The sequence below is a fragment of the Pristiophorus japonicus genome, chromosome 15 (assembly GCF_044704955.1).
Source record: "Pristiophorus japonicus isolate sPriJap1 chromosome 15, sPriJap1.hap1, whole genome shotgun sequence".
NCBI classification, from domain to species: Eukaryota; Metazoa; Chordata; class Chondrichthyes; family Pristiophoridae; genus Pristiophorus; species Pristiophorus japonicus.
Genome location: NC_091991.1, coordinates 66,220,789 through 66,292,877, shown reverse-complemented (window position 1 = coordinate 66,292,877; position 72,089 = coordinate 66,220,789). Strand labels below are relative to the sequence as shown.

The 72,089-nt window shown below is 43.8% G+C and overlaps 1 protein-coding gene across 1 annotated transcript; it reads left to right on the top strand.

The window, feature by feature from the left end:
- The first annotated feature begins 13,425 nt into the window (after window positions 1-13,425).
- LOC139280827 (rho GTPase-activating protein 8-like) lies at window positions 13,426-71,583 on the top strand. Its single transcript, XM_070900558.1, has 12 exons — window positions 13,426-13,491; window positions 15,441-15,584; window positions 25,643-25,730; window positions 27,463-27,594; window positions 30,730-30,816; window positions 39,398-39,496; window positions 48,977-49,087; window positions 58,362-58,435; window positions 60,844-60,921; window positions 63,623-63,751; window positions 67,966-68,069; window positions 70,298-71,583. Exons 1-12 carry the CDS (start codon window positions 13,464-13,466, stop codon window positions 70,493-70,495), a joined length of 1,272 nt encoding a protein of 423 aa, XP_070756659.1. The 5' UTR covers window positions 13,426-13,463; the 3' UTR covers window positions 70,496-71,583.
- Window positions 71,584-72,089: the final 506 nt, after the last annotated feature.

Here is a 72,089-nt window from a genome sequence, read left to right as displayed (position 1 = left end):
TATATCTTTGCTGAGAGTTATGAAATATCTCCTTAAATGTTTGCTACTGGTTATCTACTGTCTTACCCTTTAATTTATTTTCCTAGTCCACTTTAGCTAACTCTGCCTTCATTCCTTTGTAATTGCCTTTATTTAAGTTCAGGACATTAGTTTGAGATCTTGCTTTCTCACCCTTAAACTGAATTTGAAATTCTACCATACTATGATCACTTTTCCCAAGACGATCCTTTACTATGAGATCATTCATTAATCCCGGCTCATTAAACATTACCAAATCTAAAATAGTCTGCTCCCTGGTTGGTTGCACAATGTATTGTTCTAAGAAACCATCCCGCATGCACTCTATGAACTCTTCCTCAAGGCTACCTTTGCTAATTTGGTTTGTCCAATCAATATGAAGATTTAAATTGTTATGTTCAGAATAACTCCACAAGACATTGGGCTCAAGTTTCGGCTTAAGTTGCTCCTATTTTTTTTTTGAGCAACTAGTTTAGAATGGAGTATCTGAGAAATTGCAATTCTTGGCATTTAGTTTGCTCTAATTCTAGTGAGTTTTGGAACAGTTTTTTTTCAAAAGGGGGCATTACCAGCCACTTACACCAGCTTTGTAAGTTTAGGCAGCGAAAACTTACTCCAAATTAACCTAGAATGGAGTAAGTGTAGATTTTTGTACGCTCAGAAAAATGCTATAAATTAGGCGTAGGGAACAAGAGATTGGGGGGTGGGGGGGGGGAGGAGTAAGGGAAGTTTACAAGCATTAAACACTTCACTTTTACAAATAAAGAGCCATCATCAATAATAAATGATAGATAAATCAAAAAATCAATTAATCAACCAACAAATCAATCCCCCAAAATTTTTTTTTTTAAATAATAAAAAATCAATCAATAAATAAAAAAATTACGCTTCTTCTCACCTACTGCAGCACAGGGAGCCCTCCAACAGCATGCTGGGACGGCCACCCCCCCCACCCCCCCAGGAGATGCTGGTCAGGCTGGCCCCGCCGCCGACCAGAACTTAGGGCGGGCCCCGACGCCAAGGACTTCAGGCGGGGCCCGCCCCCAGTGAGATGCCAGGCAGGCGGGCCCCGACGCCGAGGACTTCAGGCGGGGCCCGCCCCCAGTGAGATGCCAGGCAGGCGGGCCCCGCCGCCGCCGAGGAGTTTGGACAGGGCCTGCCCCCAGGAGATGCCGGGCGGGCTGCCGCGGAAGAGGTAAGTACTGTCAGGCCACTTGGCCAGGGATCGGGTCGTCGCCCGGAGACAGGACATGCTGAGAGGGCCAGGGGCTACTGCGCATGTGCGCAGCTGCCGGCACTGTTTTTGGCGCTGGGCTATAGCTCCGCCCTGAGCAGCTCCTGCTGCGCAGCGCCGAGCTGGAAATAGCCCTATAGATATCGAAGAATCACGAGGTAAGTATTTGGTGCTTTTTCAGTTCTACAAATTAGACGGGCCTCTCCAATGTGCGCCGTTCTAGCGGGCGTCCGAAACTTAAGCCCTGTAAGCTCAAATTGTTGTGACCTTGGTCTCTTTAATCTAACTCCAGAGTGAGGAAGCATCATGGTAGACTGCCTTTTATACCTGCTTGCCCAGAATATGCAGGTTACTCTTGAGTCTCCCACAGGTGCGCCCCCCTGGTGGCAAGTCTTACACAAGTTATTTAAAAGTTGAGGCGATCCGGGGCTCTATGATCTCGGGTTGGTCACCTGAGTTGAAGTCCTGGCATGGGTGAGTTGGTCGGATCATTGCTGCACTGTGGCACGGTTGGTCTGATCGGACTGTCGGGCATGGTGGTTTCATCCTCGTGGTTGACCGCGAGGTCGATTGCTGGTTGGGTGTGTGTAGATGGATCAATGATGGTAATGTCCTCTTCAAACTGTTCTTGGTTGTCAGTGAATCGCAGTTTGGTCTGATCCAAGTGCTTTCTGCAGGTTTGTACATTCACAAGTTTGACAACAAACACTGTATTCCCCTCCTTGGCTAAAACAGTGCCAGCAACCCAATTGGGACCATGACCATAATTAAGAACAAACACAGGGTCATTAACCTCTGTCACGAGATACAGCCGCGCGATCATGGTACATGTTATGCTGGTGACGCCGGGTTTCTACATGATCATTGAGATCTGGGTGGACCAAGGAGAGCTTGGTTTTGAGTGCTCTCTTCATTAGTAATTCTGCAGGGGGAATCTCAGTAAGTGAGTGGGATCGCATACGGTAGCTGAGCAGAATCAGAGATAACCGGGTCTGCAGAGAACTGTCCGTCATGTGTTTCAAGCTCTGCTTGATAGTTTGGACTGCCCGTTCCGCTTGACCATTGGATGCGGGCTTAAACGGGGCAGACCTGACGAGCTTGATGCCATTGCGGGTCATGAACTCATTGAATTCCGAGCTGGTGAAACATTGTCCATTATCACCAACAAGGACGTCAGGCACACCATGAATGGCTTTCAATGGTGGTGGTGGACATACATGATATTATTATACATTCAATCCATTTAGAGTAAGCGTCCACTACTACTAGTAAAATCTTTCCTAGAAAGGGGCCAGTGAAATCTACGTGGACCCTGGACCACGGTTTGGAGGGCCATGACCACAGACTCAGTGGGGCTTCCCTTGGTGCATTGCTCAACTGTGTTACATTGGTGTACGTATGACTCCAATTCCGAATCCATGCTGGGCCACCAAACTTGTGACCTGGTGGTAGCCTTCATCATGATTATGCCCGGGTGGGTACTGTGAAGGTCGCGTATAAACGTTTCCCTGCCTTTTTTTTTGCAAAACTACATGTTTCCTCCATAGGAGGCAATCCGAATGGATGGACATTTTATCCTTGTGTCGGTGGAGCGGCTTAATTTCGTCTTGCATTTCCCCGGGAACTGCCGACCAGCTCCCATTGAGGATGCAGCTTTTTACTAGTGATAGCACAGGGTCCTGGCTCGTCTAGGTCCTGATCTGATGAGCCGTGACAGGTGACCCCTCACTCTCAAAAGCATCCATTACAAGAAGCAAATCTGTGGGTTGCGCCATTTCCACCCCGGTGGTGGGCAATGCAAGCCGACTGAGGGCATCAGCACAGTTCTCTGTGCCTGGTCTGTGGCAGATTACATAGTCATACACAGATAATGTTAGTGCCCATCTTTGGATTTGGGACGAAGCATTGGTGTTAATACCTTTGCTTTCTGAGAACAGCGAAATGAGCGGTTTGTGGTCAGTTTCGAGCTCGAACCGGAGTCCAAATAGGTACTGGTGTATTTTCTTAACCCCGTATACGCATGCTAATGCTTCTTTCTCAACCATACTGTAGGCTCTTTCAGCCTTAGATAAACTTCTGGACACATAAGCAACCGGTTGCAGTTTGCCTGATACATTGGCTTGCTGTAACACACAGCCAACCCTGTACAAAGAAGCTAGTACTAAACGTTTACATGGGTCATACAATACAAGTAACCTGTTGGAAAATAGCAGGTTCCTGGCCTTATTAAAGGCTGTCTCTTGAGATTTACCCAAACCCAGTTGTCGCCCTTGCGTAGCAATAAATGCAAAGGTTCCAGCAAAGTACTTAACCCCAGTAGAAAGTTACCAAAATAGTTGAGGAGTCCCAAGAACGAATGCAGCTCCGTCACATTCTGTGGACTGGGTGCATTCTTGATGGCCTCCGTCTTGGAGTCCGTGGGTCTGATGCCGTCCGCCGCAATCTTTCTCCCCAGAAATTCGACCTCTGGCACCAGGAAAAAACACTTGGAGCGTTTCAGCCTGAGTCCCACTCTGTCCAGTCACTTTAGAACCTCTTCCAGGTTGTGCAAGTGTTCGGTGATGTTGCAACCAGTGATCAGGATGACGTCTTGAAACACCACGGTGCGTGGAATCGATTTCAGCAGACTCTCCATCTTCCTCTGGAAGATGGCTGCAGCCGAGCAAATCCCAAAGGGGCTTCTGTGGTATATGAACAGTCCTTTTGTGTGTGTTGATGCACGTCAATTTTTTTTTAGAAGATTCAACCAGCTCCTGTGTCATGTAAGCAGAGGTTAGATCCAGCTTGGTGAACGACCCCCCCCCCCCCCCCCGGCTAGTGTTGCAAACAGGTCATCCGCTTTGGGTAGTGGGTAGTGGTCCTGTAACGAGATTCGGTTGATCATTACCTTGTAGTCCCCGTAGATTTTGACCGTCCCATCGCTTTTCAACACCGGAACAATTGGACTGGCCCACTCCTTGAATTCGACTGCCGATATGATCCCATCTCGTTGAAGTTTGTCCAGCTAGATCTCGACTTTCTCTTGCATCATGTATGGAACCACTCGGGCCTTGTGATGAATGGGTTGTGCATCAGGGACTAGATGGATCTGCACTTTGGCACCCATGAAGTTGTGAATGTCTGGCTCGAATAATGATGGGAATTTGTTTAACACTTGGGCACACAAGGCATCATCCACCGAAGACAGTGCTTTGATATCGTCCCAGTTCCATCGGATCTTTCCTAGCCAGCTTCTGCTGAATAGCTTTGGGCCATTGCCTGGTACAATCCATAGTGGTAAATCATGCACAGCTCCTTCGTATGATACTTTCACTGCCGCACTGCCAATGATTGGTATGAGCTCTTTGGTGCAAGTGTGCAGCTTGGTGTGGATTGGGCTTAGTTTTGGCCTTTGTGCCTTGTTGCCCCACAGTTTCTCAAAAGCCTTCTGGCTCATAATTGATTGACTCACCACTGTGTCCAATTCCAATGGAAACTGGAATGCCGTTTAATTTGACTTTTAACATTATTGGAGGATTCTTGGTGGTGAAGGTGTGTGCCCCATACACTTCCTCTTCAGCCTCGGGTTGAGTTGCTTCTCTTACTTGTTCAGCGTGATCCATGCTGGATCAGTCATCTTTTGACTCTGCCACGTGGTGAGTCGCAGCACATCTGCACATTCGCTGGAGGTGCCCCATTGTTCCGCAGCCTTTGCACACATAGTGCTTGAATCGACATTGATGGGCTCGATGATTACCCCCGCAGCGCCAACATGGTGCTAATGGATTTGCATTCACGACCCACAGCGGACTCTGAGTCATCCTAGGTCTAGCCTCTGCAGGCATGTAGGCCCTGCCATGTACAGTTCTGTCTGCTGAAGGTGTTATTTTATGCACAGCGCTTGCCGATGAACTTCAATGCTGCAAAGAAATCTGTTTAATGTTATCGTTTGTGGATATGAAAGCCTGGGCTATCATTATGGCCTTGTTCAGATCTGGGGATTCAGCAGACAGCAGTTTGCGAAGAATGACCTTGTGTCCGATTCCAAGCACGAAAAAGGTCACGCAACATTTCCCCCAAAAATCCAGCAAACACGCACGGTCCTGCAAGGCATCTTAGGTCAGCAACATAGCTCGCCATGTCCTGGCCCTTGGAGCGATGGTGCGTATAAAAGCGATACCTAGCCATTAAGATGTTCTCCTTCGGCTTGAGGGGTTCCCGAACCAGCGTGCACAACTCTGCATATGTCTCGTCTATTAGTTTCATCGGTGCTAGCAGATTTTTGCTGAGGCCCTATATCGTGGACCCGCAAACTGTGAGGAGAATCGCCCTGGGCTTGACCACGGTCTCTTCCGTATCCAGCTCGTTGGCCACGAAGTACTGGTCAAGATGCTCAACGAAGGCTTCCCAATCATCACCCTCAACAAATGTCTCAAGAATACCAACGGCAGCCATAACAGCGTGAAAGTTCGCGATCTGTTACTCGTCGCCAATTGTTATGTTCAGAATAACTACAAGACTGTATGCTGTAAGCTCAAACTGTTGTGACCTTGGTCTCTTTAATGTAACTGCAGTGAGGAAGCAGCATGGCAGACTGCCTTTTATACCTGCTTCCCCAGGGTGTGCAGGTGACCCTTGGGTCTCTCACAGGTGTGCCCCCTGGTGGCAAGTCTTACACATTGGTAAAGTTTACATGCATAACAAAAATCACCCATGATTATTGCCTTACCTTTCTTACAAGCCTCCATTATTTCTTGATTTATACTTTGTCCTGCAGTGTAGCTACTGTTAGGGGGCCTATAGACTGCTCCCATCAGTGACTTCTTTCCCTTCTTATTTCTTATCTCCACCCAAACTGATTCTACATCTTGATTTTCTGAGCCAATATAATTTCTTACTACTGCACTGATCTCCTCCTTTATTAACACAGCTACCCTGCTTCCTTTTCCTTTCTGCCTATACCTCCAAAATTACAAATACCCCTGATTATTCAGTTCCCAGCTTTGGTCATCTTGCAACCACATCTGTCAGATCATACCCATTTATTTCCATTTGTGCTGTCAACTTGTCTATCTTGTTATGCATGCTGCATGCATTCAGATAAAAAGCTTTTAATTTTGTCTTTTTACCATTTATCCCTACTCTGATCCCACATTCTTATGCACTCTCAATCACTGTTGGAAGCTGTTCTGTTTAATGAGATGTCAAAGCTCTTGGATGTTATATTTCAGAAGCTGTACCAATAAGGATGGCTGTGTGATGTAACTCAGAACCCTGGCTACTGAATCTGTCCGATTTATGCTGTAGGGTGTATTTGACATCGCTGAAGATTCACACGAGAACTTATTTCAAATTTACATTTGCAGTTTTGCCAATACGGACTAGTTGTGTAAGTTGTACATTACTGGTCAGTTGGCCTGTAGCCAGATCCAAAATGACAGACTCCAATGAAATCTACTGATAGCAATGGTTTATATTTGCTGCTGACAGCATCCAGCCATTGTCGGCATCGGGTAAAACACTCTCTCCCAAGGGGTTATTTTTATTGTGCCTAAGCCAGCAATAATGTTGCTTTGCTCCGGCAGCAAGTATGCTGATTGAGGCAAACCTGTAAAGTATAAAAAGATTCTACTGCATTTTAGCAACATTAACAGTACTTCAGCTTTTTAGTTAGGAAAGCAATTTGGTACCAGTTCCTGGGTGTACTCTTTCCTAAAAAAAAAGAAACAATATAGTATCCTCTCGGCCTTCCTTAAAAATATTAATATATATAAATTTAACATTTTCAAACAGCTCTCGCACCCCTTTCAAACATAATATTTCCACCCATTATGAATCATTGCCTATTCTGTTAAACTAAGGGTGTAACCACACAGATTTATTTAAACGTGTAATTTACTGATCCAGACCCCTATTCTCCTGTATACTAATTATGTTAATTATTCCCCATATTCTTTGGGTTAGTCTCCTTTTTTAAAAAAAACCCCACTGATTTCAAACTCTGGGAAACCCAAGTCTTTTACTAGGCAACATAACTGCCCTCCTATATGCTAGTTTTCTCCCTCCAGACCCCCTTTCGCTTTTTAGTACAGCTTTGTGATTTGTTTTCTTTTAAGCTGTAATTGAGGGTAGCATTATCAAAGATTGTAGATGTTGCTAGACCTGCAAGCATGACAGAACTAACATCAGAGCTGCAGTAGTTATTAACCCGAGGTGCTTCAGTGATTTTGTGATTATTGTGTTTTAGATCTCCCAAATAACTAGGCTCAGTCACTCCTTCCTCCAACCCAATTCATTCAAATACACCATTAGCATTCAATATTTTCAATAAAAATATATATATTTTAAGATCAACTGGTATAGACAGGGATGTGGGGGACATATGGTAGAAAATTGTTATAAGAAGTGCTGCTCCCCGAAAGAGTACATTGATAAGAGAACTACCCAATTTAGATTAAATGGTGGTGGGGCACTGCAGATAATTTTGGGGTTTTTGTTATTGATTTTCATCCAGTAAATCCTGCAATGGATGTTGGGTGAGGACAGGATTAGGCTCAGCTTTGATGTACCTGCAGTCAAAGAGCTTGAAGATGAAAAAGGATCATTTTTGCTGGTATAGAATGGTTAGTACCCTTGGAACTATACGCCAGCATGAGTCAGTGATTTTTGGAAACTTCCTGAGATCCTGCTGAGCCTCTCGGCTCTCTACACCATCCTATTACGTAAGTTAATAGAATGCTGTGGTTTTACACTGCAGTGTATTCTGTGTGCATACATGTGGGAAATCCAGTAATGTCCCTGGTGTACATAAAGGAATACTCAAAGCTATATTGTATATATTTTTTAAACTGGCCAGGGAGTGTAGAATTGTAAGGTGCTTCTGATGGTCATTTTTTTGGCAATAAAAATTGAGCGTTTTCCTGGATTTTTAATGCAAAAAGACAGAGTTAGGGATTTCTTTTTGATGGGATTTAAAAACTCTCAATCTGAAGTATTTCTAATAATGGAAGTTTAAGTTTAAATACAATGCAAAAAATTTAATTATTATTTGCACAATTAGTACTAAACACTATAAAAAGATTGATGCAAATATATTTACAATATGGTTATATTATGCCAAACATTTGCTGGAGTACTATTTAATGATGCCAGATTAGATTTTGTCATTGAAATATTAATGCTGTAGTTTTTTCTCTCTCCATGCATCTCTAGTGACAGGCAATTTATTTCTATTGTGTTCCATGAAATCCATTTAGGGAGCAATCAAATTGCAAGCGAACTGCATTTTATCTCTCTGGCAACACAGTTTTTAAAAGAAATCCTTCAATTTAAATATCAAAAGTGGTTCAGTGTTGTGAAAGAAGGCACACTGTGCACTACATTTCATTTTCATTCTGTTCAGGCAAGAAAACTTAATGAAAAGCTTGTGATCTGGTACATATATCATAAGTGAGATGCAGCATTATCACCAAGGAACAGAAAATGTAATTCTGAAAAGAAATCAATTTCCAGTGTTTGTTGGAGTAAAATGTTCTTATAGCCTCCAAACTTCCTGGCTATTTTTACTATTGCTGTATTTTGCATGTGTCAAAGACCAACCAGCATCTTTTGCTCTGTTAAGTCATTGGAAGTCTACAATCAATAAATATTCAGTGATATTTTAAAGAGTATTTGGAGCAGGCTTATTCTTTCTTCTCCCTTTCTGTCCTATATATCAAGAGTTGATTTCTGAATTCACTATTGATCTAGTTAACTGCAGACATGAAAGGCTGAATTCTCCTCCCATTGGTGGGTTAGTGATGAGAATACAGCCCACCCAAGTTAATCTGCCACTGACCCACTGCTATCAGGGCAGGTTTTAAGTAGTACAGGGTAATACCGTTCTTGTTAGGGTAATCTTGAAAAGACTGCAGCCAGTTAAAGGGGAGCATCACTTTCTGAGTAACAGTAAGAATAAAAATGTTTGAATCAGCAGATGGAAGCATCACAGATTTTTAATTGAATCTCTGAACTGAGGCTTGGAAGAGACAGACTGTTGGGTGCTGAGGGCAGGGAACCCCATTAGATACTGGTGCAGCTTGGCTGGAAGGAGGTGACAGACGATCAGTGCAACCTGCACATCCCCACAAACTGCCACACAATGCAAGAAGTGGTTCAGCGACGAAGCAAGGATGGTCAAGATATCATCATTATCATTATCATCATCATCATCATCATAGGCAATCCCTCGGAATGGAGGAAGACTTGCTTCCAGTCTTAGCATGAGTTCTTGGGTGGCTGTATGTCCAATACGAGAACCACAGTCTCTGACACAGGTGGGACAGATAGTCATTGAGGGAAAGGGTGGGCAGGGAGCCTGGTTTGCCGCATGCTCCTTCCGCTGCCTGCGCTTGATTTCTGCATGCTCTCGGCGATGATACTCGAGGAGCTCAGCGCCCTCCCGAATGCACTTCCTCCACTTAGGGCGGTCTTTGGCCAAGGACTCCCAGGTGTCAGTGGGGATGTCGCACTTTATCACGGAAGCTTTGAGGATGTCCTTCTAATGTTTCCTCTGCCTGCCTTTGACTCGTTTACCATGGACGAGTTCCGAGTAGAGCGCTTGCTTTGGGACTCTCGTGACTGGCATGCGAACTACGTGACCTGCCCAGCAGAGCTGATCAAGTGTGGTCAGTGCTTCAATGTTGGGGATATTGGCCTGGATGACGACGCTAATGTTTGTGCATCTGTCCTCCTAGGGGATTTACAGGATCTTGTGGAGGCATCGCTGGTGGTATTTCTCCAGCGATTTGAGGTGTCTACTGTACATGGTCCACGTCTCTGAGCCATACAGGAGGGCGGGTATTACTACGGCCCTGTAGACCATGAGCTTGGTGACAGTTTTGAGGGACTGATCTTTAAATACTCTCTTTCTCAGGCGGCCAAAGGCTGCACTGGTGCACTGGAGGCGGTGTTGGATCTCATCGTCAATGCCTGCTCTTGTTGATGGGAAGCTCCCGAGATAGGGGAAGTGGTCCACGTTGTCCAGGGCCACGCCGTGGATCTTGATGTTTGGGGGGCAGTGCTGTGCGGCGAGGACAGGCTGGTGATAGACTAATAGACTGCAAGCACAGGGCATTTCTGAGCCTTAAACAGCAACCCAACTCCGGAGCAGCATTACAGAAGGCTAAAGGCTAAGGTCCAACAAAAAACCCGGGAGCTAAAGAACAGGTGGTGGATGGAGAAAGCACAGAAGTTATAGCAGCTGGCCGACAGCCATGATGTGCGAGGATTCTTCACCGCAGTCAAGGCCACATACGGACCAAACTCCCAAGGCCCCACCCCACTCCTGGCCAAGAACAGGGAAACATTCATCAAGGACACCGAGGCAGTCAGGGCCCACTGGAAGGAACACTTCGAAGATCTCCTCAACCGAGACTCTTCCTTTGACTCGAGCGTTCTCGACTCCATTCCGCAGCATGCTACCCGTCACCACCTCAGTGAGACACCAACACTGCATGAGGTAGAAAAGGCCATAAGACAGCTAAAAAAACAACAAGGCTATGGGAGCGGATGGAATCCCTGCTGAGGCACTGAAGTATGGCGTAGAGGCACTACTGGCACGAATACATGACCTAATCTCTCCGTCTGGAGGGAGGAGAGCATGCCGGTAGATCTTAGAGATGCAGTGATCGTGAACATCTTTAAAAAAAGGGGACAAGTCCGACTGCGGCAACTACAGAGGAATCTCCCTGCTATCAACCACTGGGAAAGTCATCGCTAGAGTCCTCCTCAACCGTCTTCTCCCCGTGGCCGAGGAGCTCCCCCGGAGTCAGTGTGGATTTCGTCGTCTCCGGGGCACAACAGACATGATTTTTGCAGTGCAACCGCTGCAGGAAAAATGCAGGGAACAGCGCCAGCCCTTATACATGGCCGCCTTCGACCTTACAAAGGCCTTTGACACTGTCAACCGCGAGGGTCTATGGCGCGTCGTCCTCCGTTTCGGATGCCCCCAAAAGTACGTCATCATACTCCGCCTGTTCCACCACGACATGCAAGCCATGATCCTTACCAACGGATCCATCACAGACTCCATTCATGTCCGGACCAGGGGCGTCATCGCCCCAACCCTCTTCTCAATCTTCCTCGCTGCCATGCTCCACCTAAGTCAACAAGCTCCCTGCTGGAGTGGAACTAAACTACAGACCAGTGGGAACCCGTTTAACCTTCGCCATCTCCAGGCCAGGTCCAAGACCACTCCCACCTCTGTCGTCGAGCTACAGTACGCGGATGACGCCTGCGTCTGTGCGCACACATAGGCTGAACTCCAGGACATAGTCGACATATTTATCGAGGTGTATGAAATCATGGGCCTTAAGCTAAACATTAGCAAGACAAAGGTCAAGATATGTTGAGGCACTGTCTCTCTCTCTCTCTCTCTCTCTCTCTCTCTCTCTCTCTCTCTCTCTCTCTCTCTCTCTCTCTCTCTCTCTCTCTCTCTCTCTCTCTCTCTCTCTCTTCAATCCGCTCCTGACATTTTGTACTCTATTTCTTGACATCTGGGTGTTGGGGAACTAATTCACTTCTGCAAAAGGCAACCTCTGCAAATATTCCAGCTCAAGTTCTTTACTTGCTGCCACAGAGCTACTTCTAGTCTTCAAGCATATTTGATTAAAAGGACAGTGTACCTCCACATCACATCATCATGGGGGGAAGTTCCTGTGCCACTCACATGCCTTGAACATTGTCTTCAGTTCCTCCAAGGAAAAGCTGGGATAAAACCAACATCACAAATATAACTGGAGGGAGGAAGAGGAGCAGTGCTGAAGGTCTTGAGTTCAAATGGGGAAAAGATGTTGAAGATTGTGGGCAGGCAAAGAGGACAGCTTGTGGGAGAGGTGATAGCAGAAGGTTAATAAAAGCTAGAAACTGCTCATTGTAAGTGGTCTCTGCTTTCTTAAAAGTATAGTAATGCTCTTGCATTGAGATTTTTCTTTATTCATTCATCCATCGGATGTGGGCATCGCTGGCAAGACCAGCATTTATTGCCCATCCCTAATTACCCTTGAGAAGGTGGTGGTAGTTGATGTACCTCCCCAATAGCCTCCAGAGCGAAGCTCGGCCTTCTAGGGCACTGATGGCCAGAAAAGTCTAAACAAGACCACCTTGTCCTGTCGACCCTGATGAGTACGTATGTGCATATAAGGAAGGTGCCTCACACTAAGAGCCTCCAATCTAGCTTCCTATATATCTTCCTCCTTCACCCCTTCATAGCTTAATAGAGGGATTCCCATTGGGAAATTCATGTCTCTAGTGCAAAGCAGTACTTCAAATAAGGCAGACTAAAACTAGCAGCAAAAGTTCTGACTGAACTTACAAAGTAACACCAACCTTCTGTAGCAGCGCACTAAATGGCCCCATCACCAGAGGCAGCACTAGCTAAAATCAATGTGCAGTGAGCTGCTGAAACATTTTGTGGAAGATTGGAGATCTGTCCTGTTTTAAACTTTATATGCGCATTTCTTTGACAATTTGCATGTGGCCTGATCGCTTTAGCTATGAACAAACAAAAAGTGAGGAAAGACCATTAAGCTCAGCAACACACACCCTATCTATTAGACAGTGCGGAAAAGTTGTCTGTCGGCTCAAAAAGCAGACAGTAGGCAACTATGCAGCGATGTTGACAAACTGTTTCAAGGACACTGCGCCAATATTAATCTAGCATTAATTCCTGAGACTTGGTGCAGATCAATTCTCTGTCAGCAGAAGGAACATACAGCCTCTGTATTGATTCTCTATTATAATATTTATAAGTTGGGGGATGGAACCTGTTCTTTTTTTTTCTTCAAAAAAGTCCTATGGTAATAGAAGGATGCTACTTTTCAGAGCCTAGTTCTTTTAGTTTTGAGCTGTGAGATAAAGCACCTTGATCTGATTAGGAGAACTTTGAATTACCAGCATTTTGAACTTCTAATGGTTCAATCTGAATAGGAACACTGTAATGAAATAAGTAATAATGAAACTAAATGAATTTGTTATGAGTCAGGCTTATAATGAATTGTGACTCTCAGCATATATGTCCATTTGTTGGAGAGGAGGGAAAATCATTGCTGGTTCGAATAGACTAACATCTGTTTCAATATTTAAAAAAAAATATTCATGTATATTTCTTTTCAGTTTCTAATTTGAGCAAAAGCGTGTTTCTTCATTGGAGAAAGACATTTGTACAACGTACAGTGCAATCCAAGGAGTGGACATGAACCTGGAGCAGTTGGCTGAGAAAGGTAAATGTAGATCCAGGAGTAATGTCGAACATGGAGTTCGGTTCTGGGGAATTTGACGGGAATGTTAGAAATTCCTGCATGCAAACATGGGAGGTGTGAAGCAATTGAGAGTGGTGGGGACTGTTGTCATTGCCAGAGCTTTTCACAATAAGGATGTTAAAAGGTAATATTAGAGACATCCTGAACACCCAAGACTCACAGTAAGCTGTTTTTTATCTGACGCTAATGCAGTCTTTTTCTTTTGAAGCGTTAATTTCTCTCCATTCCTCAGTTGGACTACTGTTCACTGACCGCAGCAAGAGATAATATGCTCCTTGGCTTATGTCAATGCAGTCACTAAGAGGTGCAGGATAGTGGGCAAAGATGAACTTCCTTTCTTTTTTTTTATCGTTCCTCCCGCCCCACCCAGAAGTGCCTAGCAGAAGCTCAGTGCACTGGGATAGTAGCTGTGAACGCGTGTCGGATGTTAGATAGTTTACGTAAATACGTAATACATTCACTAATCCTGTAAATGGAGTTTCAATTCAGACAAATACATTCCTGTTAACTCCTGTCCTAACTTCCAATAAAGGGCAACAGGCCTGTCATTAGAGCAAATGTCTGTTAATTTTCAGCAACAGAAATAACGTGCTAGTAAGCTTTTTAAAAGATAAGGAAAATTACATCAACCTGATGATCGCTGGACTGGGATTCCTTCATGGATAATCTGTTAAATGTTGCAGTGGAAACCTTTCAGAAACAGTAGAAAGAGTGTGGGGGAGGAAAGAAAACTACCTCCATATTTTTCCTTCCCCCATGAAAACCCAGAGAATGTAAATAACAACAATAACTTTATATAGTGCCTCTAATGTCGTAAAGCATCCCAAGGCGCTTCACAGCAGTGTTATGACAAAACAAATAAATTTGACACCGAGCCACATAAGAAATTACGGGAGACTTGGTCAAAGAGGTAGGTTTTAAGGAGTGTCTTAAAGGAGGAAAGCGAGGTGAAGAGGTTTAGGGAGGGAGTTCCAGAGCTTGGGGCCCAGGCAGCTGAAAGTGCGGCCACCAATGGTTGAGCAGTTATAATCAGTGATGCTCAAGAGGGCAGAATTTGAGGGGCGTAGACATCTCTGGGGAGTGGGGTGAGGAGGAGGGGGGGGTAGGGGGGGAGGTGGTGATTGTGAGGCTGTAGGATGTTAGAGATAGGGACGGGCAAGGCCATGGAGGGATTTGTAAATAAGGATGATAATTTGTAGGTCAGCGAGCACAGGGGTTATGTGTGAACGGGACTTGGTGCAAGTTAGGACACGGGCTGCCGAGTTTTGCCTGACCTCCAGTTTATAGAGGGTAGAATGTGGGAGGCCAGCCAGGAGTGCGTTGGAGTAGTCAAGTCTAAAGGTAACCAAGGCATGGAAGTGGGTTTCAGCAGCAGATGAGCTGAGGCAGGGGCGGAGACAGGCAATGTTATGGAGGTGGAAATAGGCGGTCTTAGTTATGCTGCGGACATGTGGTCAAAAGCTCATATCAGGGTCAAATATGACATCTCGGTTGCGAACAGTCTGGTTCAGTCTCCACAGATGCCAGGGAGAGGGATGCAGTTTGTGGCGGGGACCAAAGGCAATGACTTCAGTCTTCCCAATATTTCATTGGAGAAAATTTCTGCTGCTCTAGTACTGAATGTCTGACAAGCAGTCTGACAATTTAGAGACCATGGAGGGATCGAGAGAAGTGGTGGCGAATTAGAGCTGGGTGTCGTCAGCGTACATATAGAAACTGACGCCATGTTTTCGGATGATGTCGCTAAGGGGCAGCATATAGAGGAGAAATAGGAGGGGGCCAAGGATAGATCCTTGGGGGGACACCAGAGGTAATGATGCGGGAGTGGGAAGAGAGGCCATTGCAGGTGATTTTTTTTGGCTACGATTAAATGTGATGACATGCCATAATCCAGCTTCTTTTTTTGGCAGAACTTTGTAAAGATGAGGAAGAACAGAGGATTTTGAGTGATGGAAGTTCTGTTTCTCTGCATACTCCATTAGCTGGAGGGGTTCCCCTGGATATCAATCACCCTTTCTATGATGTGGCAAGGCATGGAATAGTCCAAGTAGCAGGTGGGAAAATAAAACTTCAATTGCCCTTACTCCTTTATCCATAGTGTGACCTAGGAACGATTAGTACAGGATTTGTTTTAAGCTTCCTATTTATTGAGTATGCAAGTGTATCTAGTATACAAAATAACAGATAACATAATATAAAACAATACAGCAGAATACAAAGATAATTACACTTTGAGATGAAGAAACAGTGAGAGATATGCCCATCTATTGTGATTGACTTCATATCCATTATATATCCAAAACCATGCACGTTATATATTCAAAACAACATTCCAACTGTAATGCACCTGTGGGTGAAGTTGTGAGCATCTTGGTACATAACAAAAATATGTAACCAATCATGTAAGAGGGGAAGAAATTGTAATGAAAAGGTTTCTTTCTATTAAAAATCCCCAACAAAATCCATTTTAAACATTAGGAAACGCAGAGCATCTTTTACAAAATCAGCACGGTGCTCAATCTTGAAAACCAATGAAAAGAGTCATTAAAGAGCCAGCTGTAAAACAACTTGTGGCCAGCTGCAGCTAAATGAGACCTGCAAGAAGACATCACTGCAAACTCTTCGTCTGCTGAGGGAACCATCAGTTGGATTGAAACGATTTGGAAAAAAATAAATTCCCCCTCCCTAGTACGACCCAGAGATTGGATAAATAAGAACATAACAAGTAAGAGCAGGAGCTTGTTCTGCTATTTAATAAGTTCATGGCTGATCTAATCATGAACTCGGCTCTACTTCCATGTCCGCTTCCCAAAACCCTTTATTCCCTTATCGCTCAAAAATCTGTCTATCTCCAATATATTCAATGACCCAGCCTCCACAACTCTCTGGGGCAGATTTACAACCCTCAGAGAAGAAATTCCTCCTCAACGCTGTTTTAAATGGGCAGCCCCTTATTCTGAGACTATGCCCCCTAGTTTTAGTTTCCCCTGAGTGGAAATATCCTCTCTGCATCCACCTTGTCGAGCCCCCTCATTATCTTGCATGTTTCAATAAAATCACCTCTCATCCTTCAGAACTCCAATGAGTTTGGGCCCAACCCACTCAACCTATCTTCATAAGTCAACCCCCTCATCTCCAGAATCAACCTAGTGAACCTTCTCTGAAATGCCCCCAATGCAAGTATATCCTTTCTTAAATACGGAGACCAAAATTGCATGCAGTACTCCAGGTGTGGCCTCACCAATACCCTGAACAGTTGTAATAGGACTTCTCTGCTTCTATATTCTATCACCCTTGCAATAAAGGCCAACATTCCATTTGCCTTCCTGATTACTTGCTGTACCTGCATACTAACTTTTTGTGTTTCATGCACAAGGACACCCTGGTCCCTCTATACTGCAGCACTTTGCAATTGTTCTCCATTTAAATTATCATTTGCTTTTCTATTATTTCTGCCAAAGTGGATAACCTCACATTTTCCCACATTGTACTCCATCTGCCAAATTTTTGCCCACTCACTTAGCCTGTCAATATCCCTTTGCAGATTTTTTGTGTCCTCACAATTTGCTTTCCCACCCATTTTTGTATCATCAGCAAACTTGGCTACATTGTACTCGGTCTCTTCTTCCAAGTCATTAATATAGATTGTAAATAGTTAAGGACCCCAGCATCGATCCCTGCGGCACCCCACTAGTCACTGTTTGCCATCCGGAATATAACCCGTTTATCCGGACTCTCTGTTTTCTATTAGTTAGCCAATCCTCTATCCATGCTAATATATTGCCCCCAACCCCGTGAACTTTTATCTTGTGCAGTAACCTTTTATGTGGCATCTTATCGAATTCCTTCTGGAAATCCAAATACACCACAACCACTGGTTCCACCTTATCCACCCTGCTCATTGCATCCTCAAAGAACTCCAGCAAATTTGTCAAACACGATTTCCCTTTCATAAAACCATGCTGACTCTGCTTGATTGAATTATGCTTTTCCAAATGTCCTGCTATTGCTTCCTTAATAATGGGCTCCAGCATTTTCCCAATGACGGATGTTAGGCTAACTGGTCTATAGTTTCCTGCTTTCTGTCTGCCTCCTTTTTAAATAGGGGCACTACATTTGCGTTTTTCAGTCTGCTGGAACCTCCGCAGAATCCAGGGAATTTTGGTAGATTACAATCAATGCATCCACTATCTCTGCAGCCACTTATTTTAGGACCCTATGATGCAAGCCATCAGGTCCAGGGGACTTGTCCGTCTTTAGTCCCATTATTATACCAAGTACTACTACTTTAGTGATTGTATTAAGTTCCTCCCTCCCTATAGCCCCTTGATTATCCACTATTGGGATGTTTTTTGTGCCTTCTATCATGAAAACTGATAGAAAATATTTGTTCAAAGTCTCTGCTGTTCCCCATTATTAATTCCCCAGTCTCGTCCTCTAAGGGACCAACATTTACTTTAGCTACTCTTTTTTTTTTTTCCTTTTTTTATGTACCTGTAGAACTCTTACTATCTGTTTTTATATTTCGTGCTAGTTTACTTTCATCATCTATCTTTAGTCGTTCTTTGCTGGCTTTAAAAAGTTTCCCAATCCTCTGGCCTCCCACTAGTCTTGGCCACATTGTATGCCCTTGTTTTCAATTTGATAACATCCCTTATTTCCTTAGATAGCCACGGATGGTTATCCTTTCTCTTAGTCTTTCATTCTCATTGCGATATATTTTTGTTGCGAGTTATGAAATATCTCCTTAAATGTCTGCCACTGCTCCTCAACCGTCCAACACTTTAGGCTCAATTTTCCTGGGTCATCTGCACTGTCTTTTCTGGCGTAATTACTTAGCGCAGATTCCAGGGGGAAATTTTGAATTGACGTATCTGCTTTAGTTAAGATTTTTCTACTTTAGGTTTCCCTCATATCTGCGCCAGCTTTCAGCATTTTTCGCAGTTTGCCCAAAATTTTTTATCCTAGTTCGGCGTATCTGGCCACTCCAGAAAAACCTTCTGGTGAGTTAACAGAAAGCAGCGCACATTGAAAAATCGGCGCTGAAAGACGCCATTGTTTTTCATCAAAGTTTTTGGAGGGAGTCTCTAACACTAACACATATCCATAATAAAGTTCAACTTTTTTTAACTTTCAACGGAGTATATGGAAGTTTCTTGGATTTCTGAAGGTTTTTTTGTTTTTTTACTCGCTCGCCACCACCGAATGTCTTGAAGCAGGACTGGAGGGTCGTAGTGTCGGCCGTCCGAATCAGCCCGCACCCGGACATGAGCTTGGGCCTCGGCTGGAAAACACGCCCGGTGGGGTAGGGGGTGGAAAGTGGCGATCGGCAGGCTTCTGCACTGAGCCCGGGGAGGGAGGTGGCGATTGGAAGGCTGCTACTCTAGGCACAAGACTGCAATAAGTTTGGAGGGAGGGGGGGGCGGAAAGGAGAGGAGAGAAGTTAAAAGACTGCAATGAGTTGGGGGAGGGGGAAGAAGTCACAAGACCTGCGTGTGGTCCATCCATACAGACCTTCGCGGGGGTGGGGGGGGGGAAGAGAACAAAGTACCTGTCCTGCTTGCCTTCCTGCTGTTTTGAGCTTCTTGCAAAGGTAAATTTTAATTATGGAGGCAATACAGACAATGCCATACCTTGTGCAAGCCTTCTGCATGATGGTGCTTCGTAGGAGACAATTGATTCGACATCATCGCATGAGGAACATCAGAACCCATAAGGTGCTGGGCAGGAGGTTTTACCCACATCGAGGAAATCGAGACAGGCGTTTGTACCTGCATCTGAGTGATGCAGACTGTGTCAGAAGGCTGCATTTCCACAAAGAAGTTGTAACTGAGATCTGTGAGTTAGTAAAAGCAGACCTGCAACCTAGAAGCGTCAGGAGGACTGCTTTGTCAGTTGAAGTGAAGGTTACGGCTGCACTTTCATTCTATGCCTGCGGATCATTTCAAGCTACAACTGGGGATGTGTGCTCAACATGCAACACATGTCTGAATTCAGCAGGTGATAGCTGTAGTATATGCACGGAGGAATGACTACATAAAGTTCCCCATGACCGCCTAAGCAATGTGTGACAGGGCTGTGGGCTTCTCCAGGATTGCTGGCTTTCCAAAGGTACAGGACTGCATTGACTGTACCCACATCGCCTTGTGAGCACCTTTTTGGAGGGTTCCGAGATGTACAGGAACAGAAAAGGTTTCCACTCCATTAATGTACAACTCTTGTATGACGACATATATTGTATCATGTCAGTCGATGCAAGATACCCTAGGAGCACCCATGATGCATTCATCCTACGCGACAGTGTTATATCTGCCATGTTTCAGCAACAGCCAAAAGGGCAGAGCTGGCTACTGGGAGACAACGGGAACGGCTTCGCCAACTGGCTCATGACGTCCCTACGCATAACCCAGACGGAAGCTGGCCGGGAGTACAACATGTCGCACATTGTGATGTGCAGCATCATAGAGAGGACCATTGGCATCTTGAAACAGCGTTTCCGACACCTGGACCATTCCGGAGGCTACTTGCTATACTCCCCTGAGATTGTCGGTCAGTTTACTGTTGTGTGCTGCATGCTGCATAACTTGGCCATCATGAGGCAGTAGCAGCTGGTAGGAGAACATAAGAACATAAGAAATAGGAACAGGAATAGGCCATATGGCCCCTCGAGCCTGCTCCGCCATTCAATAAGATCATGGCTGATCTGATCACGGACTCAGCTCCACTTCCCCGCCCACTCCCCATAACCCCTTATCTCCTTATCGTTTAAGAAACTTGTCTCTTTCTGTCTTAAATGTATTCAATGTCCCAGCTTCCACAGCTCTTTGAGGCAGCGGATTCCACAGATTTACAACCCTCTGAGAGAAGAAATGTCTCCTCATTACTATTTTAGTATATGCACGGAGGGATGACTACATAAAGTTCCCTGCGGTGAGAGTGCAGATGACAAGCAGGAGGACACAGACGAGGAAGCCATGCAACTACCTGAACCCGAAGCAAGACGGCGGAGGAGGCTGGGCCATCGTGTCCCTTTAACGATTGCTCGAGCCTTGCACCAGCAGCTCATCCATAAACGCTTTACTGCTGCCTGAAGGCTCAGCGGAAACTATTCCACACGGTTAAGAAAGCAAATGGCATGTTGGCCTTCATAGCGAGGGGATTTGAGTACAGGGGCAGGGAGGAGTTGCTACAGTTGTACAGGGCCTTGGTGAGGCCACACCTGGAGTATTGTGTACAGTTTTGGTCTCCTAACTTGAGGAAGGACATTCTTGCTATTGAGGGAGTGCAGCGAAGGTTCACTAGACTGATTCCCGGGATGGCGGGACTAACATATCAAGAAAGACTGGATCAACTGGGCTTGTATTCACTGGAGTTCAGAAGAATGAGAGGGGACCTCATAGAAACGTTTAAAATTCTGACGGGTTTAGACAGGTTAGATGCAGGAAGAATGTTCCCAGGGGTCACAGTCTAAGGATAAGGGGTAAGCCATTTAGGACCGAGATGAGGAGAAACTTCTTCACCCAGAGAGTGGTGAACCTGTGGAATTCTCTACCACAGAAAGTTGTTGAGGCCAATTCACTAAATATATTCAAAAAGGAGTTAGATGAAGTCCTTACTACTAGGGGGATCAAGGGGTATGGCGAGAAAGCAGGAATGGGGTACTGAAGTTGCATGTTCAGCCATGAACTCATTGAATGGCGGTGCAGGCTCGAAGGGCCGAATGGCTTACTCCTGCACCTATTTTCCATGTTTCTATGTTTACTGTTTGGACCTGTTCCATAATGTTGTGTTGAGTTAATGGAACACATGATTGAAATGATTCTTGTTTACTTCAAAAGTTGTGTTAATAATCGAACAAATAATGGAAATGATTCAGATTTAATGTAAAATATATTTTATTCAAAAGTTTAACAAACAGTTCTTTGTACTTAACTTTAACATTATTCTTGTATCAAACTTTAAAGTTTTCAGTTACGATCACTTACAAACTGTAAGATCACTTAAATACTTTAAGATTACTTACTAACTTTTAAACTTGTAAATTTACATAACTTACAAAAATCTTTTAATTTGAGAATAACAGTTACAACAGTAACAATAATAATAACAGCAGCAGCAAAGAAAGGCTGCACCACCCATCTCACCTCCACCTTATTCTAAGATCACCCGTCACGCTTGTTCTTGGTCACTCCACTACCCCTGCCCCCTGCCCGCAGGCGGTGGCGCAGTGTTTCTGGGGTTGGTACCAAGCTTATTCTTTCTCAGATCTCGGGTAATGCGCATCTGTTGGGGCGGGGGGGGGGGGGCGGCGACGTGACAGCAGGCGGCAATGTGGAGGGCCCGGCTTGGGGCTCTTCAGAGGCTGGTCTGGGGATTGTAGTGGGAGTGGCAGTTGATTCTGTCAATGGGCGTGGGATCTGGGCCTGTTCCCTTATTGCAGCAGCTAACTCCAACATACCGTCCCTCATGTGCCCTGACAGTGTCTCAACGACCTGCAACATTCCCTCCCTCATGTTGAGCAAAACTGTCTCCACTACCTGTGACATTTCCTCCCTCATGTTCCGTGATCGTGTTTGTACCATCTCTGACATTCCCTCCCTGATGGTCACTGTTAGCGCATCAGCTACCTGTGACATTCACTCCCTCATGGTCACTGACATGGTTTCAGCTTACTGAGATATTCCCTCACTCATGGTCCCGGACATCGTTCCCATTTCTCGTGCAATTGCGGTTACTTCTCCTGACAGTCCCGCTACCTCATCACTCACCCCACTGATGGTGTCCAGGAGTGATCGTGTAAGGTCAATGCTCACCCCACTCATTGCCATCATCTGAACCACATCTGTTAGATCCTGCAGCTCAGGAGAGCATGGTCGAGATCTCCTTTCCCTCCTCCCCACCAGATCAGACAGGCTGAAGTACTGCAAGAGCTGTGTTTTAGAAAATATTCTGACAATATTCAGGAAAGAAAGGTGAAACTTCCATAGCCAAAACATCAGGGATGCTTGGCCTTCAATGTTCTCGCACTTCTGCAAATGACTGTAGAACTCCCTTTTTATATTTTCAATTAGAATATAATTGCACTTTTCATGACCTGCAGAAATACATTTTAATTGTGACCTTTGTGTTCTGTGTACAGTACATGTAGGTTAGAGTATACAGTGCCATTTTAATTTCTTGCAAATGTACACACCCCCGCACCCCTCTTAAATTTTCCGTGAGCTGATATAAACAGCTCTACCATAGTAGATATCAGTTGTGAAGGTGAGATCATTTCATAGCTTTTTATCTTGATGTAAATCTAAATATTACATATAAAGGAAAATGATTGAAAAACAATCCAATTGTTGGGCCCAAGTTTCCACATGATTTGCGCCTGATTTTTAGGAGCAACTGGTGGAGAACGGACTATCTTAGAAATCGCAATTCTCCAAATTTTTTTTTCTGCAGTTCTAGTCAGGTAGAACAGTTCCACTTTGGAATATAATTTTTTCTTCAAAAGGGGGCGTGTCCGGCCACTGACGCCTGATTTCAAAGTTTCCACAGTGAAAACGTACTCCAAACTAACTTAGAATGGAGCAAGTGAAGATTTTTGTAGAATTGAAAAAACCTTGTCTACACAAAAAAATCAGGCGCAGGTTACAAATTAGGCGTTGGGAACGAGGTGGGGGGGGGGTGGGGGGGGGGGAAGGGAAGTCATTAAATTCTATAATAAATCCTTATTTATACTTCTACAAATATTATACAAATAAATCCAACCTGAATAAACATTTATAAGCAAAGAAAAGATTAAATAAACCATCTTCCTACCTGTGTGAAAGTGCCAGGGAGAATGCTGCAGGAAGCCTCACAAGTTGGGGCAGCCGTTTGTTCCCGACGGCGGGCGGGGGGGAGGGAGGAGGAAGCCGTTCGTTCCCGCGGGGGGGGGGGGGGAGAGAGGGAGAGGGGGCGGGGAGGAAGCCGTTCGTTCCCGCGGGGGGGGGGGGGGGAGAGAGGGAGAGGGGGCGGGGAGGAAGCCGTTCGTTCCCGCGGGGGGGGGGGGGGAGAGAGGGAGAGGGGGCGGGGAGGAAGCCGTTCGTTCCCGCGGGGGGGGGGAAGAGGGGGAGAGGGGGCGGGGAGGAAGCCGTTCGTTCCCGCGGGGGGGGGGGGGAGAGAGGGAGAGGGGGCGGGGAGGAAGCCGTTCGTTCCCGCGGGGGGGGGGAAGAGGGGGAGAGGGGGCGGGGAGGAAGCCGTTCGTTCCCGCGGGGGGGGGGGGGGGGGAAGAGGGGGAGAGGGGGCGGGGAGGAAGCCGTTCGTTCCCGCGGGGGGGGGAGGAGGGAAACGGCTGCCTCAACTTTCTGAGGCTTCCTGCAGCCTTCTCACTGCTGCAAGAAGCCTCAGTGCTGATGTGCTGATGGCAATGTGCTTTTATTAAAAAATGTTCAAAAATTAAACAGCTACAAAGAACTACAAAAATGGCCGAGTGCCAATGTTTCCTTCACACTGCACGAACGCTCCAACGCGCACGCGCAGCGTTGCCGGCAGGAAAAAAACTAATTTAAATGGTACTCACCCCCTCCCACTTACAAAATCGGCACGAGTGTAGGCTCCGCCCCCCTGGGCGCCGCGCCAAGCAGACATGGAGCTGCAGGGCGCTCCAGAATCGCGCGTTTTTTTTCGGAGGGGCGCCCGTTTTTTATCGTGTGGCAACTTGGGCCCATTATCTCTAATTAATTCAACAAAATTGTCAACATTAATATAAGTCTCTCTTCTGCTTTTTTTCTGCCACGGGGATTGTATGCTTATCTGAACAGCTGCACACCTTCGCCATCCATGCCTCCAATGCTCAATACTTATATCTGTAGTTTAAGTTAAATATTTTGCATGCTGCTGGCGACACGGACATTGTGACGATGTTTAGCGTGGCTCCAGAACACAAGCCATGTGCAGCACAGTTAATGCCTTAAACTCATTTTTCAAGAGGGGTAATTGAGCTCTGAAGTGTTCAGACTTCTATAGTCATTCAGATACTGGTCGTGTAGTCATTCCCATTTTGGTGGGAATCCCCATGTGGAATTGATCACAGCCAGAGAATGAAACTAAATTTGCATCTAGGATGTTTTCTGAGAGGATTTCATTACCTCTGTTGATACCCATCAATCATTCAGGGAGTTCTGTATATTGGAAGTTTCCCTACTTTCTGTACTATCGTAGAAGCTCTGCATATGTTTGGCTTCTTCAGTAGACTTCTGAAGAGTGCTGGCATTTCATTACGTGGTGGCTACACTCCTTTGGTTTATTCCATTAAAACTGTCTACTGAAATTAGAAATTTATACTCAGTCACTTGTATTATCGAGTCATTTATTTCTTAACCCTATAAATGGAATATGGCATGAGAGGCCCAAAAGGGACTGGATCATTTATCATAGTGTACTGAAGTGTTTCATTTTATGGTGGGTTTTGGGTCGGTTGACATGGAGTGTCACGGCAATGACCATTCTTCCCCACTTCATCCCAGGCTGGACACAATGATGTGTTTTTTGTACCCCCTGATGGCCAGCATTATATAAATGCGCTCAGTACGAGGGGGGTAGTCGGCCCTCTTACTTTTTACCCACCACCACCAAAGAAGTATTTAGAATGATCAATTGCATCAAAATGCTCATTGGTTTGGTGTTGAGGCCTTAAACCTGTTACTGATCAGTAAAGCAACTGATTTGTTTACTGCTCAAATCCATTCAGAAAACATAACTTCCACTTTTTATATAATTTTCATTTTTTATATAAAAATTGTAATATTGGGCAGCAAATAACTTTATACATGTTAAGCGCAGAAATTTGCAGATGTATCTCTGCACCAAATCACTTGTCCCATTAATCAGTGCTTTAACCTGATCTGGGTGCAAAATGTTACCATCCCAAGCACTGATGTATTTTGTGTTAATCAAAGCAAGGCTCTTGCCAGCGCAGGAATTGTAATTGGCAATGTTCTGCCAGTCCCTTTTGGGCCTTTCATTCCATATTCCATTTATGAGCTGAAAAAACCATCATGGTGTCTCCTGGGTGTACATCTTCCTCTGTGTAGAGTTTTAATGTTGAAAATTGAATTTTATCTGGTTCCTTTCCAATTAGGTGATGACAATTATGGAAGGAAACTGGTTATTTTTAGCTGTTGTCGAATGCCTCCTTCCCATCAGCTTAACCATCGGAAGTTGCTAGAGTAAGTTCCAACTTAATTTTCTATAACAAAATCTTTCATTAGTGATCCCAAGAGTCACGTTGGCATTTCCGTGCTCGCCTTACTAAAGTATGGCACAGTTTAACAATTTCCTCTCTCAGGGAATTTGTTTACTCTGGAGTGAAGCAATGTCTTTTAGCTTTCTAAAATTAATTTGATGGGAAGCTCAAAATATATTTTATACTTCAAATATTAATCATTATCTGCAAACGATTTGTAATTTAAAGCAATCATCATCATCATAGAATGGGATTTTGTTAAATAACGTGATGTTACGTATGTTTTAAATAATTTACTCTAGAACAACCCCAACCCAGGCAGATCCCTCCCAACACCTCAGCTGCACTGATGGTCACTATTATCAGTCTATTGCATCTGTGGGTGAATTGATTTGTTATAATTTTCTCAGCTTGACTGAAATTTCTCACACTTAACCAGAGTTAAAGATTGGTCTGACACTGCCATCTTGTGGTATATAACATAAAGGATATTATTATTCTCTTAAATCTATATTGGTCCTCATTTCATTGGCAGCTTCTCTCCTGTAGTCCACCCCGCAACATACTTGTTCCCAGCTAAGGCTGGTGGGCAGATCTGATATGTTGCTGTGCATTCAGTGCACACTTAGTCATGCTGGTTGTCTTTTCCCCCAGTCGAATCATCTCGAATGGCTACTAGAAATCAGTAACTTGCTGGTGAGGGAAATAAATTTCCATTCCTCTGCTCATTGGGTAGTCTGCGCTATAAATGCTTCATAAAAATATTAGTTTATTGAAATACACTAATAGCTCTGCCTATGGAATGATTCCTTTCTCCCTTATGATTTAATTTTGATTTATATGATCCACCAATAGATTGCTCTTATTTACATTCACAATTTTATTAAATTGACTTGAAGTCTGTTACCTGAGCTCACTTGTGTGAGACACACTGTTCCGGCTTTGCATTTAGCCTTGGGGAAAGTAAGTAGCATTTGGCAGAATTTACTTTCAAATCCAAGGTCCTGGAACCTGCAGTGTTTGAAACTGCATCCTTTTGATATCTACAGATATTTTTTTAGAATTGGCAGATGGAGGAAGGGGAGAATCAGTCTGGGTCACATGCCTCGTCATTACCTGGTGATTATTAGTGGATCTGTAGATGTTGGATAAGAATAAGCTTCAGCTCAGCAATTCTGCCCCCGCCCCATAGTAAATAACTGCTGGCACTTGGTGTCTAGGCTCACAATTTAGGGATGTCCACTAGGGTGGTGTAATATTGGCATCCCCAACATCTGCCACCAATGACTGGAGAGGAGAGGAGAAAATCTGAGCTGTTGAGGCAGTATCACTAACCAAAATGTATAGAAGAGAATACAAAAGGCAATCAATTTTACGTTTTTAGATTGTGCCCTCAAACTATTTAAGTATTCCCAATTTGCAGGTCTGTGATTAAAACTTTGCTCCCATATCCTACAGGCGAGTTTGTTATTGTTCTTAAGTTGATCCTTAGAAAGTTACTATGTTTTTGTTGAGGAAAATCTATCAATGCCTTGTATATCTATTGAAATGTGCACTGTGTGCTCTAATATAATCAATATTAGTTTCTGGCAATGTGTCTCTGGTTAAAGTGGGCCTTGTACAGATTTAACAATGGCTTAATTTTCAAACATCAGCAAGAGTAGCAATGGCATTTCATTGATTTTGAAATAATTTGCTTTGCCCACCCTCTCCAGATATCTGAAGTATACACTGGATCAGTATGTTGAGAGCGATTACATTCTGGTTTACTTTCACTACGGGCTGAAGAGCAGCAACAAGCCATCTTTAAGCTGGCTACAGAATGCCTACAAGGAATTTGACAGAAAGTAAGGCAATTTCTTCCAAATTAGTCAAATTGGGTGGTACTATGCTTGCTAGCAAATGACCCAGTATTAAGGTACCAATTTGTTTATGCATTCCAAGCATTTACTTGGATAAAGAGAATGTTTTTTTTTCCATTCTGAGAGCAAGCACTTTGCATCATTCTCCCACATTCACACTGTTGCCTTGTTCTGATCTCCATATCAGCCCATTGGAGACCACTTCAGGAGTGGGCCTGGAAATATCACTTTGTGGTGAAATTGTGCATAGTGGATTTTCCACAGAAATTAACGGCAAACTAGTTGTATGCATCATTGTGTCCACGTTGTGATGCTACTTTATGTAAATGCAAGCACGATGTCGCATTAAATCAACGCACTGGTTTCAACAGAGAAACACAGAAATCATTGTTCCAATAGTGGATCAGGGGACCAGTGGAAACATTGAGTTTTCACTGTTCTAGGAACAAGGTAAGTTAGGCTGTTTCTATTAACAAGTGCAGCCATCAGCACCAGAAATGTGCATTTGCTGCCAGCTGCACTTTTGCAAAGTAAAAGCACCTTAAGAGGCTTTGACTCTATAACACCCCATAATCTTTAGTGCCGTTTGAAGAAAAAAACAAGACCAGTTTAAAATGTACAGATCTATCAATATCATAAGAGAAAAATGGTATGAACTTATATTTTTATATATCCTCTTTCCCATCCCCAACATGTCCTGAAGCACTTCAGTCAATAAATTGCTTTTCAAGTGTGGTCACTATTGTTTGGAGGCAGACACAGTAGCCAATTTTCACACGGCAAGATCCCACAAACAGCAGTGACCTAAATGACCATTTTATCAGTTTTTTGAAGGTGTTGATTGAGGGATAAATGTTGTGCGGAACACTGGCGGAACTCCCATGCTCTTCCTTGAGTAGTGCTACAGGATCTTTCATAGCCACCTGAAATAGTCAGACAGGACCTTGTTTTAATGTTTCATCTGAAAGACAGCATCTCTAACATTGGTGCACACCCTCAGTACCGCAATGAGTGTCAGCCTAGGTTATGTCCTCAGTTTCTGGATTTTAACCAACAATCTTCTGACTCGGACAAGAGTTCTACCACTAGGCCAAACTTTCACTTGAAACATTTTGTAATCAGCAGTCTCCACCCAAAATATTAACCAAATTTCCCTTTTCAGATGCTGATGGACCCATTGTGCATTCAATCCCCACTACAAACTCTGTTCCCTAGCCACCAAATCCATCCCTCTGCCTGTCAACTGTCTGAGGCAGAATCAGACAGTTCATAATCTTGGTTTCATAGTTGGCCCCAAAATGAGCTTCTGACCACCTATTTCCACCTCCGGAACATCACCCGACTCCGTCCCTGCCTCTGCTCATCTGCTGCTGAAACCCTCATCCATGTCTTTGTTACCTCTAGACTTGACTCTTCCAACGCAGTCCTGACCTGCCTCCAATGTTCTACCCTCTGTAAACTTGCGGTCATCCTAAACTCGGCTGCCCATGTCCTAACTTGCACCAAGTTCCGTTCACCCATCACCCTTGTGCTCGCTGATCTACATTAAGCAACATCTTTTAAAATTCTCACCATGCTTTCAAATTCCTCCATGGCCTCACTTCTCCCTATCTCTGTAATCTCCTCCAGCCCCACAACCCTTCAATATCTGCACTCCTCTAATTCTGGTCTACTTGAGCATCCTCGATTTCAATCACTCCAACATTGGTGGCCGTGCTAAGGCCTTGAGCTCTGGAATTCATTCCCTAAACCCCTCTACCCCTCTTTCCCCCTTTAAGATGTTGCTTAAAACCTACCTCTTTGACCAAGCATCTTCCCTAATATCTCCTTATGTGGCTCAGTGCCAAATTGTGTTTTATGATGCTCCTGTAAAACGACTTGGGATGTTTTAATACGTTAAAGACACTATATAAATACAAGTTGTTGTTGTATATCTCCAATTTAAAATACCAGGATTGTTTCCCATTGGATGAATGTGTCTTTGCATGTCAAGTGCTTTGAATCATTTGCTTCTGCCTGTTTTGAGCAGAATTACAGCTGCGAAGTGTGTTGCTGGTTTGTGTTTTCTAACTTACAATATAAAACTTATTTTTTCCCCCAAAAATTCAGCTTTTTAAAAAAAAATGCAAGGTAGCAGAAAAATACTTTGGAGGTGATGGTTGTAATGAGCCAGAAAACTGCAAATATGTTTGTGTTGTGAGAAAGATCTAAATTGTTTGTTTACAAACCTTTCCAAAGTGGCTCTAATTGACATTTTTGTGGAATTTTTTTAATTGAATTTTTCTCTGGATCTTGCCATATTCGGTCCCACATTAGTAATATCATCTAGGGTATTTGTATCAGCGCTGGGCCCTGAAGATAAATCCTTGGCTTTGTTACAGTTTTGTAAATCACCAGTCCACTAAAATATGTTAGGAGTTTTTTACTTTTCCCCTGAAGTCTGCTATATCAAACAATAACAACCTGCAAACAAGAGGCATTCCACGAGCTGGCCGTTGTCAGCTGAAAGTGATGAACAAAGCAAGCTCTAATATCCTTTTTCCATAGGAAGTTTTAGGGGATAATACAGGGGGAAGGATCTTTGTGATACAGCATTGATAACCATTTCAATATATGTATTGAATATATATTCAAAGGAGTACGGAATTTTGTTTTGGGGTGATTTGTGCATGGATAATTCCTGACTACACTGGAATGCAATACTGTTTCCTTGTATCCCATGACAACAGGGACATCATAGTCAGATCACATGCTAATGACAAATTCCACCTATATTTATCATTGGCTAAATTGTGCTACTTAACTTCCCAATAGTTCAGTTGATGCACTCTCTAGTATGTAACAGACCAGGAAGGTATCGAGTTTCATCGATGGGCTGGGCTGTTATCTAAAATTGGTCATGATTAAGAAGAATTTTGGGGGGAAAAAATCAGCCAGAGTTAATGGTCCTGATTTTTATCTAGTAGCATGAAATGTACCATTTATTTTTCATTGATTCAAGGAATCCCTTGTCTCCAACCACAACAGGTCTAATTCAATGATTAACACTTTCATAAGATGACTAAACTGCAGATTTTCAGCTCCTTTGATTCAAAAATGTTTTTTCTTTCCTTTTTATAGATACAAGAAAAATCTTAAAGCCCTTTACGTTGTGCACCCAACAAACTTTATCCGAATTCTTTGGAATATTTTCAAGCCACTTATAAGGTACGTTTTGTGAAATGGCCTGTAATTACACTTGGTCAAAGCCATAAGAGCGCAAATTAAAAATACGCAGTGGAATAGTTTGGGTTAGGAGGTCTTGAGGACTGCTATCAGAGACATTGTGCCAATGTGCATTCTGCTTTTACCCAAGGGTATATACCCACTTCGAATTTTGAAGCCAAATTGTTCACTTTCCAGCTGTTGTAAATGCTGTCATATGCTCGCCACCGTTACTTTTGGGATGGGATCGGGCAACAATTGCTGCCAGAATCAGGAGCTGAAAAAGCAGCATCACTGATACAGACTTGACTTTTACAGTGTTTGAATTAATACAACAGTGTTATGGCAGCAGGAGAAACATCACAAGCCTTCTGTATTTACTCAGTTTCTGTAACCACAGAGTTAGCTGACTGTACTGGCATAGCTGTCTCTCCCACTTCCAGTTCTTTTATCTCATTATTGTGCTTTTCCTTCTTCTCCTTCACCCTGTTCCTGCTCCTTAATTCTGAATGCTCTCCTCTTCTCCTCATCACCCTGCACCTTGTATTTTATAGTCTCTTGAACATTCTTAGTTCAACTTAATTCTATTTATTCGGGAGATCTCAAACAGCCGTGGAGCTTTAAGATGGCATTCCTTCACAGACACTCTCTCTCAAATACAGCTCCCTATACCTCCTAGCTAGAGGACGCTATACAGTATAGCGATATCTCCTAACTAGAGGGCGCTATACATTATCTCGTTGCACCTTTCCTTTCATAATAAACAAAAATGAAATAAAGTTAGCTTCAATATAAACGGGTAGTTAACTTCTTATGAATACATGTATTAAACAACTGCAAGTTTAACAAACAATAACAAAACTCTTGCCTTATTTTTTACCCCAGTGTCCATGATTTCTTATTTCTGTACATAGTGCTCCAGGTATTTTGGTGTTCGGATTCTGTTGCTTCGCCTCAAACTGGTTGTTTCGGTGGTGTTCTGTGCACTGATCGCTTTAGTCCCTTTATCAGTGCTCTGAGGGGAAATATCCGGCAACATATCCCTGTTTTCACACGTTGTCGTTTAAGTGCTGTTTCGTGCATTAGTTGGCAGCTGATAGTCTGTGGGTATCATTGAGATCTCTGGAGTTTCGATGACTGGCTCAACATGCTCTCAGATGTTTTTTGTTTCTGCGATACTCACAGCCATCTTCTGTAATGACCTGATATGAACAAATGCCGACTTGTTTCTGAACCCGAGCTTTTTGCCACTCTTTGCTTTCTCACGTTTGTTTCAGTCTCACTGTTTTTCCTTCCTGCAGTGTAGGAATTGCTGTAGCACCTCTGTTGTTGTAGTGTGCTTGTTTGGCATGGTTCCTTTCTTTGTTGACGATGACGTCATGTATGATTCTTGGTTTGAGTAGTTCATTTGCGATTGGGACATTTGTCTTTGTGTGGCGTCTGAGTAAGCGTTGTGCTCATGAACTATCAAGGCCTTCAGTTGGTGTGTTTCGCCAGATGAGAAGGTTCATGTAGAAGTTACCATAGTCTTTTTGTCTTCCTGATTAACCGCTTTGCGAGCTTAACCACGTTCTCAACCTTTCCGTTGCTTTGTGGATATTTTGGTGAGCTTGTTGCGTGATCGAATCCATATTCTGTGGCAAAGTTTGTGAACTGTCGTGAGTTGAAGGGAGGTCCATTGTCGGATTGAACCTTGTCTAGCATACCGTGATTAGAGAAATATTTCTTGAGGTGTGTGATAATGACAGTGGCATCTTTCTTTCTGTGCAGATTGTCTATCTCGAAATAGTCCAAGAAGTAGTCCACTGTGCATAAGTAGTCTTTGCCATCGAGCATGAATATGTCGCAACCAATCTTTTCCCCCAGTCTCTGAGGGGGGTTGTGACTTATCAATGGTTCTTTTGGTTGGCTCAGTTGATAGGTGTTACATGTTTCACACTTTGAAACAGTCTTTTATGTCACTATTTAGTCCTGGCCAATAAATGCATTCTCTGGCACATCGAACAGTGTTCTTGATGCCAGTGTGAGCAGCATGTAGTCGCTGATGAATGTCGGATCTTGGGATTTTGGTATGACACTATGCCATCCTGTGTTGTGAGTTTGTCACGTACTTTGAAGTATGCATGCGTTTCAGGTGGGCATTCATGTCGTGTCGTTTCTGGCCATCCCATTGTGATTTGTTGTATGACCAGTTATAGAGTGGAGTCGCTTACAGTTGCACATTGTATGGTAGTCAGTCCTTGTTTGGAGAGTGTGAGAAAGTCCACCATGTGGATGTATTCCACTGCAATTTCTGTCGGTGATCTCACGTTTTCAAGGTATGCGCGTGAGAGAGTGTCTGCTTGGTACAATTCTTTTCCTGGTTGATACTTTATTTCAACGTCATATTGGTTGAGCTGAATGAGCAGACATTGTAGTCGCTTGGGTGCTGCAGATACGGCTTGTGTCATATAGCAACCAAAGGCTTAAGGTCTGTGCATAGCGTGATCTTGTGACCATATACATATTGATGGTTTTGTTCCATTCCGAAGACTTGAGCAAGCAGCTCCTTTTCGATTTGAGAGTATCGTGTTTCTGCTGGAGTGAGCGCTCTGCTCGCGTATGCATATAGTTGTTCCTGTTGCAGAAGGACGAACCCAAGACCCTTGCTCAAAGCCTGTCCTTGACCTTTGGTTGCAAGTTTGTGGTCAAAGTACCCTGAGCACCGGAGAATCTGTTACGCATTGTTTTATAGCTTCAAATGCTTTGTCTTGTTCAGTCCATTTCCAGACCGTGTCTTTATGAGTAAGCTGTTGCAGAGGCTCACTGAGGTCTGAAAGATCTGGCAAGAATTTTGCGAGGTATTTTGCATGCCAACAAATCGTTGTACACCTGCGGTTTCTGCATTTCGTTGATTGCGACCACTTTGCTTGGGTCAGCTTTGAGTCCATCACTAGACAATATGTGTCCCATGTAATTCACTTGGGAGTTCTTGTATTTGAACTTATTAAAGTTAAGTTTGATGTTTTGCTCTCTGCATAAAGTTACGTAAGTTTGCGTCATGATCGTGATTGGCCTCTAAGTGTCTCACCGCATCCAGTGATCAAGATATCATCCGCAATCTTGTAGACTCCATCTAGACCCTCGAAGTTCGGGTCTAGCTTCTGCTGGAAGATTTCCTGGGCAGGACTGATGCCAAATGGAATTCTATTAAATAGATATCGTCCCCATGAAGTCTGGAAGGTCGTGAGGTAGGAGGACTCGATGTCTAGTTCACATTGCAAGAAACCCTCCTTGCAGTCTGCTTTAGTGAAGACCTTTACATTTGACATTTTTGTGGCAAGATGTCGTCGATCACAGGAAGTGGATAGTGTCCACGTTTCAGGGCATTGCTCAGATGTTGAGGGTCGATATATGCTTGTATCTTTCCATTTGGTTTTGTACAGTCACTAGACTGGATACCCAGTCTGTCGGTTCAACAACTTTCGTGATGATTTGTCGATTTTCCAAATGATTGAGTTCCTCTTTTAGCGTTTGTTTGATCGCTATTGGCACCCGTCTGGTTGGCATTACAGCTAGTGTCGCTGATTCAAGGTGAACTGTCCCTGGCATGTGTCCAAGTCCTTTAACCACATCCGGATACGCATTGTTGACATCAGTTATTGATGCTAGCAAGATGTTTGTCTTGTTCGTAGTTTACGATTCGCGTGATTCATTTACCACTGCGATATTCTGATACCATTTCCCATAACTCGGGAGCCTTTTATCAACAAAAGCAGACATAGATGATGAGGTTCAACACCGCCTCCAGTGCGCCAGCGCAACCTTCGGCCACCTGAGGAAAAGAATGTTCGAAGACCAGGCCCTCAAATCTACTACCAAGCTCATGGTCTACAGGGCTATAGTAATACCCGCCCTCCTGTGTGGCTGAGACATGGACCATGTACAGCAGACACCTCATGTCACTGGAGAAATACCACCAACGATGCCTCCGCAAGATCCTACAAATCCCCTGGGAGGACAGACACACCAACATTAGGTGTTGGCCAACATCCCCAACATTGAAGCACTGACCACACTTGATCAGCTCCGCTGGGCAGGCCACGTTGTCCGCATGCCAGACACGAGACTCCCAAAGCAAGCGCTCTACTCGGAACTCCTTCATGGCAAATGAGCCAAAGGTGGACAGAGGAAACGTTACAAGGACATCCTCAAAGCTTCCCTGATAAAGTGCAACATCCCCACCGACACCTGGGAGTCCCTGGCCAAAGACCACCCCAAGTGGAGGAAGTGCATCCGGGAGGGCGCTGAGCGCCTCGAGTCTCATCGCCGAGTGCATGCAGAAAACAAGCGCAGGCAGCGGAAAGAATGTGTGGAAAACCTGTCCCACCCTCCCTTATTCTCAATGACTGTATGTCCCACCTGTGGCAGGGACTGTGGCTCTCATATTGGACTGTTCAGCCACCTAAGGACTCATTCTAAGAGTGGTAGCAAATCTTCCTCGATTCTGAGAGACTGCCTATGATGATGATGATGCTGCACTTTTATCAGTTATAGCTGTTGAGCAGTGCGTGAGCCAATCAGTGGTGCACTTTGGCTCTGAATTATCTCAAAGGCCACAACGTACTTTTGCTTGTTCTTTGTATTTTCCAGTGGCACATTACAAGTCCCTACCTCTGGAATGGTTGCATGGTTGTCATATAGTGACGGTACTGTCTTAGATTCTTTTATCTAAACGCCTTTTGGTAAGTATCTAAAGAGGTAGCACATTGCATGTGGCCCCACAATCTATTTGCATTTTTACAATTTGACCTTTAATGGAGAAGGTAGTCATAATCTTGTTGGGATACTTTCTGTCAGCTTTGTCCTTGATTGTGTGATCAACTTTACCAATCATCTTTACGGTCATGACTTCAAAATCAGAATCATAACTCTCTTCATATAGTGCATAAACCTTTGGCTTGCTCTTGTAGTTAGGGTTATGTGTAGACATCTACCTCAATCCACTTTGTCTGCACATTTAAGAAAAGTGATTTAGTTTTTGCCGCAACTTGTGCAGGTCTTCCCATATGCTATGCATTTAGTTTTTGCCACAATATCTACATTTGTTCGTGAACTCTTTGTCTGTCAATTTTTCCTTTTGTGGGTCGGGGTTTCTGTCTGACAGCATTGACGTCATCAGATTCTGTTTTAGTGAGCTTCTTAGATTTCACTTGCGCAACTGTGGCCTCTAGCTTTACAGAGCATCACACATTTATCGAGTGTTAGACTTGATTTTTGCAACAGCCCCTTACGCAGAGTGTTATCAGATATTCTGCAGACTATGGGGTCTCTGATGAATTCATCCCTCAAATTGCCGAAATCACATGGTGATGCACGCTCTCTCACTTTCACGAGATATCTGAGACACAGTTGTTAAACTGGTACTGTTCATAGATGATGGTTTTATCTTTACAGTGCTCGTCCCAGAGCATCAAAATGATCTCGATTTCCTGCTTGTCTTCCTCTGATTTGTAGGGAAGATTATTGTGGATATCTAGGGCATCGCTGCCAATGGCAGTGATGCACATTGCAACCTTAACTCTATCTGGTTTTTCCACAATATTCGTGATAATTTCATAGCTGTCCCACAGCTGTTTGAATTTTTCCAGTTGGCTTTCAAATCGCCAGTCACCTGCAATGGAGTGGGAGAGGAAGGTGCGCGGGAGTTGGCATTGTGGTGGTCATGATACTACGGCCCTGTAGACCATGAGCTTGGTGACAGTTTTGAGGGCCTGGTCTTCAAACACTCTTTTCCTCAGGTGGCCGAAGGCTGCACTGGAGGCGGTGTTGGATCTCGTCATCAATGCCTGCTCTTGTTGATAGGAGGCTCCTGAGATAAGGGAAGTGGTCCACGTTGTCCCCGTGGATCTTGATGTCTGGGGGGCAGTGCTGTGCGGCGAGGACAGGCTGGTGGAGGACCTTTATCTTACTGATGTTTAGCGTAAGGCCCATGCTTTCGTATACCTCAGTAAATACATCGACTATGTCCTGGAGTTCAGCCTGTGTGTCTGCACAGATGCAGGCGTTGTCTGTGTACTGTAGCTCGACAATAGAGGTTGGGGTGGTCTTGGACCTGGCCTGGAGACGGCGAAGGTTGAACAGGTTCCCACTGGTTCTGTAGTTTAGTTCCACTCTAGCGGGGAGCTTGGCAGTGAGGAAGATTGAGAAGAGGGTTGGGGCGATGATTCAACCCTGCTTGACTCCGGTCCGGATGTGGATTGGGTCTGTGATGGATCTGTTGGTAAGGATCACGGCCTGCATGTCGTCGTGAAGCAGGCGGAGGATGGTGACATACTTTTGGGGGCATCCGAAATGGAGGAGGACGCTCCATAGACCCTTGCGGTTAACAGTGTTGAAGGCCTTTGTAAAGTCGCCCTCCTGTATGACTCAGAGATGTGGACTATGTACAGTAGACACCAAGTCGTTGGAGAAATACCACCAACGATGTCTCCGCAAGATCCTGCAAATCCCCTGGGAGGACAGATGCATCAATGTTAGCGATCTCGACCAGGCCAACATCCCCAGCATTGAAGCACTGACCACATTGATCAGCTCCGATCGGCAGGCCACATAGTTCGCATGCCAGACATGAGACTCTCAAGCAAGTGCTCTACTCTGAACTCATCCACGGCAAATGAGCCAAAGGTGGGCAGCGGAAACATTACAAGGACACTCTCAAAGCCTCCCTGATAAAGTGCAACATCCCCAATGACACCTGGGAGTCCCTGGCCAAAGACTGCCCTAAGTGGAGGAAGTGCATCCGGGAGGGCGCTGAGCTCCTCGAGTCTCATTGTTGAGAGCATACAGAAATCAAGTGCAGGCAGCAGAAGGAGCGTGCGGCAAACCAGACTCCCCGCCCACTCTTTCCTTCAACCACTGTCTCTCCCACCTGTGACGGGGACTGTGGTTCTCGTATTGGACTGTACAGCCACCTAAGAACTCCTGCTAAGAGTGGAAGAAAATCTTCCTCCATTCCGAGGGACTGCCTATGATGATAATGGTCATGATAGCTCGCTACAGTTTAGGACTTTGAGTTTGTCACATACAGTATACAGTTCAAATACCCAGAGGATTAGAACAAGTCTAATAGTAAAATATCGTGGCCATGTAATTGTAGAAATACTTTTTCAATCGAGGCTCTACAATAACTTATGCCACTTAGTTTACTTTACTAATGCCTCTAGATTATTTTATAAGCTTATGACTATTTATCCCCCTTCACTGATCCACGCGTGATCTGCACTACACTTCTTAACGTCGATTTCAATCGATTCAAAAGTTTTACAGTTCCACTATTTTGGTCGTAGATGCGTTCGATGAAAGATTGAAAGTCTCTGCTTCTGACACCATGTATTTTATAGTCTCTTGAATATTCTTGGTTCTGCTTAACTCTCTTTCTTTATTTGGGAGATCTCAAACCGCTATGTGGAGCTTTAAGATGGCGTTCCTTCACAGACCCTCTCTCTCAAATACAGCTCCCTATACCTCCTAGCTAGAGGGCGCTATACATTATCTCGTTACACGATGACTTTGAAAGCTTCTGTCTCCTTTACCCCTCCAAATTCTGGCAGCTCTCCCTTTTTTTACCCCTTCCTTCCCTCCTGATTTGTCATGTTGCTTTCACATCCCAGTCCTCGCCCTCACTCCCAATTCCGGCAGCTCTTTTTGTCTCCCCCTGCTATCTTGATTTCTACTAGCCATCTTTCTCCCATTCTGCTCTCAATTCTGCCAGGCTTCTTTCCTCTCCAGTGCCCTATATTCTCATAAACACAGACAGTTTGTTGGTTGCTGGTGGCTGGCTGTAAACCAACTACAAACTGCCTGCGAACTGGTGGGTAGCTGTGAATTGATAACTGACTGCAGACTGACTTTAAAAAAGTGGCTGGCTGGCCGGCTTCAGTTGGTGTTTGGTTGGCTGTTAATTATAGATGGGTGGCTTCTGGCGAATATATCTTTTGGTGGTGACTGCCTTCGACTGGTGCTGGCTGGCTATGGTTTGGCTGGCAACTGGTTTTGTTGGCTTCCAGTGGCTGTCTTCTGGTTATGGATGGGTGCTAGGTGGTTTCTGCTGGTTGATTGGTGGTAGGCTGACTGGCTGATGAGGTTGATGGTTTGGTTGGTTTTCCTGCTCTCTTTGGATCAGCTATTCACTGGATAAACTCAGAGCCATCAGGGGAACATGTTCAGCGCCTTTTAATTAATTGTTTTTTGCACGCCTTGAAACTGTATACATACCATAAACAATTTCTGTATCTGTACAACAAGTCTACTCCAATGCCGCAAGTGCACAAAATAAAATATATATATTTTTTTAATTCCGGGAGTGGCATGCCTCCAAACACCACTAGCGAAGAAACTTCCTGCATGATCTACAGTGTACTCACTTCTAAAATTGCCACTTAAGTATTTTTACTAGAATAAAATGATCCCTATCCCCAAAAGCATTCTTCTAGAACTGATCATTAGAAATAAGTACAAAACATTGATTTGGAATGCATAGATTTTGAAATAATTTTAATCTTACAGAAACACTTTTCTAACCCATTGTCCAATTTTCTTTCAGTCATAAATTTGGAAAGAAGGTCATATATGTAAATTACTTAAGTGAACTAAGAGAACATCTGAACTATGATCAGCTCATCATCCCTTCAGAAGTAATCAGGTATGTATCGAGGTTACTTTCAGGTACAAAGATCTTTTCATATAAATGTGTTTAGGTGTCTTATTTTTATTTTACATCCCCCACTATTGCATGAACTGTAGCTATTTGTCACTTTTGTCATTGTTATTGCATGCTAGGCTAACTACTGGGGAGGATGATTTAATCTCATGGGCTTTCCTCTCTTGCTGCGGTCATACTTCCCTGAAATTGAAGTATTCTATTGCTGGGTGCATTTCATCCAGTGCCCAAGTGAGCATGGGCAAAACTCTCCATCGAGGCAGCTGAGACTTCCAAGCTGCTGTATTGGAGCAACTAGCTCACTCTTATACAAACTTGTACATAATGAAATTGTTGAACTTAAATACAGAATAAAAGAGCAATATCATTTGTTATTTTTCATCTTTACAGCTCTCCAATCATAAACTAATTCCTCTACATTTTTATTTAAATTACTATGACTTTTTCCTTCACTGTTTTTGCATTGCCCTTTGAGCACTCTACATTGTTAACTTCTTCAGGTCACACGAGATATTATGACAGCTTTGCTTTTCCTGCTGCAAATTGTGATTGTGATGTAACTGCAGAATCTAAAGTTCTTGATTTTAAAACCAAACTATCCTGTGTAGTGCTTAGTGTGGAGCTAACTATAAATATTAGTTCATATGCACTGAGGAAGGCCTCAGCTTCTAAATCTGTTGTCTATGCTGAGTTAGATGATTGCATTTGGCCCAAAGTAGGGGCACTAGAAGTGGGGTCTCAGTTGTTCTGGGCTAGAGAAAGGACACAAATTAGCCAAGTTCCTGCTCCTGGTAACTAACAGTAACACCTAATACAAGGTACAAAGTGCACAGAGGAAGGGTGAAACTCAGTAGTGGCATTCTTCACAGTTGAGTAGTCTGGCGACACTTTGCTGTCGAGGCTGGTGCGTAAAGATCCTCTTATCTACTGGAGGGTGACGGACAACCCTTGTAGCCATACTCCAAAGTAATTCAGCACCAAAGTAAGTTGGGAGAGGAAAAATGTAGAATGGAAACTAAGTACGTAAAACATTTTTTTGAATTGTACAGTAAGGTGTCCGATATACAGGGGCCATACTGTACATAGTCAACTGGGCGGAACTTTGAACTTCAGCGGGGACATAAAACTGGTGGTATCTAATCGGCCGCTCATTACACATTCCGCCCGATTTTTCCTTTGCATTGAAATCCAGGTGTATTACGGCTGGCCAATCTGCCACTGCTTGTTTTATGTCCCCGCCGAATATCCTTTGGCCCATTATCACTTAGTCAGGGAACCTAAGTGAGCAAGCATAGTGAGCTCCAACCAAAGGAATAACAGATCACTGTAAAGCATTTGTAAAACTTGTGAAGAGAAAAGTATAAGCAATAGGATGAGTTCAAGATTTCAATTCCCTCCCCTCCATAATTTCTAATTTCTGAATATGCAAAACATATAAATCTTCTGACATGGTAACACATAGTAAGACTTTTTTTTTAAAAAGCATATGGGATCCTTGGCTTTATAAATAGAGGCATAGAGTACAAAAGCAAGAAAAATCTGCTGAACCTTTATACATCACTGGTTAGGCCTCCGCTGGAGTACTGTGGCCAATTCTGGGCACCATACTTTAGGAAGGATGTCGAAGCCTTGGAGAGGGTGCAGAGGAGATTTATTAGAATGGTACCAGGGATGAGGGACTTCAGTTATGTGGAGAGATTACAGAAACTGGAATTATGAGGGATTTTGATACAGTACATAGGGAGAAACCATATGCACTGGCAGGAGGGTCGGTAACCAGAGGACACAGATTTAAGGTAACTGGCTAAGGACCAGAGGGGAGATGAAGACCATTTTTTTTTTAATGTAGCGAGTTGTTCAGATTGGGAATGCACTGCCTGAAAGGGTGGTAGAAGTAGATTCAATAATAACTTTAAAAGGGAATTGGGTAAATACTTGAAAAGGAAACATTTGCAGGGCTACGGAGAAAGAGCAGGAAAATGGGACTAATTGAATAGCTCTTTCAAAGAGCCAGCACAGGCACAGTGGGCCGAATGGTCTCGTTCTGTGGTGTATGTGACACACTTGCTCTCCCTCTTGTAGCTGCCCAAGCTAATGTAAAGCCATTAAATACAATAGTTTGATTTAACTATGTTCCTAAAGATCCCTATGCTTCCTATTTGCTCTTCCTTGCGACTATCAACCCTATACAAGGTAGTAACTACCGTGTGAAATTTGTGCAAATAACAATAAACATTTCATAGAATGTGGAAATAAAGTGATAAATTTTGTTGAGATATGACATGAGCCAATAAAATCTATCTGCTGGACTTGCACTAAATTTATTGCTACATTTACTGGACCTTTTTAGGAAGAGAAGAAAAAGGCTTTATGCACAAATAGAAAAGGTGCTTGTTCTGGATGGTACTGGATTTTGGAATGATGAAAGCTTAATCTTTCTGATAGCAGCCACTTAATCACAGCACATGAAGTATATCTGATCACAGCTCTCATTGAGACTAGTATTGAAATATGTGTATATCTATAAAATTGGAGTGTTTTAGAGATGACTAGAAGCTACCATGTGTATAATTGAAGTACCGCTAGTAAATATGACTGTAGTATTGTACTTCAGTTTGATGCTTTCCACAGAAAGTTAAGCGTTGCTTGGGTTTGCATTGGTTTTGGAGTCTGTCAAAGTGAATTGAATTGTATGTTTTAACTATCTGGAAACGTGGAGAGTGTTTTTTTTTAAACATATAAAAGCATACATGGTTGTGATTAAAATCATCCTGCTGGCTTTAATTTCTAGGTCTAATTTTTTTGTTTTTTTCCTGTCTGTTTTTGGGCCACAGGGAAGTGGGGAGTGTGGTGGGAAGTTGTTCCGTTGGCTCACCGACCTCCACCATTTATGGAATGTTCTGTTTAAATTAATGGTGGATGTCTTTCTCACTATCTCTGCCCCTCTCTTTCTCTTCTATCTTCCTTTCTCCGCGCCCCCCCCCCACTCTCACTCTCTCTCTCTTTCCAGTGCCTTCTCAGAGTCAGGTTGGCAATACAAGTGAATACAAATCTCTCAACTGTACTATTTAATTGTCTATAATGTGCTTGTAATATGGTAATCGATATAATTTTTTAACCTGAGTTGGGGAACTTTGACTATTTTATAATAAGCAAAACTTTGTGGCCAAAGTGGAGAAGGATTTTTAGAATGCATACAATAATAACAACTTGTGTTTATACAGTGCCTTTAACATAGTAAAATGGGACCATTATCAAACAAAATTGACACTGAGCCACATAAGGAGATATTGCAGATGAGAGGTAGGTTTAAGGAATGTATTAAAGGAGGAAAGCAGGGTGGCGAGATGGTGAGGTTTAGGGAGGCAATTTCAGGGCTTTTGCAGCTGAAGGATACCTAGGGACAGAACGCAAAGAATAGGGTGTGTTTCAGATTGGTGGGGTCTGTCCCAGAGTCTGTGCTAGAACCTGTTTTTGTTTTTTTGTATGATATAAAAGTTTGCTGATACTAAACTAGGGGACATGCAGACTGTGGAACATTGTAGGAGGGTATTGACAGGCAGGCAGAATGGGTAGATAGGTGGCAGTTGTAGGTCAATGCAGAGAGATGTGAAGTAATACATTTTGAGAGAAAATAAATTATAAGATTCATAAGAGTGCAGGAACAAAGGCCCAGAGATGCAGATAACATAGATCTTTAAAGGTGGGAGTGCATGTAGAAAAGGCAGATTTAGATTCTGAGGTCTATACAAAGGGGCCTTAAATACAAGAACAAGGAAGTGATGATGAATTTGTACAAGACATTGGATAGACCAGATTTGGAGTATTGGGTATAGTTCTAGGCACTCATTAGGAATGTTATTAAAGTTGTGAAAGTGGTGCAGCAAAAATTTGCTGAGATGGTAGCAGGAAGAAGAGATTCTAGTTACGAAGAAAGATTAGAAAAATTCAGGCTTTTTCACTCCAGCAGCCCTGCTCCGGCACATAAATCAGTGCTGTCGCGGTAACAGGATTTCAGCTCGATTCGGCCCAGTGGTGCTTTCTGACATTAATGATCGAAGATTTGTCATGTATTCAACCAGCATTGTAACCCATGTATAATCTGACCTAAGTTGTACACTGAGAACACTGACCACTAGGTGGTGAACTTGTGGGAGATACTCCAAACCTGGACCTTCAGATATAAAAGGGCAAGCTCCACCCACTTCCAGCACTTGATTGCTATGAAACAAAGGACAGGTCACAGACTGACCACCTCTCAAGCATGGGCCTCGTGTGCATTTATACTGTATAGTAAGGACGTATTAATGGCGACAAGAAACTGGGATTTAAACCACGCGAGCATGGCCACTAGCAGAACAGACGAGAGGTACTGTTAAAGAATGGTTGGGACAGAGATTTAACATTGTTAAAGCAGCATACAGTTCTCCAGGCAGACAAGGGCAGTCGGGCATGCCCCAACATGTAGTCAAACCCAGAGGGGGAGTTCGACAGACAATGCAAGCTGAACGGCGATTCACGCCATTGCAAGGGACAATGCGGCCTGTAATGGGGCCATCAACACCTGTTAATGGCGCACTCAAGGACAATCACAGGGGCAGTCAGGGACAATCGATTGGCAAGGGCCCTTTTGTTTCAAACAGCAGCTCATGCTGGAGGCGTGGAGGCACACACTCAGCCGGAGTTTGCAGAGATGAGCAAAATACTTGCCGAAATGAACGCTGGGGGAAATCGCTGGAAGCTGAAGTTCAGCGAGTTCATGTGGAGCACGTATACAGTTCATGCACCAGGACGCCACCGATAATGATGAAAGTGCTCCTTAATGGCATCCAAGTATTAATGGAGCTAGACACTGGGGCCAGCCAGTCCCTGATGGGTATCAAACAGTTCGAAAAGTTGTGGGCGTCCAAGGCCAGGAGGCTAAAATTATCGCTGATTGACGCACAGCTACGGACATACACAAAGGAGATCATTCTGGTGCTAGGCAGCGCCACGGTAGTCGTGACCCACAAAGATTCGGAGAACAGGTTGCCGCTCTGGGTTGTCCAGGGGCATGGTCCCGCACTACTGGGGAGGAGTTGGCTTGCTGTCGTGAACTGGAAATGGGGCGATGTCAATGCAATTTCCTCTGGAGCGAGTATCATGCTCACAGATCCTGGACAAATTTGGCTCATTATTTCAACCCGGCATTGGCATTTTCATGGGGGCCAAGGTAGTGATTCACATAAACCCGGACGCCAGGCCAGTACACCACAAGGCCAGAGCGGTGCCGTACGTGATGCGGGAAAAGATAGAAGGCGAATTGGACCGCCTGCTGAGGGAAGGCATCATCTTGCCAGTCGAATTCAGTGACTGGGCGAGCCCGATTGTGCCACTGCTTAAGGCAGATGGGTCGGTCAGAATATGTGGCGATTACAAGGCCACGATCAATCGGATGTCACTCCAAGAGCAGCACCCGCTACCGAGAGCGGGGGACCTCTTTGCGACGCTATCCGGTGGCAAATTTTTTCAAAATTGGATCTGACCTCAGCTTACATGACCCAGGAGCTGGCGAGTGAGTCGAAGAAGCTGACCACCATCACGACACACAAGGGGTTGTTTGAGTACAACAGATGTCCGTTCGGGATTCGCTCGGCCGCCGCGATCATCCAACGAAATATGGAAAGCCTCCTCAAGTCGATTCCAGGGACGGTGGTTTTTCAGGACGACATCCTCATTACGGGTTACGATACTGAAGAACACCTCCACAACCTGGAGGAGGTGCTACGCAGACTGAACCGGGTAGGGCTGAAAAAGGCAAAGTGCGTCTTCCTAGCTCCAGAGGTAGAATTCCTGGGGATGAGGGTAGCAGCAGACGGGATCAGCCCTACTGCGTCCAAAACGGAAGCGATCCAGAGAGCACCCAGACCCCATAACACGACGGAGCTGCGTTCATTCCTGGGGCTCCTGTACTATTTTGGTAACTTTCTTCCCAAATTGAGCATGCTGTTAGAGCCGCTACACGTGCTCCTATGCAAAGGTCGCGAATGGGTCTGGGGGGACAGCCAGGAAAGGGCTTTTAATAGAGCACGCAATTTTTTATGTTCCAACAATCTGTTAACGCTATATGACCCATGTAAGAAACTTGTGTTAACATGCGATGCGTCGTCCTATGGTGTCGGGTGTGTGTTGCATGTCAATGCCAAGGGTCAGTTACAGCCGGTAGCTTATGCCTCCAGAAGTCTGTCCCAGGCAGAAAGGGGCTACGGGATGGTAGAAAAGGAGGCGCTCGCATGTGTATATGCGGTAAAGAAAATGCACCAGTACCTGTTTGGCAGGAAATTTGAGCTGGAGACAGATCACAAACCCCTAACGTCCCTTTTGGCCGACAACAAGGCCATAAATGCAAATGCATCGGCCCGCATACAGAGGTGGGCACTCACGTTAGCCGCCTATGACTACACAATTCGGCACAGACCGGGCACCGAAAACTGCGCCAATGCACTCAGCAGCCTCCCACTAGCCACCACTGAGGGGACTACCGAGCATGCTGCTGAGATGGTCATGGCTGTTGAAGCTTTCGGAAGCGAAGGCTCACCCGTGACAGCCCGTCAGATTAAAGTCTGGACAAATAGAGACCCGCTATTGTGTCTAGTCAAGAAATGTGTCCTGAATGGGGACTGGGCAGCCACGTACAGGTGCAAGGATGAATTCTCGATTCAGGCCGATTGCCTACTGTGGGGAAACCGCGTAGTCATGCCCCAGATGGGCAGAGGTGTTCATCAGAGAACTCCACAATGAGCACCCGGGCATTATCACGATGAAGGTAATTGCCAGGTCACACGTTTGGTGGCCAGGGATAGACGCAGATCTGGAACTTTGTGTTCGCAGGTGCAACACGTGTGCCCAACTGGGCAGTGCGCCCAGGGAAGCCCCCCTTAGCCCCTGGCCATGGCCCGCCAAGCCTTGGTCACGCATCCATGTGGACTATGCAGGTCCTTTCATGGGAAAACTATTTTTGGTTGTAGTAGACGCCTACTCCAAATGGATCGAGTGTGACATTTTAAATTCAAGCACATCCTCTGCCACAGTAGAAAGTCTACGGGCAATGTTCGCCGCCCACGGTCTACCGGACATTTTGGTCAGCGACAATGGCCCGTGCTTCACAAGCACTGAATTCCAGGACTTCATGGCAGGCAATGGAATTAATCATGTTAGAACGGCACCGTTCAAGCCGGCCTCAAACGGCCAGGCAGAACGAGCAGCGCAGATAATCAAACGGGATGCTCAAAATCCAAGGGGGTTCCCTACAATGCCGCTTATCACGCCTCCTGTTGGCTACAGATCCCGACCACACTCGCTCACAGGGGTTCCACCCGCAGAGCTGCTAATGAAAAGGACGCTCAAAACCCGGTTATCCCTTATACACCCCACCATGACACAAATTGTCGAGAGCAGGCACTAGTCACAATATGACTACCATGACAGGAATGCGAGGGCGCGATGTATTGATGTAAATTACCCTGTTTTTGTCCTCCACTACGCTGCAGGGCCCAAATGGCTCGCAGGCACTGTGGTTGCCAAAGAGGGAAATAGGATTCTGGTAGTTAAACTTACCAATGGGCAAATCTGCCGCAAACATGTGGATCAAACAAAAAGGAGGTTCAGCAACCCCATAGAAGAAGCAGAGGAAGAACACGATGTAGAGTTCACTCCACCACAGGTGACCGAACACAGGAACCAAAGGGAGGAGAGCCCAGTCACTGTGGGCAGTTCGGACAGGCCTGAGGCACTGCAAACAGCAGACACTCAGGCCAGCGCCCAACAACCGGAGCCCCAACTCAGGCACTCTACAAGGGAGCGTAAACCACCAGAGAGACTCAACCTGTGATCCCAATAAGACTTTGGGGGGGGGGAGGTGATGTCATGTATTCAACCAGCATTGTAACCCATGTATAATCTGACCTAAGTTGTACACTGTGAGAACACTGACCATTAGGTGGTGAACTTGTGGGAGACATTCCTAACCTGGACCTTCAGATATAAAAGGGCAAGCTCCACCCACTTCCAGCACTTGAGTGCTATGAAATAAAGGACAGGTCACAGACTGACCACCTCTCAAGCATGGGCCTCGTGTGCATTTATTCTGTATAGTAAGGACGTATTAAGATTATCCCACGCAACTGGCTTAGGAAAAGTTTGCGCAACTAATAAACACCTCTAGCAGACCGCATGAAGCCAGCAGGAGACTCGTGGTGAATGATGGCGACTAGCCCTTGGTTGAACTTTAAAATTTACTGACTGCCGACGAAACGTTTCTATTTTTCAGTTGCTCTTTGCCGAGTTACCAGCCAGCCAACTTCCGCTCTCCTCCCACAGACACCAATGAAGTCATTGGAAGGAACCCAAACGTGAACACTCTGGTCCCACCTCCTCCCCGATCCTCATTGGTTCATTTTTATAGTCTGCAATTTTTCAGAGAGCTTCAACGACTAATTGGTACATGTTTCACGAACTCCCTGAACCGTTGGATCCCAGCTTGAGAACCAGTGCACTTGAAGAATGCAGGAGGAAGTGCGAAGATCTTTTTTATCCACACAGAGAGTTATTTGAACATGGAATACTGTACCATTTGTTCAAGCAGAGATTCTAACATCATTTCAACTGGAAATGGAGACACATTTGAAAGGGAAGAATACAAGGAAAGGGCAGAGAAATAGAATTAGAGTAAATAGCTCCAGTTGAAGAGCTTGCACTGGCACATGCACTGCTCTTTCTATGATTTTTAGCAACTTCCTACCATTTTAAATGAAAATTATAATGGAAGTCTGTTTCACGCAGATACCTCCTGTCATCAGATCCTGAGGTTCACACTGCTGCGCTGTTTCTTTTTCCACAGCATGTAACAGAGAAATCGTTTCCTATATTTTAATATGACCACTGTCATTATATTTCTATAGTCATCGGTCTGTGCGCCTAACTTCTTCGTTACATTTGTATATTGTATTGCATAGCAATTCACTGGAATGTCAACTTCTTTAGAATAAGCAATGAGTTCATCTTTTGAGACCACAGTTTATTGAAAAGAGTGGCAAAATAAATTCTAACATGAAGTATTGTGCGGGCTTGTTTGTGACCTTGAGGTAGCGATGGTGCTATTTAAATTGCAATGCTGACTTTACATTTGGATATGGCAATGCTGATTGGAACAGTTTTGTCATTTTAAGTCAACAGATGTATAGTTTCATGGTAGTGGATGGAGTTGGAGCTCTCCATCTCCATATAGAAGAGGAATGGCCACTGAAGCAGTCTGTTCTTTATGGAGGTACAATTCATGGTGGCTGAATACATGGAGCAGCACTGTGTGAAATTCATTGCCTATCTTCCTTTAAGAAAGTGTAACAATGGGAACTTGAAGGGGCGATTGTGATGGGGTAGTTATAAAAGTTTAATATGCTAATCATATCTGCATCTTTCTTTCAGGTATGATGAAAAGCTGAGAGCTTCTCGAAAGGGAGGGCCACCTCGACCAGCAAAGACTCCCCCACCCCGACCTCCACTTCCCCAGCAACAGTTTGGAGTCGGTCTGCAATAGTAAGTCTGCACTTTTTTCATTCCTCGTTTATTTGTGATTGATTTTACAAACTCGTATTAGAATCTTGTTTTAAAATATTGTTAATCTAAACAACAAATACCTTGGATACATTGCTAAGCCGATTGCTCAACTAGGAAATGGCAATACTCAAGGAATATTATCATAAGACACAAACTAAGTTAACAAATAAGCACTCTTGTGCCATTTCCACTCCTGAGACACTAGGCCCCAAAGGTGCAAATGAGGCTGAAACCATCAGAAGAATCCCACCACAAGGATGGCAGGCCCCATTTGAATCTTTTAGGTCTGCCTCCCGGTTGGCAGCTGGCCAGAGGAACAGGCTGACATTAAGGCGGGGGGGGGCGGGGGGGTGGGATCTGAGATCAGGCAGGCTGGGGGGAGGGGGCCTGAAATGAGGAAGGCTGGGGGGAGGGAGCCTGTGATCAGGAAGACTGGGTGAGGGGGCTGGAGAGGGCTGAGGGCTTCCTTGAGGGGCCTGGCGAAGCACACCTGCTCCTCTTGGCCCACAAGGAAAAGAAAAAGAAAGACTTTCATTTATTTGGCGCCTTTCACGACCACCGGACGTCTCAAAGTGCTTTACAGCCAATGGTACTTTTAGAGTATTATTATCACTGTTGTAATGTAGGAAACGCGACAGCCAACTTTGCACAGCACGCTCCCACAAACAGCAATGTGATAACGACCAGATAATGTATTTTTTTTGTTATGTTGATTGAGAGATAAATATTGGCCAGGACACCAGGGATAACTCCTCTGTCCTTCTTCAAAATAGTGCCATGGGATCTTTTAAATCCATCCGAAAGACAGCACCTCCAACAGTGCAGCGCTCCCTCAGCACTGCATGGAGTGTCAGCCTAGATTTTTTTTTTTTAACACAAGTTCCTGGAGTGGGATTTGAAATCCACAACCTTCTGACTCCGAGGCGAGAGTGCAACCCACTGAGCCACAGCTGACACTAAAGTAGTACTAAAGGAACCATTTATCTTGGTGAGCTGGCAGCTCCCACCTCCGTTTCACTGCTGAGTTTCCCAACCCCTGAGAAACCCATGCAGCAGCCGTTGATTTCAAATCGGGCTCCCAACTGCACTATAGGATCCCGATTTAAGTTTGTTAATGTCTATCAGACTCCCTTTTATCCACCGGCGTAAAAAGGGTGGTGTGTGTACCATGTTGGGTTCGGATTATGTAGATTTCACATTTTAACCCCCAACCGCTCCCTTTCCTGCCCATTGTAGGGGCTTAATATCAAAGCTTTAGTTCCATGAATGCTGTAGCCTTATGGTACCTCACCCAAGGCCATTCTTCAAATGGGAGCCTGAGCATTGAGTGTTGATCGATCATTCAATTGTTTGGGTTGTGAGAGTGCCTCCTGATCCCGTCCCCATCTGAAACACTGGTCACTGGCAATGTTCCAGTTAAGCCGCGCGGCCACACAGCAGGCTGGAGGTCCTGCGGAGGTCGCTAATTGACTTTTATATGGGAAAAACCGCACGTGCCGGAACATTTGAATGGGTTGCGCAACTAGTTAAAGGGCCCACACATCGCAAAAAATGAAGAGGGAAATATTGGCCACTGGATAGCCAGGGTGAGTTGGAGCCCTGACTGATTTTTATCCTGTCAAGTGCAAGGGTACCTAGATGAATTGTAGCACCTTTAATCAGCAACTTCAGTTTAGATCTGGGATTGATCCTTGGATTATTCTGGACTAATTGGTCATTTTTCTTTTTCAGTTTTTTCTCATCAGAACAGAGCTGTCAAATGCATACAAAATAATGTTTCTCCTCCTGGAAAAGTTAGGAGGTCACAGAAATGTACATCACTAACGCACATGTGTACCAGATAGAAATATAGGGCCCAAGTTTCCACACGATAAAAAACGGGCGCCCCTCCGAGCTGGGCGCCCGTTTTTCGCGCCTAAAACGGCGCCGGAAAAGAAACTCGCGATTCTGGAGAGCCCTGCAGCTCCTTGTCTGTTTGGCGCGGTGCCCAGGGGGGCGGAGCCTACACTCGCGCCGATTTTGTAAGTGGGAGGGGGCGGATACTATTTAAATTAGTTTTTTTTTCCTGCCGGCAACCCTGCGCGTGCGCGTTGGAGCGTTCGCGCACGCGCAGTGTGACGGAAACATTGGCACTCGGCCATTTTTGTAGTTCTTTGTTTAATTTTTGAACATTTTTTAATAAAAGCACATTGCCATCAGCACTGAGGCTTCCTGCAGCCTTCTCACTGTCTCCTTCCCGCCCGCCGTCGGGAACGAACGAACGAACTTGTGAGGCTGGCTGAAGCACTTTCACACAGGTAGGAAGATGGTTTATTTAATCTTTTCTTTGCTTATAAATTTTTTTTCAGGTTGGATTTATTTGTATAATATTTGTAGAAGTATAAATAAGGATTTATTGTAGAATTTAATGACTTCCCTTCCCCCCCACCTCGTTCTGGACGCCTAATTTGTAACCTGCGCCTGATTTTTTAATGTGTAGACGAGGTTTTTTCAGTTCTACAAAAATCTTCACTTGCTCCATTCTAAGTTAGTTTGGAGTACGTTTTCACTGTGGAAACTTTGAAATCAGGCGTCAGTGGCCGGACACGCCCCCTTTTGAAGAAAAAAATTCTGTTCCAAAGTGGATCTGTTCTACCTGACTAGAACTGCAGAAAGAAAAATGTGGAGAATTGCGATTTCTAAGATAGTCCGTTCTCCACCAGTTGCTCCTAAAAATCAGGCGCAAATCATGTGGAAACTTGGGCCCATTGATTTATGATCAGCAACCCTAAACCCACCCCCTTTGCCCTCAATGTTTATATAGTGAAATGGCTGTTGTTCCCAATCCTGGGGAGCTTGTGTATGCTGTACATTTCTTTCTGTTATGTGAAGTTCAGAGCCACTTCAGCAAAAGGTTTCCGTAACGTCTTATCCTGTGCAAATGTTTTATTTCTCAGCACTCTCGTACATTCAGTGCAATGTAATGCGCCTTAATGGACAAAGATTTTCTGGATTTCAGAGTGTGGATGATGTGTGAGTTTTAAAGCTGTCTGAGCTCTTTAGCAGCTAGGCATCTGTTATACTGGGTCTATGTAGCAAGCCAACACTGGAGGGGGTGGTCTTTGATTTAGTTTTGGGGAATGAAGCTGGGCAGGTTGAAGGGGTTATTAGTGGGAGAGCACTTGGGTGCCAGTGACCATAATTCAGTCAGATTCAAGTTGGTTATGGATAAGGACAAGAATAAAAGTTCCGAATTGGGGAAAAGCTATTTTGCTAAGTTAAGGAGTGATTTGGTAGACTGGAAACAACTACTTGTAGGTAAATCAGTGTTGGAACAATGGGCAGCATTTAAGGAGGAGATCCGGAAGGCTCAGGCCAAACCTGTGCCCTTAAAGAAAAAGGTTGGGAAAAATAATTCGAGAGCCCCCTGGATGTCTAGCGACTTACAGGGGAGGATTAAGAAAAAAAGTGACACTTATGTTATATATCAACGGCTAAATACTATAGTATATTTAGAGGAATATAGAAAGTTAAGAAGCAAAATTAAAAATATTAGGAATGCTAAGAGAGAGCATGTGAAATTCTTGGCCAGTAAAATTAAGGAAAGCTCCAAAATGTTCTATAAATATATTAAGAGCAAGAGGATAACTAAAGAAAGGGTAGGGCCTATTAGAGACCATGAGAGTAATGTTTGTGTAAGAGATGCAGTCATCGTGACCATCCTTTTTTAAAAAAAAAAAAGGGGATAAGTCCGACTGTGGCAACTACAGAGGAATCTCCCTGCTATCAGCCACTGGGAAAGTCGTCGCTAGAGTCCTCCTCAACTGTTTTCTTCCCGTGGCCGAGGAGCTCCTTCTAGAGTCAGTGTGGATTTCGTCCCTTCGGGGCACAATGGACATGATTTTTGCAGCGCGACAGCTACAGGAAAGATGCAGGGAACAGCGGCAGCCCTTATACATGGCCGCCTTCGACCTTACAAAGGCCTTTGACACTGTCAGCCACGAGGGTCTATGGAGCATCCTCCTCCATTTCGGATGCCCCCAAAAGTACGTCACCATCCTCCACCTGCTCCACAACGACATGCAGGCCATGATCCTTATCAATGGATCCATCACAGACCCAATCCACGTCCGGACCGGGGTCAAACGGCTGCGGCATTGCCCCAACCCTTTTCTCAATCTTTCTTGCCGCCATGCTCTACCTCACAGTCAATAAACTCCCCGCTGGAATGGAACTAAGCTACAGAACCAGTGGGAACCTGTTCAACCTGCGCCCTCTCCAGGCCAGATCCAAGATTACCCCAACCTCTGTCGTCGAGCTACAGTATGGACGCAGACGATGCCTGCGTCCATAGAGGCTGCACTCCAGGACATAGTCGACGTATTTACTGAGGCATATGAAAGCATAGGCCTTACGCTAAACATCTGTAAGACAAAGGTCCTCCACCAGCCTGTCCTCATCGCATAGCATTGCCCCCCTCCAGTCATCAAGATCCACGGCGCGTCCCTGGACACCGTCGACCGCTTCCCATATCTTGGGAGCCTCCTATCAACAAGAGCAGGCATCGACAACGAGATCCAACACCGTCTCCAGTGCGCCAGTGCAGCCTTCGGTCGCCTGAGGAAAAGAGTGTTTGAAGACCAGGCCCTCAAAACTGCCACCAAGCTCCTGGCCTACAGGGCTGTAGTAATATCTGCCCTCCTGTATGGCTCAGACATGGACCAATGTACAGTAGACACCTCAAGTTGCTGGAGAAATATCATCAACGATATCTCCACAAGATCCTACAAATCCCCTGGGAGGACAGGCGCGCTAACATCCCCAGCATTGAAGCACTGACCACACTCGATCAGCTCTGCTGGGCAGGCCATATAGTCCGCATGCCAGACACGAGACTCCCAAAACAAGTGCTCTACTCGGAGCTCCCTCACAGCAAAGGTGGGCAGCGGAAACGCTACAAGGACACCCTCAAAGCCTCCCTGATCAAATGCGACATCCCCACTGACACCTGGGAGTCCCTGACCCAAGACTGCCCTAAGTGGAGGAAGTGCATCCGAGAGGGCGCTGAGCACCTCGAGTCTCAATGCCAAGAGCATGCAGAAATCAAGCGGAAAGAGCGTGCGGCAAACCAGTCCCACCCACCCCTTCCCTCAAAGACTATCTGTCCCACCTGTGACAGAGTCTGTCTCTCAAGTATTGGACTGTTCAGCCACCAAAGAACTCACTTCAGGAGTGGAAGCAAGTCTTCCTCGATTTTGAGGGACTGCCTATGATGATGATGATGAACCTTTGTGTGGAGACGGAAGATGCTTTGCGGGTTATTAACGAATACTTTGCCCCTTTCCTTTGTGAAAACAGATGCAATGCAGATACTGCTATCGAGGAGGTGTGTGATATCCTGGATGAAATAAATATAATGAAAGGAAGTATTAAGGGGCTTAGCAGCTTTGAAAGTCCCCAGGCCCAGATGAAATGCATCCTAGGCTGTTGAGCGAAGTAAAAGAGGAAATGGCAGAGGCCTTGACCATCATTTTACAGTCCTCTTTGGATCTGAGCATGGTGCCAGAGGATTGGAGGACTGCTAATATAGTACCCTTGTTTTAAGAAGGGAGAAAGGGACAGGCCGAGTAATTACAGGCCTGTCAGCATAACCTCAATGATGGGAAAATTAATGGAAAAATTCCTGAAATACAAGATAAATCTGCATTTGGAAAGGCAAGGATTAATTAGGGACAGTCAGCATGGACTTGTTAAGGGAAGATTGTGTCTAACTAACCTGATTGAATTTTTTGAGGAGGTAACCAAGAGGGTCGATGAGGGTAGTGCATATGATATAGTATATATGGACTTTAGCAAAGCTTTTGATAAGGTCCCACATGGTAGACTGGTCATGAAGGTTAAAGCCCATGGGATACAGGGCAAAGTGGCAAAATGGATCCAAAATTGGCTCAGAGGCAGGAAGCAAAGGGTAATGATTGATGGATGTTTTTGTGGCTGGAAGGATTTTTCCAGTGGGGTTCCTCAGGGCTCCGTACTGGGACCCTTGTTTTTTGTGGTATATATCAACTATTTAGATTTGAATATAGGGAGTATGATTTAAGAAGTTTGCAGACGACATTAAAATTGGCTGTTTGGTTGATAATGAAGAGGAATGTCATGGGCTGCAGGGGTATATCAGTCTACTGGTCAGGTGGGCAGAGCAGTGGCAAATGGAATTTAATTCAGAGAAGTGTGAGGTGATGCACTTTGGGAGGGCTAATAAGGAAAGGGTATACACATTAAGCAGTAGGCCACTTTATAGTGTAGATGAACAAAGGGACCTTGGAGTGCTTGTCCACAGATTCCTGAAAGTAGCAGGCCAGGTGGATAAGGTGGTTAAGAAGGCATACGGAATGCTTGCCTTTATTGGCTGAGGCATAGAATATAAGAGCAGGGAGGTTATGCTTAAATTGTATAATACTTTGGCTGGGCCACAGTTGGAGTATTGCGTGGAGTTCTGGTTGCCATATTATAGGAAGGACGTGATTGCACTAGAGAGGGTGCAGAGATTATTTACTAGGATGCTGCCTGGAATGGAGAATCTTAGTTATGAGGACAGATTGGATAGGCTGGGTTTGTTCTCATTGGAACAGAGGAGGTTGAGAGGAGACCTCCTGAGGCGTACAAAATATTGAGGGGCCTGGACATAGTAGATAGTAATGGTCTATTTCCATTGGTGGAGGGGTCTATTACGAGAGGGCATAGTTTTAAGTTGGTTGGTGGAAGGTTTAGAGGGGATTTGAGGGAGGGCTTCTTTACACAGAGGGTTGTGGGGATCTGGAACTCGTTGCCTGGAAGAGTGGTGGATGCAGAAACCCTCACCACTTTTAAGAGATGGTTGGATGGGAACTTAAAGTGCAGTAACCTGCAGGGTTACGGACCTGGAGCTGGTAATTGGGATTAGACTTGATGACCTTTTGTTGGACGGAGCACATATAATGGTAAGTACTGCAGGGAATAGAATACGACCAAGGTGATCTCCTGGACTAGTTTCGATCACTTAGATGGGTTGGAGAGGAATTTTCCCAATTTCTTTCTCCCTAAATTGGCCTGGGTTTTTAATCTGGTTTTTGCCTCTCCTAGGACTGGCTTTGGTTGGGATGGAGTGTAGAATATTTTAGTATAAGGGGTGTCGCAGTTCTGGTGAGGCGGATTGGTTGGGCTGGGTGCTTTTTGCCTTTCCGTCATTGTTCATAGGTTTATATGTAACCTTTAGGGCTGCTGACCAAGGGCCGTGTGGCTTTGTTGGCCGGCGCGGACACGATGGGCCGGAATGGCCTCCTCCTGCGCTGTAAATTTCTCTGTTTCTGTTATTGGAATGGTGCTCCAAATAGTGAAATATAAAACAAAAGTCCAAACAAGATTGTATGCCACACTTTAAGGAAGTGAATATCCAGTCCTAGCCAGCATATCTCCTCTAATGGCCCCACTCCTGCACCATTGCCTACTGGAGAGACCCCCAAGGATCTATCCTTGGGAGGGCCCCTCCTATTCCTCATCTATTGCTGCCCCTCAGCGACATCTCCAAAAACACGATCTCTGATTTCACATGTGTAGGCTGACTACACCCAGCTCTATCTTACCACCACCTCTATCAACCCCTCTGCTGCCTCTGTGTTGAAGACTGCTTGTCTGACATCCAGCCATGGATGAGCTATAACTTCCTCCAATTAAACACTGGGAAGACTGAAGCCATCATCTTCAACCCCGCCACCAATTCCATCCCTCCTCCCGGCCACTGTCTGAGGCTGAACCAGACTATTTGACCCTGAGCTGAACCTCTGACCCTATATCTTCTCCATCACCAAGACTGCTTACTTCCACCTCTGAAATATCACCCATCTCTGCCCATGCTGCTGAAACTTTCACCCATGCTTTATTTACCTCCAGTCTTGACTATTCCAGCGCGTTCCTGCTGGCCTCCCTTCTTCTACGCTCCATAAACTTGAGGTCATCTAAAACTCTATTGCTCGTATCCTAACTCGCACCAAGTCTCATTCACCCAACACCCCTGTACTACATTAGCACCCGGTCCACCAATGCCTGGATTTTAAAATTCTCATCCTTGTGTTCAAATCCCTCCATGGCCTTGCCCCTCCCTCTCTCTCTAACCTCCTCTAGCCCTACAACTCTCCGCAGACTCTCCATTCCTCCAACTCTGACCTCTTGTGCATCCCCCACTTCTTTCACCCCAACATTGGCAGCTGTGCCTTCAACTGTCTAGGCCTTAAGCTCTATACTCCTTACCTAACAGCACTGTGGGAGTACCTTCATCACACAGGCTGCAGCGGTTCAAGAAGGCAGCTCACCGCCACCTTATCAAAGGCAATTAGGGATGGGCAACATATGTTGGCCTTTCCAGCGACGCCCACATCCCAGGAACCAATAAGAAGAAACTCTCCCCCCGAAACCTCTAACTCGCTCGCTCTCTTTAAGATGTTTCTTAAAACCTACCTCTTTGACCAAGCTTTTAGTTACTTTATGTCTCCTTAGTGTCAGCTGTGGCTCAGTGGGTAGCACCCTCTCCTCTGAGTCAGAAGGTTGTGGGCTCAAGTCCCACTCCAGAGACTTGTGCACATAAATCTAGACTGACACTCCAGTGCAGTACTGAGGGAGTGCTGCAATGTTGGAGGTGCCGTCTTTCGGATGAGACGTTAGACCGAGGGCCCCATCTGTGGACGTAAAAGATCCCATGGCACTATTTCGAAGAGCAGGGGCGTTATCCCAGGTATTCTGGCCAATATTTATCCTTCAATATAACAAAAACAGATGATCTGATTATTATCATATTGCTGTTTGTGAGACCTTGCTGTGTGTAAATTGGCTGTCACGTTTCCCACATTACAAAAGTGACTACACTCACAATGTACTTCATTAGCTGTAAAGCGCTTTGAGACATCCGGTGGCCGTGAAAAACTTTATATAAATGCAAGTCCCTCATCCTCCTCATCCTCCATCCTCCATCCTCCATCCTCATCCTCATTCTCATCTCTCTCCTCCATCCTCATCCTCATCCTTTGTTGGCTCGGTCTCAATTTTTGTCCGATTACTCTCCTGTGAAGCGCCTTGGGACATTTTACTACATTAAAGATGCTATATAAATGGAAGTTCTTGTTCTATATGTGGCTTTTCGCAATAAACACACTTTTTTTATTTTTAAATATTTTAATAAAAGTGATTTGTGTGCAACCAAGCTACACAGGTGTCTAAATGCATTATTTTTTTTAAATACTAGTCTCCGAAACAAAGGAAATGGAGATCTTATTCCTCTGGTAATGAGGCAGACTGTGCTGTTCCTGAAGCAGAAAGGTATGTTTCATGGAAGTCAGCGGGCAGCGAAGTGGAGCCGAGTCCATGATCAGATCAGCCATGATCTTACTAAATGGTGGAGCAGGCTCGAGGGGCCAAAGGGCCTACTCCTGCTCCTATTTCTTATGTTACATTTCTTTGTGTTAAGAATGTTAGCTCCTAATGTGATTATCTTTAAGCAATTGTAGCCCTCCCCCCTCCAGTTAGGAATCTGAAAAAAATGTACTTTCATTACTTCTCTTTCCAAAGTCTGACCAACAGCTACCACCTCTTGCCATTGGCTCCATTCTTTATCCTTCATTCAGCAACTTTCTTGGCCTTACTATCTCTGCACTGAAATGGAACTTTTATATCTCTTCATTGCTGTAGCTGGCCTCCAAGAAGCTAGGTTTCACTCTTCAATTATTTCATTTCCCCTCAACATTTCTTCTTAATAAAACCCAAGCCCAACCGTTATTATATACTATTCCACATCTGGGAAGACTCTTCTAACATGTTTTTAACACTCCTCGATAGGATGCAGAAGAAAACTTGTGATCTGATGGGTGTCCCCCTCGTGCCTCTAGTCACCAACTTTTCTTCTCCCTTTTATTAACACTATTATGGTCATTGTTCCTCTGAACTTTGCTCTCTTATCCCTTCTAAACTTCAAATATGGCATTCTACATGCTCTTGTTCCTCTCTCCATCATCATTGCATTGAAGTGCAGACTCATGGCATAGTTTTCTGCTCTAACTCATTCTTTTCTAACACCTCAATTCTGTGAAACTCTTTACCTCCCTCACTATTTCCATCCTGCTAATATCTTTAGGTTTTAAAGCCATAGTTTGACATCACCTAATCACTATTTAATGACTTGCCTCATATTTCCTTTAACTCTTTAACTTTGATCCTCCTTCATAGTTTCTCAAATTTAAGTAGGGGTCAATTTTAACGGCCTACCTAGCAGAAGTGGGGTGGTAGGAGCCCTAAAATAGGCACCTCTTTCCAGCTCAGATCCAACCCGCCACCATATTTCCTGGGGTCGTCTGCTGGGTGGGCCTGGAGTCCACCTGAATTAGGTGGGAGCCTCATTACTGCATGCAAATCGGGGTCCTATGATGCAATTAGGACCTGGATATGGTTTAAAGGGACAAGAAAGTTGTGAATGTTATGGTTGGAAAAATAAAAACTTGAAAAGTTATAACATCTGCACTATGCTGTTCTCCAGGTTGATACCAAGGACAGATTTCCTCTCTGCATTTGGTGTAACAAAATTCTGAACCCTTTCCTCATATGGTTTCACTACATGTAACCCATTGCTAATATCTCTCTCTTACATAGTGACAGATGCTTAAGGTTAAATGGATCTTGCTATTGATCATTAACCTCTCCTTAGCTCTTTCCCACCACCCCAAATTCCATGCATCTGTCTATGTTGTCCATCTACATCTTGAGCACGAATGGGCAACACACTTCCAGGCTTCATCCTTCAATACTTCTGTAGAATGGGTTACTTAGAGGTATTAGAGAGGACCAGAGATGACCATTTTCTATAGCTTTCTCCCCATCCCCCACTTCACACGACTGTGGGGAAGTAATTCACTTTTGCCCAGCTGTTCCCCATTATGATGCAACTGACCCAGGAATGTTGCAGTGGATTGTGGACATAAAGCTGATGTATGACTATTAATGGTGCTCTTCTTGGAAATCACTCACATTTGCAGTGATGATGTCACTATTGTTCATCCTTCATTGTGGATGCTCTCTTACACAGAGCTCACTGCTTGTTTGTGTTCCTAATATCTGCTGTCAGCTAAAAGATACTATGTCCCCAAACCTACACAGTGAACCATAAAGAGAAATGCTTTCAGGGCTATAATCTCTTCAAATTTGGGGATTCAAATGACATTTTTAAACATTCTGAATTTATCTGTCATGGTTGATACTTATGCTTTGTAATCCCGCTCCAGTATCCATCATTCTCTATTTGAATGGACACTGCCTTTAACAAAAAGTATTTTGGTGAGCCCTTATTCCATGTATTTGGCACACTGACTCCAGTGTTGTTAAAATGCATTGTCCATTGCTTAACAGTTGCATGTCATTTCAATCCGGAGGCCCTTATGCCTTCTTCCAGGCGTGAAGATCAAGGGGGTAATTTTCTATCAGTGAGGATCCTCACCCAGCGGCTACACATATTAGGAAATTAAGGATGTATTTTCCATGACTTCCTGTCTATTAAAATGAATGGATGGAAAATTGTGATTGTGCTATCATGATATCCTCGTATGTGAGGCTCTTGACCAGTAGGACAATCTCAGAAAATACCACCATGTCTCTTTCTTGAATTGCATTTAGCAGATCAAGAGTGCAGCAAAACTGTATGTGAGAACAACTTGCTGAAAATTTCAATATTTTGTTTACAGCACTTCACACTGAAGGATTGTTCAGACGATCAGCCAACATCCAGGTCATAAAGGAAATCCAGAAACAGTATAATCTGGGTAGGTGGCCATCTGTCTCAATGCAATCACCAAAGTACCAGCTTATAATGCAGGAAAATAAAGAAAAAAACTTGGGATGTCCAGCACTCTGACTTTCCTTTTTTGTTCCAGGCACGTATCTGATAACTTTCCAGTGCTGTTGATACTTTAGTGCAGTAATATTTCTGTTCATTATGTATTTGAGCTGGATTCACATTAGTGATGAGGGATTTCACAAACTTGGATTATTGGTTTGATTCTCCTGCTTGTGACAATGACATTAAAACATGCTTCTGAATTAGTGCTTGTTTAGATGAAATTCTGGATGACTGGGGTCAATGAACTGGTTCCTGCCTTTTACACTCATAAATTTGGCTCCCTTATTTCAACAGAATAATATTTGCAATTTTTCTTCAGTCTATGAGCAGGATAAGCGAGCTGGATTTAGTACTGTGAACACTGGAAGACTCTCTGTCAGTCACTCAAAACCTGAGCTAAGCTAGTAGTAACATAAAACAACTAAAGACACTGGATTTCCCCTCAAAAAAGCAGTTTTATATTTTAGTGTAAAATATTGAAAATCAACGGTGCATGAGTATTCCATGCCTTGACTAATAAAGGCAAGTATTCCATATGCCTTCATAACCATCTTATCTACCTGGCCTGCTACCTTCAGGGATCTGTGGACCTGCACTCCAAGATCCCTTTGTTCCTCTACACTTTTCAGTGTCGTACCATTTAATGTGTATTCCTTTGCCTTGTTGGACTTAAAATGGATCCTTTTCCCGTCTAGCAATTCTTATGTTCCCATGTATTATTAGAGCCTCTAATTTATGGTAGCAAAGTATTTCTATGCTCTACAGCCAAGGGAAAAACGTCTCGGCATCTACCATGTCAATCCCCTCCGAATCGTGTATGTTTCAATGAGATCATCTCTCATTCTTCTAAACTCCAGAGAGTATAGGCTCATTCTACTTGATCTCTCCTCAAAGGATAACCCCCTCGTCCCAGTTTGCTACCTTCCAATCCACTGGGACCATTCCAAATTTTAGGGAATTTTAGAAGATCACAATCTCTGCAGCCAGCTCTTTTAGAACCCTAGGATGTAGGCCATCAAATTCAGGGGGTTTGTTGGCTTTTAGTCCCATTAATTTCTCCAATACTTTTTCTTTACTAATATTACTTACTTTACGTTCCTCACTCTCATTAGACCTTTTGCTTCCCACTATTTCTGGAATGTTTTTTGTCTTCTACTGTGAAGACAGATGCAAAATATTTGATTAATGTCTCTGCTATTTCCTTATTCCCCATTATAATTTCTCCTGTCTTCACCTCTAAGGGACCCATGTTTACTTGTGCTACTCTTTTTACAAACTTGTAGAAGCTCTTACAATCTGTTTTTATTTCTTGCTAGTTTACTCTCATTTTATTTTCTCCCTCTATCAATTTTTTTGGGTTCTCCTTTGCTGGTTTTTAAAACTCTCCCAATCCTCAGCCACACAACCCTTCTTGGCAAAATTATAAGCCTCTTTTAATCTAATACTATCCTTAACCTCTTTAGTTAGCCACAGATAGATCACTTTTCCCGTGGAATTTTTATTTCTCAAAGGAATGTATATTCGTTGAGAATTATGAAATAGTTCTTTAAATGTTTGTCATTGCTTAGCTACTGTTGTAGCGTCCAATCTAATTTCCAAACTTACCTTGGACAACTCTCTCTTCATACCTATGTAATTGGCTTTATTTAAGCTTAATACTCTAGTTCCAGACTTAATAGTGGTGGAAGGGAATGTGCATTCAGTGTGGGAATAGTAAAAGGGTGCTGGTGTTTGGGATGCTGAAATGTTGGAGTGTCGGAGGACTGAGATGGGATGGGAGTGGCAGCAGTATGATCTTTTGGTATGGGTATGCTGGAATAGCAGTAGTGGGGATTGGAAGTAAAGTGCTGGGGTGTGGTAGAGGTGGGATGCATTTTGCAAGTTGTGCAACTGTTGGGAAGAAAGTACTGGGATATAATTTTGGGATACAATGGTATTGGGGAGGTTGGGGGGTGGGGGGCACTGGACGTGGGATTGTGGGATCTGGAAGAGTGGCCCTGATGTTTGGAGTACTTTTGAAGAGTGTATCCATAATGTGGTAGGACTGGAAGTGGGTGTTGGGATTTGGAATCAAGAGTCGGGGAGATCTGAGACCAGTGTGGGAGCATTAGGGAGGGTGGTGTGGGTTGCTGCTGAGAAAAGCAGAGTGATGAGAGTTTCGTTGGGTATAGATCGACAGTGGAAGGTTGTAGGGAAAGACATGCTGCAGGTGGGACTGATGAGAGGAACCAAAATGGAATGGGTAGTGGAAAAAAGGCAGCAAGAGGAAGTGGCAATGCTAGTTGGAAACTCATTATTAACATGTTCAGGTCAGGGCACTTGTTGGGATGGTCCTATGAAACCAAGGTTGCAACAGTTCTGGTGATACAAGAAACCAGGAGGCTGCTGCCTCCACCATCAGTAGGAATACATTGCCATCTATCTTTGAGATAACAGCTGAGAGAATGCAACAACAAAGCAACTATATTTGGGAAGTGTATATGGTAAAGATAGATAGGCAAGTGTAACAAGAATAATTAATTAAGAATGGCTAAGCAGGACATGTGCACTATTTGCAAGGCTTTTGATGTATCGTGTATATATTATCGAGAGAAAAGATATATCCTTAATTCTATCTTTTTCAGGAAAACCAATTAAATTTGAGGAGTATGGAGATGAGCATATTCCTGCTGTTATCTTGAAAACTTTCCTCCGGGAGCTTCCACAGCCACTTCTAACCTCTCAGATTTATGACCAGGTTCAAAGCATTGGAAGTAAGCAGAAGTTCTATTTTCCCTCCCACCCCCCAACCCCCTGCCCTTTATGCTGAATGCAAGTGCATAACCTGAAGTAGGGGATGCTCTCCTTTCTCCCTCTGATTAATGTCTGTAGATGTTAGTGCAAACAGTTTGCTAGGAATTGTACAACTGTGTAACAGCACGAATTTGGTGCACAATCTGAGTTCTCTTATTTTGCCTGTACCTTCGGTTCGTCAGTGTGATGCCGAGCCAGCATCGAACCCAAAGACCTAGGTACATTGTGATGTCATGGTCTCCACTGTGGCACTGCCATATTTACTTAATAGTGTAAATCAGAACCTACTCACCCATGGCATGGCAGTAGATATCAGCACTGCATCTTATAATAAATATTAAATGGTGGTATTAATGCATATGTAATTGTGTGGCATGCCAGCAGGTCCAACTTCACCTTAAACTGGGCGTTCCATTTCCTGAGATATGGAGCAACAACTTGACTACATGTGCATGATGTGACATTCAATGTTTACAGACATATGCTGGTACTGGGATTTAGAGCTGGTACAACCTAGCCAGCTCAGTTGAGGTATAACAAGAATCACTTCTCAAAGTCAGGACTCGGGTCAAATTCATTCTAAATGTGTGCTGGATCTGTTGCTGCCAAGTAGACTTGTACATGAAGAATGGCTACTTGGATGAGGCACATCAAGAGGCTGAGCTTCTGTGCAAGCGAATCTTATCATTTTGTAGGTTTCAGTGTTACATTCCTGTACTACAGACACACCGCCAATTAGTCAGAGAATTACATCATGGGAGGAAATTTTATAGACCAGCACCATGGTACTGATTGTAGCACCTGAACTCTACTGACATCAGCTTTGACCGGGAATCAAAGCTGTTAGAGTTGCAGTAGCTCAGTGTTACTACAGCACCCATCAAACCAAAAACATTATAATTACTTCATGTAACAATTGTCATTGAATGTATGTGACTGACTTCAAAATGTACTTCTAGGTATGTTCATTAACTTTTATAATGTATATGAAAATAACTGGAAGTGTAAAGGTTATCAGAGATGACAACTAATAGAAAGGATTTGCATGTATATTGTTTTACCTCAAACTGAAATGATTTTGAACGTTTGATCAATACTGGCAAATGCAGATTTTTTTTTTTGCATGTGTTTGTTTCACTAAGTTACTACAGGCTAGAAATTGATCAGCCTACCGCCACGTTTATCAGCTGTATTTCTTTGTTTTGGGCGGTCTTTCATTCATTGGGTATTTCATCAGGGCCTCACGCCGGCAGTTTTGAAATATTGCCGGGGAGCAGACCGCAGGCGAGCAACGCTGGGAAAACTGCTCCCGCCCAAGTTTGGTGGGAGCGGTGATCCGTACTTCTGCAAAAAAAAAACGCAGTCGGAGCAGCCTTTCAATGAACGGTAGGTATGAAACCCTGTGAAAAAAAATAAGTGCATTTTTTTTTAATCCTTTTGCAGCGATTCAGTTAAAAAGGCCCCTCTGAATGTTTTCCAATGTTTTATTTATTTTTTGAAAAAATATTTTTTGTGTTTTTCCCCCCCCCCCTCCCTAGGCCAACTCTAGCCTCGGACTTAATTTGACCAGGACCGCCAAGAATCCACGTGCAACGCCCATTTTTCCTGTCAGGCATTTTTTTTTCTATTAATCAATTTTATGCCTGCGTTAATTGCAGAATCTTAGCAATATTTTGGGCAGTAAACGGGCGGTGGCGGCCTTTGATCAATTTCTAGCCCTATATTTCACCAGTTTAACATTTAGAAGCTCCTCTGATGGCTTGATGTGTACTTACATTGCCTAATAATGGTGTGCAGACCAGAAAAGACCCAGCTTCAATTCCTGCCCTGTACTATATTTGCTATTGGTAGCCTGAACTGCAGTGAATGGAGCCACAGTGGGCTAAAAGAAGAGAAAATTAGCTGGGATTCTTGCCCCTGTTTACTATCTAGTGACCACTTTGAGAATGGGTGTTTATATGTATGTCAAATGGGGGCCAGACTGGCTTGACAGTGATGTCCTCACAATCAAATAACCTGACCGTACTCACTCTCTAAGCTCACATCTGAAATGTGTTTACTTGGAGAAACACTGAAGGACTTGACAGTACCTATGGAACTGTATCTCAGTGTGAGGCTCTGCCTTTAGGAGAGGTAGAGAAAAAATTGGGGTGACAATTAAAAATTTACTGTATTTTTCCCCATGTTGCTGTATACACAATCTTTGTAGTAGATGGTCACAGTTCCACTGAAGATCATGTAAATGAATGCTTATTGCAAGGTATTTTTCCTTGATGAGGAAAGGAGTGAAAAGAGGAGTTTGTTTTTATTTCCAGCAAAGCGGAGCAGAATGGGCTTACTCTATTGTGAGACAATCCAAAAAGCAGGTTGTATGTGTTTCTAAATTAAAATGTTTGAAGGTTCTTACTGACGTGCTAGGCTTGCCTGTTCTTCAATGTCTGGACTGGTGCTCGAGTTTCCAGCAACATATGGAGATTCAGAAGATGATAAGCTGAGGTCTGGACAAATGTAAAAAGCAATTTAACCTTTAGCTTTTTTTGTCTTTTTGCCCGGCATTTCTGAAATATAGGAACATCTGCCAACCCCGGATATAGCTGCTAGCTTAAGCCAGTGAAACATTTACATTTTACTTGTAGCATGTTGTGCTTATTATGTGAACTTGTTTAAACATTAGCATTCTGTAGAATCACGACAACACTGAAAAAATATATTTAGTCAACATTAGTGCAGAAGATTTCACGCTGAATATTGTACATAAATTGTTGTAAAGTCCTTTGGCCTTAGAAAATGCACTTCAATTTTTTTGTCTGACAAATGCATGGTACCCCTCGACAATAATATCCTGAAATTCTCTACTTTTGCCAACCATCCAGATTTAATCTGGGCAGTTCGAGATGGATCTAAGTAGGAATTTGTATTCCTAATCTGCAGTAGGTTTTGTCTAGATGTTTTTTTGAGAATTTGTCTCAAACTTATTTAGAGCTCTGTTATCTCAATCTGTTGAGGCAGTAGGGTTTGATGAGCTCAGCTAGCACAATAGTAAGACAATAGCATTTGAACTCAATATCCCAGAGTTCAGAAGGGGAAAATTGACTTCTCATGACCGCTACTTAACAACCCATGTGCAAAGTGCTTGTGTGGATATGTAGGGTAAGGATATGATGTGCCATGGTTCAATAGCTTGCCAATAAAGGATAAAGGATGGCTACCTAGGTGAGATACCAGAGAGTTCCTGGTGCCTACAAGGGGAGGGGAAGGGGGAGAAAACAAGAAAAAAAATTACAAAGGATAATAAAAAGGTAATATATCTTTTTATATTTGACATTGAAAAATTGTGGGGATAGATGGTGTATTCTGCAGTAGTTATTGAAGAGAATGCTCCCTTTAATAAAATGAAAAACTTGCTGGCTTGATTCAAGGATCCCATTTCTGCAGCCCCTCCCCCATCCAGATTTTGTTATACAAATGTCAGCAAGCTATCTCCTCCAAAATTGCTCTATAATGAAATTGATGGCCCCAGGGGTATAGAATATTGTCTATGATGCTGGCCGTAGCAGTTCCTTTTTAATTTAAACATTTAGTGCCGCAGATATTTGCCAGATAATTTTCATTTGTTTTAAACTTAATAGTTTATGTTGAACGGGCTATAATGAGACTTGTTAATGGCGATCAGTAAATAGGAAATCTGTCTTATTAAAGTAATGACACTGCCAAAGTTGCTTTGCTTCTTCACTCTATTAAATACAGAAATAGTTAATCACACAGTGAATGCGGTGGATGCAAAGATGTGTATGTGCTGGTGAAAATGAAGTGCTGTTATATTTGCAGAATGAGTGAGTTTGCCAGAAACATTTTTGAAGAGAATGTCTGGGGATGGGAGAGAAGAGTTTTGGTATGCACAAAGATACAAAATCAAAGATAGTAGGAGTGTCTGAGCAGCTCGGGCTGTTTGTGGATGATCCAGGACAGTGGAATGAACTAACATTGTTAGCTCTTTGCTGAAGAGCTTTCAGACTCTTAAAGTAAGCAGAAAAAACATAGGCTATAAATAGTCATCTGTTTCATCAAAGTGTTCGTGTAAGTGTGGAAGCAGCGGTTTCAACTTAAATCCATTAGATTTTTAATTCAGTTGGTTTAAGAAAGATCTAACAGATACATGTACTTTTAATTCTAGCTGTTGAAAGCAGCCTGCGAGTAACTCAATGCAAGCAAATAATGCAGAGACTTCCAGAACACAATTACATCGTCGTGAAGTACTTAATATGCTTTCTTAATATGGTGAGTATTGGAAAAGGAATCTTGTAATGCTCTGTATGGTATTTACAAAGATCAACATTTTGTCAGTCTCAGATGTGCATGATTTGTGTTTTACAAATGCAATGGTATCTCTTGGGAGGAAGGGAACTTAAATTACCTTTTTTTATTAAAAAAAAAAGATTGTAGGAAGCTGGTGAGCTGCCACAAATGACATCGCCCTCCAGTTGATGAAATCACTCCACAGTATAAATGCAGTTTCATCAACAGCATCAGGAAACTTGGGACTGATCCACTTTGTGCTGCAGCTCATTTTCCCTCACTCCCCACCCCCCCCCCCCCAAAAAAAAAGACACATTCTCCTCTCCTGTCCTGATGGTGCTTACATTTGCTGAAATTGACGACCCTCCACAAGATGTTGGTGGGCTATATGATAAAGTGACGAGTGACACAAAGCTCAGTCCCACAAAAAGTCTGATGGTGAATAGGAGAGGCTGGTATGAAATGTAGATAATGGAGGGTCCATTGTAGATTAATTGTTCTCCTGACATTACTGGGCTCTGTAACCTCACTAAACTAGAATACTCTCTGGGGAAGACCATTATTTTTGTGCTTAAATTAAATTATTTAAATGAATCAACAGAAAAGCAGAAGATAATTCTTACTGTTCATTTAGGAAAGGTACGTGGTAATGGTAGTAGTTTTTTGTTGTTTTACATGCAGAGTACTGAGGGGAAAACTATGCCCAAAAAAACACATTTTCCCTTTCATGTATGTCCTTCCTCCCCTATTGCCCATTTACTATGAAAGGGCAATGTTCTGGGCCCTAGTGTTTTCCACAATTGCTGTCAGTGGTTCACCCTACCCGCCCAAAGATATTCTGACACACTATTTGGCTGTAGTGCTTGTTTTAAAAAAAAAAATGTCCTTTGGGCAAGTGCTGGATAAATTTTACATGGAAAAAACATATTTGTTGCCTGCCTGAACTATTAATGAGTGGAACCATTGTCTGTTTTTAAGCTTTTCCAATGAATTTGCAGGGTTCAACTGTGCTGTGGTGTGAGTATATAGCTTGTGGTGGCACATGTTTGAACACTGAGTATGATGGGGAGTCATTACTGTATGTCCCTCCCACCTGCTCCTGGTCATCCTACTGCTTCAATTTCCCATATCTCTGTGCCTGGGACACATGAGCTCCTACTAATGGCGAGTCCAGTCATAATAGTTACATCTTCATAAAACCATCAAGCCCTATGGTGTCAAATAAATGGATGTAAATTCAGGTTGAATGGAAAAGAAAATGATACCTTTTCAACTAAAGGAGTGTGTGTGTTGCACGTTATTGGACAATTTTTTTCAAATATGTGTGGTGGGTTATTATTTATTGCTACTCTAGTTTGTGATGTAATTCATTCCTGTTGGACTGTAAAAACCTGTGCAGCATTGGCCTGTGGTATTCCATTTTTGCCATGAAAGAGGTGACAGGTCCCATCACTTCACACCATTCGTGTAACTTTATTTTTGCAAGAAATTGAAAAATGGGCAACATTTCTGCTGACATAGTTGAATGCTGGGTGATACAGTCAGGCACATGATGTTGCCATGGTGCAGAGCCAGTTTGCTGGCCTAGAAGTATCCAGTGCTATCACCACGGTGCCATCCTGTTTGATGCATAATTGCTCAACATTTTCCTGGTATTAACCAGTTTATTAGAAAATGATGTTCACTTATTGCGAGTAATCACAGCGAAGAGAGTTTTCAACAGCCCAATTTTGCCCGTGCTTTAATTGAAAATTTAAATTTTAGTTATCGATTGTTCAAACATCAGACGACATTATGATTTTGGCCATGAGCATTGTAAGATAAAGCCTTACAAGTGTGAATAACAAGAATAAATATCTAAGACAGTTCAGATAACTAAAACAAAAACGAATAATGTTTTTATAAGTGCATATATAGGAATATATTCCTTCTTTTTAAAAAAGATGTTGAATTTCCCATCCCGCATGCAGTATCTTTTCGCAAGGGTCAGCAGCCCCAGACTGACTCCCCAACTGGATTGAAACTCCAGCCACTATCAGAGTGAATCGAATTTCTCTGCGACAGTCTTTGCCCCATGCCCCACCTCAGTACTCTAACCAGACTAGAGCGATGGAGACTGTTAAATTGCCAGATAGGTAAATCTTTGTTAATTGGCATCGATGGTCCAACATACATATTGTTAAAATTTAATTACTTTTATTGTGCCTTAGGTGTCCCAGGAGAGCATTTTTAATAAAATGAACCCATCAAACCTGGCATGTGTCTTTGGAGTGAACCTAATCTGGCCCCCGAAAGGACCTGCAACACTGCACGCCTTACCCCCAATAAACATGTTTACTGAGCTACTGATTGAGTACTACAGCCAAGTCTTCAGCTCCAGGATTCTGCCTAATGAGGTGCTGCCATAAACACTGCTTCAAACACTGCAGCTAACCTCAGTAAGTAAACTGAACTGAATGGAAACCTATGTTACCGACTGAAAAGCCAAATCCTATAGTTGGTTCTGTATTAATGTACTTTAGCCACACACCCTGGATGAGTAGATATCACTTCATTTGTCACTTGCTAATACAAATGTGAAAGAGCAAGTGATATAAAATGATCACAGTTTTGACTGGTTAGTCAAATGTCACCCAAATCCTCCTTTAGTTCATTCTATAAAACAAGAAAACTAATGTAAAAGGCAGTATTTGCTTTTATAATGCCAGTGGCATTGTTTATAAAAATTGTAGACTTTTTGACATGCCTGCTACTTTTTATTTAGCACGTTTTAGTTTTGACTGTGTAGTGGGGGGAGGTGCAAACTGGGCCCGGGCCAGTTTTCCTGCTGTACCATTGTGACTAAGACATGAGAAAATAACATTACTTTAAATACAAATTTATTTTGTATGCAGTGCAGACAGAATCTTAGTATGAATCATGCATTTGTGCCTTAAAATAGTATTAATCTTTTGTTGCACATTGGTGCTCAAGGGTGTGAGAACTACCAGAGTCCAGTGTTTCCCTATCCTGTTTCACTAATGTGAGGGAGAAGTGACTAATGAGTGTTGGTAAGCCCAAATGTTGTTTTTATTATTGAGGGCAACTAGAGGGCAAATGTTGTGTTCCTGAGGGGTGAGTGAGGTAATATTTTCCATTTAGTGTCTGCAACAAGCACTCGCAACTAGCTATAGAACAATTCAAGTGCAGAACAAAGCTTCAGCTTAAAACAGCCCCCTCCTCTACTAGTTTTACTTTTCATATTTTGCACATGGATCCTTTTTCTGGACTCGGTGACTATTAATGCTGAAATTGGATGTCTTTAATACTAAGCTCCTGGAACCATTAGCTGGGTTGAGACTACCCAGGTTTCTTTCACTTTGGACTATTGCAGGTGTCAGAAGGAAGAGCTTCAACTCATCAGACTGGGCTTGCTTTAGTCAGAGGTGTTCGTGGTGTACCACAAATTTGCAATTTATAATTTAATGGGGACATAATTTTTTTTTCATCCACTATGTATTTATATTTTTTGTTAAATTAATAAAATGTCACATAGACTACGCTGTCTGGTTTTGTTAACATTAGCACACAATGATTTTACACAAGGAAACAAAGATGAATCTTTCCTTTTAGAAACATAGAAAATAGGTGCAGGAATAAGCCATTCGGCTCTTCGAACCTGCACCGCCATTCCATGAGTTCATGGCTGAACATGCAACCTCAGTAACCCATTCCTGCTTTCTCGCCATACCCCTTGATCCCCCTAGTAGTAAGGACCAAATCTAACTCCTTTATTGAAACATGCTATGATTGCTCTTCTGCCCAGAACATGCTATGGTCATCATTGCTGCTGGTACAAACAGTAGTAATAAAATATTTATAATGCTGTACAGCATTGTGTGTGTAAAATACAGCTTACACCAATCAATGCAAAAATTGATAAGATAACTAGCTAAGACACAGAAAATGAAAGCCTTCATGTCCCTTATTCCATTAGGAGACCACTGATAAATCAAACTTTAC

What these genes read in the sequence shown, in the direction of transcription:
- LOC139280827 (XM_070900558.1), top strand. Translation starts at nt 13,464, where the DNA reads ATGAACCTGGAGCAGTTGGCTGAGAAAG. An exon ending in AACCATCGGAAGTTGCTAGA is followed by an intron (nt 25,731 to 27,462) that starts GTAAGTTCCAAC and finishes CACCCTCTCCAG; the next exon opens with ATATCTGAAGTATACACTGG. An exon ending in ATCCCTTCAGAAGTAATCAG is followed by an intron (nt 39,497 to 48,976) that starts GTATGTATCGAG and finishes TCTTTCTTTCAG; the next exon opens with GTATGATGAAAAGCTGAGAG.